General features: G+C 36.0%; 2 protein-coding genes across 2 annotated transcripts; both read right to left on the bottom strand.

The window, feature by feature from the left end:
• Positions 1-29,388: 29,388 nt before the first annotated feature.
• On the bottom strand, positions 29,389-33,455 carry LOC146747349 (sialin-like). The gene is made up of 5 exons (XM_085498383.1): positions 33,356-33,455; positions 31,512-31,642; positions 30,896-31,028; positions 29,798-30,039; positions 29,389-29,643 (listed from the first exon to the last, which is right to left on the bottom strand). Exons 1-5 carry the CDS (start codon positions 33,453-33,455, stop codon positions 29,389-29,391), a joined length of 861 nt encoding a protein of 286 aa, XP_085354509.1.
• Positions 33,456-58,206: 24,751 nt separating this feature from the next.
• On the bottom strand, positions 58,207-63,838 carry LOC102803026 (sialin-like). The gene is made up of 8 exons (XM_078013124.1): positions 63,758-63,838; positions 63,162-63,395; positions 62,165-62,252; positions 61,113-61,243; positions 60,668-60,817; positions 60,307-60,439; positions 59,713-59,954; positions 58,207-58,600 (listed from the first exon to the last, which is right to left on the bottom strand). The coding sequence occupies exons 1-8, from the start codon at positions 63,836-63,838 to the stop codon at positions 58,346-58,348; spliced, it is 1,314 nt and encodes a 437-aa protein (XP_077869250.1). The 3' UTR covers positions 58,207-58,345.
• Between the last annotated feature and the right edge of the window lie 8,251 nt (positions 63,839-72,089).

Genomic DNA, 72,089 nt, shown 5'->3' with positions numbered 1-72,089 from the left:
TGATTCAATTTTGACAATTTTGGTGTCTAATTATATGTTTTCTGCATGTGCATGAAAAGGCCAATAGGACAACTTTCATAGACTATTATGCCAGTCTTAGCTATGAAAATACAATTATGTCAGATAATATGGGTCTATTGATATGGGTATGTCATCATAATTATTCATACATATTAAATGGCCTAGTTTATATCGATGAACTTTATCCTACATAAAAAATACGTAATATTGAAGTATATTTTGGTAAATAAGAAGGAAACAAAATAATAATAATTGTATTGATTTTCAGATAGATATTTTGTGAAACACAGTTGATGTGTTTAATTATTATTATTTATTTCCATTTCTCTAAAGAAATATACCCCACTAACCTGGGAGTATTTATATATATATATATATATATATATATATATATATATATATATACATATATACATATACACACACATACACATACACAACTCATCTATTGGAGAACTCACCCTAACAAATTATATCCAATCTGAAAAGCTGTGTATACAAATCTTGCAAGAATTTGGATGATTTCATGGTTATCCTGAGGAAAAATATATGTAAGTTTACTGATAGGCGAACGAAACTCGAATTGTGGTTCAATGCGGTTAATTCGACCAAAAAGCGGTTTTCGAACGCTGGACAAACTACCAGAAAATGAGTTTCATCTTCAACAGCATCTATACATATTTGGCAAGTTCTATTTTCCACTGGAGTTCCATAATATCTTCCGATCTCAATGTGTAACTTATGATTAGAGCACCGGAGTTTAGTTAAAGCTTGTCTGTACAGGGAAACACAAACGATATCCAAATAATTCTCATAAAAAATATTTGTTTTAAATTGGCGAAACGTTCGTAACTTATTTCTACTGTTTGGGGATCTACGAACATCGTCAAATAACGCATCTGTCCATCTTTTGAAATAACAATCTCTCTCTTTCTTTCCAATTAACAACGTTGTTTCATCGGTAATTTGGGAGGCAAACCTATTCTCCCAAATATTATGCATATTGTGTTTAATTAATAATTTCTTAATAGCTAAAGCAAAACATGGCTTTCCTATCTGTGCCAATTTTTCAGACTCTCTATAGGCTTTGTAAACGAGTCGATTAGATGACATTTTCAGAATACGTTTCCAAAATTTAATACGGATTATATTTCTGCCAATACTAAGTGGATATTGTCCGAGTTCACCCATAACTGCATTGTTGGTTGTATTTTGACCCATACCTAATATATATAATATATATTTACACCACTTTAACTGAACATCTTCAATTGGTTTACAATATAGATTTCCTATAACTCCATAGCCTATAGCTCCATAGTTTAAAATTGGTTTAATTTTCGAGTCAAATATATTTTGAAGTAATTTTGGTGAAATCTCGTTACCAATTCCTTCACTGACCACGTACGCTGCCTTTGAAGCTTTTCCGGCCAGAATTGCACATGTCAACTTAAATGAACCATTTTCGGCAAAGACAACGCCTAGATATGTATAATTTACAACAATATCCATTTTGATTTCCAAATAATTTAAAATCCAAGTTATCGTCATCACAGTCAACAATATCCTTATTGAAGATAATAATTTCAGTTTTAGTGGTGTTTACAAACATTTTCCAGGTATAACAATAAAATTGAAATCTGGCAAGTAACTGTAAACCCGAAGCACTATCAGATACAATAACCGTGCCGTCGGCATACAAAAGACATGTTAGTGGATAATCATCCAATTCAACCCCATCAAATGGTACTTTATTCAAATCCCTTTCTAAATCGTTTAGAAAAAATGCAAATAAAATTGGGCTTAATATGCCCCCTTTTGTACCCCAATCTCAGATGTAAATGTTTTTGTGTAACCATGCGGTAATTTTACACAATATTTAACCACGATGTACATACTCTGCAAAAGATTGACTATTTTACAACTAAAGCATACTCTAACAAGCTTTAAAAATAAACTAGCTCGGTCAACATAGTCAAATGTTTTTTTGTAGTCTACAAAACAAACGTATAATCTCTTTCTAGCGGCTCTATATTTCTCAATTAACGTTGACAGGATAAAAATATTATCTTCATTGCTTTAATCTAAGTATACCCATTTTTATCTCTTTCAGCTATTCAAATGGCAGATATATCATTTTGAGCTGGAAACCTGGTCATTATCAATTCGCAACTATTTGTTGTGAATAAGACTCATTTTGAGTGTTTATATTTAATGTCTTTACGTTGTTGTCTCCATTTTGAGTTTATTCTTTTACCAATTCATGCGTGTTGTTCCCACATTGATATATACAAAATATCTGACAATCATAAGTTCACCTACCTCCGTAGCTTTGTGGACGGCGAGGCTAAAAGATTAATAGATGACTTTCCTACATCTGCTGACAATTACAAACTAGGACTCAACCTGTTCAACAAAAGAGATGGTTGTCACACGCAACGTAATATTACCGTAATTGGTATAGCACAGGTGTGATGGTTCAAATACCAAAATGGCAACAGTAACAAAAAGACTTCCCTGGCGGCGATGATAAAATACGAACACGGAGCCAAGAGATGAGGTTTCAACTGGTACTGGTATAATTATACTCTGCAGACATCAAGTACAATAACGCGGTAAAACTCCACCACTCCAATAACCAGATACCTAAACTCCAATACAATTCAACGAGATCTCCGATCTGATCTCAGTGCTGAACAACTCCCCTATATATACCCACACTGTCTATAAATAGACCATTACATCAGCATACATAATGAGTCTGGAACTTACTACAAATTTCTAGAATGTTCCATTACCTATTCAACCAACTTCTAAAAATTCCACCCAGACACAGTACGGTTCTAGAACATTCTCAGTCACACGGAAGTGGTAAACAAGTCATATGCGACAATGGTCATTCCCAGGAAATTATTAAACCGTGTCATTCCTGTGGTCCCGAGCACCTCCGAATTATAATGCAGTCAGCCTGAGAGAATTCCACGACGAAATCGAATCTACAGTGAGAGAATTATAAAGTCTCGGTCAAGATGAACAACAGTACGATATACTATTAATTTCAGTATTGTTATCAAAACTTCCAGTTGCTTATTTTACAATAAATGACACGTTCCAAAGGTGACCAAAATTGGACACTAGATTCTCTCAACAAAGCAATGCTACAAAAAATACATGTATTGAGTGTCGGACATGATAACGTACTTTCAACTCGGTCGCTACCTCTAATACTTGGCAAAACGCTCGTCCAAGCAACGCGGTTCAACGCATCCTAAACCCCGCTACCCGAACCGGTCCGAAAAACCTGTATACACCGCTAGTCATGTATTGAATTTACTGACTCCAACTCACCGAAATGCTGAATCGTCAAATGAATCTACCCATCGATCGACCAACTGAACTGTCAAACTATACCGTCCTGTAATGACTGCTTGGGCTATGTGAAGCGTAACTGTGTTACAATTGTTTAGATCACCACGAAGTTAAGGTATGTCATTCACAGTACTATCATGATTTATATTTCAGTCAGTTTGACAGTGGTTGCCATGACATATACTGATAAAGGTTAATGACAAGACCAGATGGCGAGCTGGTCGAAATCAACCAAAAAACATCTTATGACTCTGCAGTTTTTAAGATACAATACAGTAGCTGAAATCCTAAACCAATTTTGTTTGCGATTTTAACTAAGGTGGTATCTTTGTGGAATGTTAGTGCGAGACTATTACCCCATCAATATTAGTTAGTGTTGACAATATATAGAAGTGTTTTTTCTAGACAGCTTGACGAGTAATTAATTGGTTATGATGTGTAAAACTTTCATGTGATTGGTTGTTTGTTTGAAGGCAAGGCCTTGGAGTCTCTTATACTGATTGTAATTGGTTAAGGAGTGACAAGAAATAAAGAGTGATTTAATGCTGTCTCGGGTGAAAACCAGGGACTTGGCAGAGAATCGTTTGGGAACATGAACGAAGCTTGTGTGTGTTTTTGTCAGCCTAGCGTGGAAACGACCGAATCCCGGTTACCTAAGTGAAAGGTTTTTAACCATCAAAAATACCTATCACACGTGGTGGATAACCCTTGGGCATTGTGTTCAACACAAAAATCATCCTGTGAAGAAAAGTGAAATGACGAAGAGGTGTCTTTCTTGTGAACCGAACTAACAGCTCCATGGCAGAGACGACTCAGAAACCGCGCTTGACGACTAACACCGTTAACAGTATGGCACCGATGAACGACGCTGAAGACTTCTGAGCCCCTTACAAAGGATGAGTATCGTATAGGACTGTATAATTAAGAATTGTGCGACATTAAAGACAAGAAGATGAAAGAACAACCCGGACTAACGCGACGACAAGAGAAGAGACGCTTATAGACTTTGATTAGAACTTTAGCTATCTGTGTATTGCTTAGAGAACTGCTCGCTGGACACTGTAACTGACACTGTGTAACTCAAGGACGTTGAACTCTTTTCCAGAATCCTAACCCTATTGCTTAGTAATGTAATGTATTGCTTGCTTTTTCTATCTTTTTTTCTTACCGTTTTTTTGTGGTATTGAATTGTATGTATGCCCAGAGACATAGAGATGAATAGTAAGAATAGCAGATATTTTGGTATCGAACAGATTATTAAGGGGAGGCTGAGGAACGGTAGAAAAGAGTATCTTATTAAATGGGTGGGGTACCCGAAAGATCAAAATTCTTGGGAATGTTATGAGAATTTAAACGAACAGGCGAGATCATTTTTAGAAGACCATCCGATACCCCTTATGGGGTCGACAAAAGTGAATGAAAGAAGGCGGGAAAAGTTGATTAATGGTTTAGAAGTATATTAAAAAGAGATTAGTGTGTGACAAGACGAGTGTTATTTAGGCCCTGGGACGCACATCATTCATTACTAACGATAATACTTAACGAATTCATTCATACGAGATCATTTCTCAAAGAGCGTGGAAAGAATCCATGATAAAGCCTAAGTTTAAATTACATGGAGGTGTGATGCCCGCACTATAGCTACGTACGGGTTTGGTGTTGGGGGTCACACTTTCATGAAGACGCCGGGCGGTGACGCCATGGACAATTTGATGAGAACATAGGAAACGTTTTAGGTGGGTACTTAATTCTACCATTCGACCACGCAAATTGAGAATTGGCCACGGATTTTTCATTTATCATGTGTCATACCCCTTTCTTTTCATTTCATTACTAATTTATAGTGCGTCTCCCGAGAAATTGATGTCAAGATGAGAATAGCGTTGATATTTATTAGTGTATTACTGGTCGTACGATGGAAACTGTCTGTGCAGATGAGAGATTATGTTCTGCGCCCCAATTATGGAGTATTGTTTGAACGGGTAGGAAACATTGATAACAGCTTAACGTACTGGCATCATACGTTCGCAATACCTTATTTAGATATTCCTATGATGAGTGTGAATGGGTCATTATGTTCGAACGAAACAGTTCACCTCATTCCGAAGTTTTGTGAGGAATACAGGGAAACCTTGAAGTTAGTCGAGCAACAAAATAAGTTCTATATGTATCATATTTCGAGAGATGAGCGAGCGATTCGTGTGTTATTTCCAAAGATAGAGAAAAAGAATTTGGGAAATGAACGACAGAAAAGGGGATTATTAGACTTTGTAGGGAAGGTATCAAAATCTTTATTCGGAACGGCCACGTCGAACGACGTTAATATTTTGAGATGACATGTAGCGGCATTGGAAAGTTCCACCGAGGTTATGACAGATCAAATTGTTGCATACGAAGATGATTTAAATTCATATGTTTTCACAACGAATAAAAGAATAGAGAATGCTCTGAATGGGATTAAGGAAAATCATGAGGCCATTTATTCGATCGTATCTGATTTATCGCAATGGAGAAAGCGCTTGGACAGAATGAAACTAAATCAAGATGCGTTAGAAAAAGAATTAAATTATGAACGGCGATCCACACATTTAATGTTTCGATATGCTATTCAACGGCTGCAAGCGTTACAGTTACTTGAAAGGGAGACACAACGTAGGGCGAGTTCGATTGATGTGTTATTACAAGAAAGGTTACCTTTGCAGTTGGTAGGACCGAGAGTGTTAGGGGATGCTTTAAGGGCAGTGTGAAAGAAACTACGAAAGAAATATCCTAATTTTGATATAGCATACACGAATTTGAATTATTATTACCATAATGCGAGAGTGACATTTCGGCGTACAGACAATAATGTGTACATAAAGGTTGGAATCCCCATTACAATAAAAAACGACATATTCGAAGTGTATAAAGTGATAGTCATGCCTATGTCCCTCCCTTATGATTTAGGTGATAAACCTCAGCATTTCGACAATAATACAGCAAAGAACGGGCGCACGAAGGTAACGTCAGTTGCAGAGTATTTTGGGGTTAATGAAGATGAAACTTACTACATTGAAATGAGTACAGACCAAATTTCGTCTTGTACTGGTCTGACAGTAAAAGATTGTCCCTCTGTAATTACCATGATAAATATGCGTAAGTCGTCGTGTACGAAGGCCTTGTTCTATGATAATAAAGAGGAAATTCATAACACATGTAAAATAGATTTAATACTCAACCCAGTATACGACCCTAAGATTCTCGAAATCGGACAGGGGAATATTTTGGTGAATAGCAATGATACAAAATGATTAATAGCATGCGGGGATAAAAGCCCTGAGCCTATTGAAGGTTGTACAATGTGTATAATTATATTGCCCTGTGGATGCGCTATAAATTCCGACAATTACTATATAGCGCCATTGTTAACTAGTTGCATAGAAGACGAGGCCCCCACGTTTCTGCATCCGGTAAATTTGCCATTTTTAATACCCTTTTATGACCCAGACGATTTGACAGAAATTACAGGGGAATCGATGTATGAAAACCCGTGGCGAGTACAACTCCTTAACATCACCATTAACAGAGGAAATTTCGAGGAAATTGTACGTTCTGACGCACGTTTGGTGGTAGATTTAAACAGAACGGCAGATTTATTAAGGAAAAACAAACCAATTTATTATTCTATGGCGGACAAGTTGTTTAGCGACACAATTGATGAAACCCCTGCCTTACCGTTTTTGGAAGTCAAAACTATTACTATAATTGAAACCATTCTGGCTATTTTATGCACAGGGTCACTGATTTTGTCAGTATATACAATTTGTAAGGTGAGAACTTTGAGCATATTGATTGCAACCCTTCCCAGGGCCCGGGCTAAAACGTTATATTTGCCAGTAGACGAGTTAATTACGGACCATCCCTTGCGAGATTTGAAGAGTTCCATGATCCAACTTCGAAATGAAACGTTAATTCTGATTTTAATGTGTTCAGGATTCTTATTGATATTGGCAGTTATTCGATTGTGCAAGTGTTATCGTAATCGCTCTATAATGTATCGTGCACCTAAATTGCCCCGTACTAAGTTAATTTTAGAGATATCCAATGACAAGCTGTATGTCTTGGTAAATGTTATGACCCTGTACGTGTCTCCGAGTCATTTGGCTTTTGCAAAGCGACCCGTGATCGAGAATGTAACAGTTGAACGTGGTATAATTTCGTCTGTGTTGAATATCGAATGGGGTGATTTAAAATACAAATTTCATGGTGTAGAACGTGTAATTCCTTTGACCAAAGCCGTTAAGATACCAAAGTGAAAAGATAGTAAGTGCATGGCTGTGGAAGGGGTAGGGAATCATTATAGATTATTGGTGGGTCTATCTGAAGTATATACCGAGATTCCCAGGGATATTACTAGTATGCAGTAGATAGGGAACCCAATACTGAATAATTGGGATAGCAAGTGAAGTGCTGGCACCTCTCCTTGATAGAGTAGGATATTCGAAAATATAACCAATGTATTTAACCTCATAATCTTTTTATTTAAATATATATAACTATTGTATTTTAGAATCATAACCGTAGTGTTTAAATTTATAGCTTTTTATTTGAAATTATAATTACCATATGTAATCATTGTATTTACTCATTTGAAACTATGTATTTTGTTATATTAGAGTGTATTTTACTTGCATAACAATTGTTGATGTATTTGACGTGTGAAATATAAATGTGATGACATCCTTGGTATTGGAACGGTATGTTCGGAGAACATGCAGAATGTAAAACAGGGGGTTGTATCATGATTTATATTTCAGTCAGTTTGACAGCGGTTGCCATGACATATACTGATAAAGGTTAACGACAAGACCAGATGGCGAGCTGGTCGAAATCAACCAAAAACATCTTATGACTCTGCAGTTTTTAAGATACAATACAGTAGCTGTAATCCTAAACCAATTTTGTTTGCGATTTTAACTAAGGTGGTATCTTTGTGGAATGTTAGTGCGAGACTATTACCCCATCAATATTAGTTAGTGTTGACAATATATAGAAGTGTTTTTTCTAGACAGCTTGACGAGTAATTAATTGGTTATGATGTGTAAAACTTTCATGTGATTGGTTGTTTGTTTGAAGGCAAGGCCTTGGAGTCTCTTATACTGATTGTAATTGGTTAAGGAGTGACAAGAAATAAAGAGTGATTTAATGCTGTCTCGGGTGAAAACCAGGGACTTGGCAGAGAATCGTTTGGGAACATGAATGAAGCTTGTGTGTTTTTGTCAGCCTAGCGTGGAAACGACCGAATCCCGGTTACCTAAGTGAAAGGTTTTTAACCATCAAAAATACCTATCACAGTACACTTGTAAACGACGCAAAGGTAGACATCATACACCATTGTACTCGGAACATTTATATCGATATAACCTTGCATTGTGACCTCCAGTGGTACTTCCCTTGTACTGAGATTCGTCAAAAACACTGAACACTTCAGAACCGCAACAAACCACCACCATCTCTGAATACAATTTTTGCAATTTCCATGTATAATTAATGTGCTTGATTTAAAAGAGGTCAATTATGATCAATGTTGATGTAATAATCATTTTTAGTTGATCAATAGACCAATCTTATCTGACATAATTATTATTGGCTTGTTCATACAAGAAAACATAATTATACACCGAAATTGTCAAAATCGGATCATTTTATGAGTTTTACCCGTTCCATATTTTCGGAAATTGCGATGTAACGCAATGTCAAAACTGGGTAAAACTATATATTTTCGAACTCGTCAAGATGAGTAAATTGATATTCATCTCAAAAGGATTGGATCATTTTTTAATTTGACCCAAAAATAGCCACAAATTTGCCGAAACTGCACTTTTCTATCCATTTTTCTATCTTCTATGCAGCTATTGCGTGGTTGTAATTAAGCTTGTTTGCAATATGCACTCATATTGGTAAGCGTATGGCAATCCACAACAACACAATAATGGTTTGTATTCATATTGAATCTTCCACTATATAAATAGTATTGTAGTTTGTAGTTTTTTGAGTGGCGTCGCATCCTCTTCCAAGTGTGAAGCGTCAACCATGTTATTTTGATTAAATTTACCTTTAAACAAGCTGGCTGCGTGTAAAAGTGTTAACATGGTCATATAGGAAAGGATTGTTGTAATTATGTAATTTATAAGAGATGAAAATATAATTCGACAATATTTGTCGACTTTTTTCATTGTATGTTGATTATGAAGTGTTTTCTCGCGCATCGTACGCTATGTTCCTGTCTACACACGCTGGTGTAAGAACATTTAAATAAAAACAACTTAACCCTTTGAGCAACTTACTTCCAATACACGTTTCCCTCTAAACATATATATATATATATGTATATTATTCATAATTGCGCGTAGTGCCAATGGATGAACATACACTGAAAGTATCCATGAAGACATTTATATCCAATCAAATACACAAGTCTTTTACAGCATATTGGTCGCGTAATTTTTTTTATCATCTAAAATATTACATAGACTTCCCTCGAATATTGCTTTACATAATTTGATAATTTGTATAAAATAGATTACTTGCATCCGTTCCAGAATCTATAGAATGTTCCAATTGGTGGCCATGCTTTATTTGTTAGCACAGTTATTGATTTGATAACACGTTTTAGAAAATTGTTTATATTCTTCTCACAATTATGACCACATAAATTAGCATATATGGGAATTGCAATATTTTTATACACAAATCAGTATTTTTTAAAAGATCTAGTATAAGTCATGTGACCTGATACATTACCCTGTTTTTACTAATTTTGACAAATTATATTTTTATTCCCATTTTGAAATTCACAATAATCAACCAGTACAATAAATATGCCAACAATGCAGTTCATAGACTTTTTCTGGGGGGGGGGGGCATATAAAAATGACCTAGATCTATTAGTACTAAAACATTAAAACAATTTCTTTTAGTAGTATAATATAATTAAAATGATTTTTTATGCTATGAACAGTTAGCATTTCCTTAGTCGCTTATAAAAATCTGTTCATGACTAATAATGGTACTTACTTCCCCCCACACGTAGAGATGAGTTATATAAAACATTGTTATTAGATTATCAGTATATGTCAACAATAACATACAGTGAATTGAGAAAATTCTAAATGCCTACTTTGGCATCATATTAATTAACAATTGAACAAATAAATCAGTGAAATGAAAATGTTTGCTGCGACTCGTAATGCTGCTATATGCCAAACCAATCATTGGGGATAGACAAATTAGTGTAGTATTAGTGACTCATGACTAAAAGAGCGATGACTCTGAGATAAAAAAATTGTAATAATGGTTTATGTAATTAGTTTTTAAGTATATAGATTAAGTATATAGATGTTAATGGAAGGTAAAATCATCGTTGTATTAAACGCTAGAAGATGTGTGCTGAGTTCTTTTGATGATGTATTTCAGCTTGTGAATAGTGGATGCTGCAGTATAATTTATAACAGGATGGGGTGTTGATGGCAGTATGGTTTAATGATGTCATTTCTATTTCAGTCTCTATGATACATATTTTGTATATTGCAATCTTAAGAAACGAATTCATATTTACTATTTTTGCTAGAAAGTAAAAATAAAAAAATCTGGCACATGATAATATCAGGGATAATGCAAGATCATGTTTTGTGGTGCGCTGCACGATCCGTGGTACATCGTGGCCATTTCACAATATAATCTCATCCATACAATTAATTAAATAAAAATTTAGTATATTAGTCTTATTTTTGACTCGCTGTTAACATAACTCTGTACAATGGTATTGGTTATATATGAATTGGGTGCCATAGGATGGTACTTGATGGCCAACCAACCTAATCAAATATGTATTTTGCATTGTACGAGTACAAAATAAGTTATTTAGGAAATTGGGATATTAGGATATTAGTACCAGCTGTTTTATACGCATGCGCATTGGCCGATCCTGTCAAATATCGTCATCTGTTTTGGGGCGTGTCTGGTAGATGTGAAATTGCTTCAGCCATTGGGTAACAGAATTACTCAGTGTCTGTAAAAACCGCTGTAAAGTGGCAGTAAAATGGATTTGCGCGGTTTTTGCGCTGCCATTTTCTGAATGATTTTGGAGCAGCAATGGAAGCCGACCATTTAATGTCGTTTCCTTATCCAAGATTGTCAATGTATTTCAATAGAACCTTTCTAAGGTAGTGCTGGTACATAAATATTATTTATTCAATTAAGAAATAAAGTGTTAGCACGTCACCACAATCTCAATAAAACACACACCCCACCGATTTATATACTAAAATTGCATTCATTCATTAATAAAATAAAAGCAAAAATTTATTTTGCCGATTTGATGGCCGATTATGTAATAACAGTTTTGCAGTTGAGTAAAGTACGTTTCAACTAGGTAGAGTGTGGCATGTTTTAGGCATACAGTTTAGATATTATTTATATTACAAAATTCTAAATAATGTATTAATATGTAAATATGTAAAAGTGTGACTGTTTGCTGTAGATACATGATTTGTAGAATAATTTTCATCAACCATCCAAATATCACTGCTCACACCTTATAATGGTTTGTATTCTGTGCTCTGTTGGTTGTTATCCACCATAGCCCATTTCTGGACGTCAACTCTCAATGTTACGAGAAAGACAACGGCACCAATAATATTTACTATTGACGCAATCCAGCAAACAATCTGCCATCGAAGAAGCAAGTTCTAGAAAACAGTAATAACAAAAATAATGTACGCACAACTGTTACCACGTCTTTAATCGACCGCCAATAACGTTCCAGATTATATCTCAACTGCCTAGCTGGCATAATACAACATAATTGAAAAGGGAACGCCTATAATATTGGCTTACAATATTGGTATGTGAGAATTTGTGTAAATCGTATTTACGAACTAGGTTACCTTATTATTGTTTAGTGCACCAATAAGAGCTGGAGCAAGAAGCCCACTCAAACAACTTATAAAACTGATCACCGAATAAATAACGCCCCCATAGCTCGGAGCAATTTCAAAGACATTCACTTTGAATGCTGCAGAAGAAGTGCCAGAAAATCCCGCTGATATAGCTACTAGTGACACGGTCAATGCTTCATTACATCCAGTGTATGCAACGATGATCAGCAGTGCAGCAGGAAGAATCATACCTAAAGAGAAACACACATGAAGCTCACCAGTGATCTATCTTTTCTTGAAGTTGTATGAATGAAATTTGGACATTGAGAACATATTTAAAACAATCAGAATCGCCGCCATGAAAGACGATATTGTTTCGTTTATATTTTACAAACATACGCAGCTGACGCCACTGCCAGCCGTTAGTAAACAATGACAGTTCGCTAAATTTATAATTTTAGGTAAAATAAAACAGCGCTGCAAGACAAATCAGGTATACACAGATATTAACAAAAAAACATTCAACAATTAACAATAATTCCATGTAAAAACATTAATTTACATACCAAACAAAAACGGAGATGGATAATCGCGAATTGTTGGAGCAATGATATTTTCAAGCTCGTGAAATTCAACATCGTGAACACAACTGACAACATAGATTTATAGTTTCAAAAAAAGTAAAAATCACTATTTCTTTTGTTTATTTTCATTATTTCTGTTAGTAAACACTACTTTCAAATGCATAAAAACATCATGATAGTAAACATTTATTCTGATTCTAGGAGGTGACTGAACACAGGCTTGAAATAAGCCACATTATTTTTAGAAAAGTGAGTATTTATTCACTGTCACCATGCTTTTTAACGGCGGCCGTACTCCATAGGAGTTGATTTATATGAAAGAAATGTTGAGCCATAGTATGGAGACTATATCACATTTGTATATTGATATCAGTAATTGCCATTGATACGAGGCAGGCTGTATTGTATTATACTCGTATACGGCGTCCTACATGTTTATGAACAACATTTCTGAAGACACTTGCCTTTAAAGTTGTTAATAATTGTCTTAAACGTGTTAGTGGTAGCGCTGATATTACCAGCAACTATTTTTTATTAAAGTGCGATTGCAGAAAAGCGATATATTTTTTGTATTAGTGGAGTATGGTCAATTAAAGAAAAAAAAACTATCCTAATTTTGGTTATGATATGACATGATACACGATACAATTGTATTTAAAAATATAATCAGTGAGACTGTTTGTAATGGAAAAACTGGTTATGCCCAAACATTTGACTGATAACAAGTTCGTTCAGTATGGAGATATTTAAAAATATCAATGTTATATTACAATGAGATTAATGCAAGTATCGATGTTTACTTCTATATTATGCTCTACATAGAATGTGAAATATTGCAATACTTAACGAAATATAATTTGGGAGCCGAAGTGTTGCAACAATGGTCAAGGTTAAATATTGAACTGCTTCAGTCACTGGATTCGTCAGAAATCCTAATTTTAAAGGTCACGACTAGCGAAGTTAAAACTTAAACTCCCAATATTCAAATTAATATTGCATTATATGTGAAAGCATTTTATTTTCAAATTTATAAACTAAATTCCATAATTGATTATGAAGTTATACAACCATCTTACGTTCAAATATTTGATTGTTGCTACTGTTGTACACCCTCTATTACAATTGAAGTCTGTTTGTTTATTACGCACTGGAGTAGAAATGCCGTCAACGAATATGGCAGCCATTTAAAGACCGGGCTCCGTCAGTTTGCCCCGAAATCTAAGTGAATAGTCAATTAGCATGCATTTTCTAGTAGCGATTGAAATGATTAAATGATTGGTTCCGACATTACAATTGTTTTGATTCTATGTATTTTATGGGTTTGTATTTGATGATTCAAAATGTACATGTTCACTGTGACGTTCCTCAAGTTTTATATGTACTTTTGTACTGTAGTTTACCTGGATGGTATAGACAACACAATAAACTTCGTGAAGACTACGAAATTACCGCTATTATCATTCTGAGTAACGAATTGAGGGTAGCGCCCGTAACATTGATAGTAATGTGAAGTCACATATTTAGTGTAGTTTGTCAGATCAATTCATCATACATTACATGGCCGCGTTAAGTGATTTCATTCAACAATGACCTGCCTTAATTTGGAAAATGATTAGAATATATCACTGGCCTGTGGCGCCATAAGTGTCAGTAATATGTTTTACCCCTGACGGGAGTCATATATAATCTTGATGAGCTGAGGTATCAAATCACCTCATATTTAAAAAACTTGATCTATTACCAAATGGGCAACTCTACTCACTTAATAAGGTGAACATTCGTCTTGTATTGATAACCGACATATTCCTCCTTCTCACAATGACTTGCGATAACCAACCAAAGAACATCATGAATGCCCAAACACAGAATGCCGTCAAGGAAGACAACATTCCATTCTAATGGCAAAATATAAATAATAAAATGTGAATAAATATAAACACAATATTTACCTGAAATATTTATGATATAACACAGCTTGCTAACATGAATCAATCAACTAGCTTACTAGCCAACTGACCGAACGAGCGAACCAATCAATCAATCAATCACTGAAACATATATTCAATCAATAAGATATATATAGAATCAGTGTTATATATGATGATGTAATTGATAAACAGTCCTACTGTATTTATGTCAACACCGTACATTGTATGTAAGATGGTTGGCAGAGATAGAAGCAACAATATCAAGTAACAGTTTTGACAAAACTTAGCGACGGCTTGTCCCCACACTTGCTTTGATGTCAATATAGATTTCCACGGAATATTTCGTTGCTGAAATAAATCGAAATGTCACCAATGAAATATGTAAATCAATAATTTGTCTAATCGTACAAAGCAATTTTAACCAATTGATATTATCTTTTACCTGTTTCATACATGTTATGGCATTTGATTGTTTAATGTATCGTCTTTCAGTTTCTGAGATTCGAGGGTGGTCATCGGGTGACTCAAACACCAACCACAACCACATAAAACTTAGTAGCAGACTTGCACACCCTGCGAGTTTTGAAAAACACACAGTTATTTCGTTTACCAGGGACATGCGTATATAGTCTTTGAGAGTTAGGTTCAAATTAATATATAATGTTATTGTAGCCATTATTCCGTTAAAGCACTCATATATATTTCGAATAATTGAATATGTTCTTCATATTCGACATGTTTCCTATCCACACATGTATTAACATTATGTTTATCGTTTATATGTATGTGCTCAATGTTATGTATGTGCTTGTAGTTTGCCTGTACTATATCAACAGTAATAATATTGAAATAGTCACATGTACAACAAAGGGAATCAAGAAAATTATATTTACCGAATAAGTAAAAACTACATTCCCAGCCAACTGTGGCGCTCAGTAAACCAGAAATCCAAAACGACAATACACTTCCCATATGACTACCTAGTTGTCGAATGAAATTGAGTTTATTGCTTATCTAATAACTTAGGAAAACAATCAGAAATGATAAAGTCCTATGAAGCAGTACATACAGAAATAAAGAATGACACATTGCCCATTACTGCATGATAACAGGTAATGACCTCACCTGTATCTCGGTTATGTTTGGGTCGATCATGTTCAAACTTCAAACATAGGTTTTGCACATCTTTATACATATGCAGGTTTATTAATTTTCAAGATGACTGAATAGCGGCCATTTTATTATCAACAAATCATCAAATACAAATATTTCTGTCACTTCGAACCAGATATCGTATTTCGTTCAATTTTTCCAATGTACATTGAACTACAAAGAATTTCGATGTATGTCATTTTGTTAAGTTAAAATAGCCAAATGAAGGCCATTTTTCAAATGAATGCTATTCGCGACCCCCTTCAAGCTTCCTATATTGACCATATATGATACAGATCTAATTGTGGTCGTTTCATGATCCAATACAAAATTGAGTTTTTGATATTTTGTTGAAAACATCCAAATCAAGTGAACGTTTCTGCTTTTTCAGAAACTTAGGAGCTGCCGATCTTGTAAAGACATATTTCATTTACACTTAGGAAATATTTGTGCATTGCAGGTCCATAAAGCGTAACACACTGTTTTGCAGATCGGTTTCAAAATATCCAACTAGAAAGATGCTTTGAGACTATTAACCGACCTTCATTTTCTTTAGTGCTAAAAATCACCAGAATCAAATACTGCTGCCATTCCGGAAATAGATTTCAGTCGTGCGTGAACAAATTTTGTCTAAACTTCATTGAGAGTATCGGTAATTTGGGCATATCATATTATATAGTTTTTATTCATGTTGGTTTTTGTGGTCGAATGGTGGCCATTTATATTTAACGAAAGTTGATCCAGAAACCTGTCTTCTTTATCATGGGACATATTTACACATGTTGTCCTATATGTACATACATTGGAAACAAAAGGCAACTGCGTCATATCTTGTCTCCATTCGATTCAAATAGCCCAGAAATTGCAAATACATTGCATGCTGTGAATAAATACCTCGTTATGTTTTCGATATGTCATGAAAATATGTGTGTAAATAAAAACATTGTAGTTCTGTTTGACTGTATTATATGAATAAATCATTGATGATTTCACCCCTCGCCGAAAGCAGTAAGTCGTTTACAAAAATATAACGTTTTCTATTCTAGAACAATTTTCCAAGGTAGCACTGTTATTAAGTAAAATTATGTGAGTTTACTGAAAACAATGAATATACCAAATCTTAAAACATGTAATGAATCACACTATACCTGATGTCGCAAACGACAAAAGTTTACTCCTTTCTTCTGCAGGTGACCAGCTTTCCCACATAGAGTAAATAACTAAATTCGTGAACTGTAATATCAAGTACGCCATTATGAATAATATGAGAAACGTGATTTACGTGACCGAGCCATGTTACGGTTCTTGACATAATTTCACATAACTATGAAAAGATCAAATTCATTCAAACTTGAGAACTGCTCAGCAGCCCGTTATTAGAATTGTTCAATTTTTTTTGGTAAACATAAATATTTAAAAAACATGTTCTGGTGATATTTAAACGAAAAAAAAAAATGATACAAAATCGTTGTGACAGTGTTATATCATTTTCTGTTTAACATTTAACAAACAACAAGTGTATACGTTTCAATATTTTCACTGTACTCATTTGAGCCTTTAAAAAGGGATTTATTTACGTCACGTTACCACATAGGGTTTGTATCTAACGTAACAATGATTTTAGTTATTGTCTTTTTATCATTTGTTCGGAATTATGATAAATATCGTCTTGGGGCATCTCGTTTGTTGTAAATTTATGACTAGAGATCGATAATATAACCGTGAGATATGAGTTACAAGATGACCACATACCTGTAAAACACCAAGCATAAACTGGACTGCAAAGCACGCGCCGAATCCCAACCCTGCAGATGCCGGCGTCAGCATCGAGAGTAATCCAGAGATCAGCAGACTTATGAAGTTTATATAATACGGCCCTGTTATTCTCGTCAGCGATAAATATATAAATTGTGAACAAATGTGACCATATAAGTATGCAGAAAGAACGAGACCTTGTTGATAACTACTCCAATCAAATTCATCACCCTACAATTCAAAAGTAAACAAATCGTTGTACAATGAACACCAACTAACAATACTGTCACAAACATGTTGTATTTGGTGGACAAGATGTATTCTCAATGTGCGTGTGTCGTGTATCTTAGCTAACATCATATCACATGCATATAACTGGCTTGATGGTCTTACCTTTTGTTTTAAAATCTCTACTGTATTGTCATGAGTATTGCTATCAATATTGCACTGCATTCGTGTATCATTCACTGATTGTTCATTGGTAGTTGTTTTCACCATAGCAACTATGGTAATACTTAGGTTATATCTCAGTGCTCCTGTGTTTAATGACGAAAGGAATAAAAGCAGGCACAACACATGACGTGCTTCGAGCAGATCAGTAATCTGTGAATAAATAGTGAGTGAGTGAGTGTGTGAGTGAGTGTGTGAGTGAGTGTGTAAGATAGTGAGTGAGTGAGTGAGTGAGTGAGTGAGTGAGTGAGTGAGTGAGTGAGTGAGAGAGTGGGTTAGAGAGTGAGTGAGTGAATGAATGAATGAGTGACCAAATGACAAGCGACATGCGACAAGCCAAATTGTATGTTGTTATGTTGGTTATTTTACCTTCATATGTAATTTTCTGCTATGGTACGAATAGCCTCATCACGGATGCAAACCAAATAATTCCCCACACATTGTAGAGGAAATAATGCTGCATTCTGCTAGCTATTTTAGGCTTATTTTTATCGATGGGTAGAACTGTCTGAAGTTGATTAGTTAGAGTTTTGAAGGAGTTAAGGACTTATTGATGACAGATCAGGTGAGGAGCGAGAAACGAGTTGTCTATTATTATATATGAAAAATCACTAAAGTCAGTCTCTGCCTCAAACCCTGCAAATAGTAGTGTGCCTGGAATCATGTGCAGAAACGGTATGCATTGCCGTGTGATAACTGTCATAAAGTTGATTGACAGGTCATACTTGTTTACAACTCTATCTGAAAGGACAATTGGAATCTGCCAGGTGTGCGTGTGATTTACATAACAAAGTAAGTTTACTGTCTACTGACTTGCCTAGGTGTGACAGCTGCTAGCAAGACAACATTCTGATTTACTCATGTGGAAACCCAGGTGATTTACCTGAATCTGGGCCATTCATTCATTTATGCATATACATTGACTGCTCTGAGGACAGTTGGGGTCCACCATTTCAACTTATTACCATGTGTGCTGCTGCTGCAATATTGCAAGACAAGTGATATAGGCTTCGGCCATCATTCTGTAGACTGGTATGAACTGCTCTGCGATCTCCTGCTTTCAGCGGTGCCCTCCAGAATAACAGCGTTTCTCTGAAAGCAAGACTCCTGTATTTCTTCGTCGTTGTGTTGCAGAAGCCATCGGCTTTCATTAATTTCCACATCCTGGAACTTTGTGAGTTATCACCAATGCACACTTCATTAGACACTACCCTATTTCAGAGAATTTATTCATTGTATTATTCACTGCATTATTCTTGTATTTATTTTAAGAGGTTTAACTTGATATTTTAGTGTATGTGTATCTCATTTCCAGTACTATTGTCTTGTCTACCCCATTCTGGCAGTGAAAGAATCCCCTGTCCAGTTTGAGTTCTGTGGTTGCCCTTTCAATAGCAATAAGCAGGCCTTACACTGAGACATTCTGTCTTCTCTGTTTTAAAAAAAAACATACAATTGTTCGCATAATTTAGCAAACACATTGAACGAACAACTTTTATATAATAATTGAATGTTGTATTTCTCTACGAATTATTTTCAAAATTCATCTGTTCAAAGTACTGAGATAAAAGTATCCAAATACCTCTTGCCGTTCAAATAAACGGTTTATATTCGAAGATAATTTGCAATTGGAAACTTTGAATTTTACTGTGATTTTCGAGGATTTTGTAATCAATATATATATAAGCAGAGGGAATTGTGCAAAGATGACCCGAAGACATGGGGAGATTTGGTACATCGCCAACCCGACTTTTAAATCATAACAAATGGTAATTATAGACGTCGAAGATACTAGAGACAGGAAATACAAATTGATCAATTCGGTAAGGGCTCATTAAGACTTGTTCCTATCCCTAATACTACCCTAACGTCCTGAATTATATACAGATGATCCTGCAAAACATGTGACCACAAGGAATTTGATATTTCATCAGGGAATGAATAGAAACAATATGATTGCAGTTTGTAGATTTGAAATTGTGTACTTTGTCTCTAAAAAAAGTTCATGGACTGTTTACTGTCGTTGGAGATGTGACTTTGATCTTGAATGGTGAACGGAGAAACATCAGATGAATGATATTGGTGTCCACTGAGATCATAACAGTGTTATTAACAGTTTGTGCCGCTAGTGTTAATTCCTGTACAAATTCAGCTTCATGCAAAAAATCAACCAGAAACGTTTTGCATCTGTCTTGTTATTAACAAAGTGTTTTTAACGACTAGTACCATCATTATTTAGAAAAAATGCTCGATGAATAATGCTCCTAATGCGTACCCTGACTTTGTCATGCGTTATATATAGAACGTTGTCAGCATCCTTTATCCAGCGGTGCCCTCCAGAATAACAGCGTTCCTTTACAAGCAAGACTCCTGTATTTTCTTCGTTGTGGTGTTGCAAAAGCCATTGCCTGTCATCCATTTCTACATCCTGGAACTGTTAGTTAACATCAATGCACACTTCTTTAGGCAATCCCCTATTTTAATTACTTTATTCATTGTATTTTTCTGTGCTTTATTTCTTGTAATTATTTTGAGAGTTATTAAAGCCAGGTGCTTTAACTTGATATTTTAGTGTATGTGTATTTAATATCCAGTACTGTTGTATTGACTACCGCATGCTAGCAGTGAAATAACCCCCTGTCCAGTGTAAGTTATGTGGGTGCCTGCTCATTAGCAATAAGCAGGCCTTACAATGTGACAAACGTGTAAAAAAGAGTGTTAATTAAAGTCACATTTGAAGGTGATCAAAATCAATGTCAATATTTGATTTATAGCACTTACTGACAGTATTTTGAATATATAAAGAAATATATTATTTGTTGTGGTAATACGATTTTGAAGTCTATATGTAAATTCATACGTGATCCGATTATGTACCGAACGATTGTTTATAATCTTTTTTTTTTATAATTGCTTTTAAAAAATGCCTGTACAATGGTCTTTGGCGGGTATCCTGGAAGCAAAACAACGTAGTCAAAGTCAATGTACATGCATATTCATCACATATTTTAATGTATCATGTACTTACCACATTACTACTGCAGTGTCTTGGTGATTTCATTCTGTTCGATATCTTGAATGCTAAATGCTATGAAGATACAGATATGTTTAAAATCACTCCAGGACAGCAGCTTTGGGGTGTAAATTAAATGGTATCTAGTAATCAAATACACATTCACTAGGCTCAATATTCTAACTTGTATTAATCAAAACTTTATCACAAAGCTGGGAATCCTTAGGTGGAACAGGCGTGCATAACGTATATCACAATCATTCTCAAACTTATTGTACCTAGTTCACACTAACATGAGAAATATGTATAGAAATTGCATGCATTGAGGCCGCTGATTAGTAGAAAAACGCCATTGTCCATTCTATGACAAAGCGGCGATGTCTACATAAACTATTGTGTGATGATTCACGTGGCTAATTTTCCCTGCAAGTGTTGTGTGCCTACGTGCAACTGTAGGGCTGGTATTCGTCGCAAGACAACCATGCTAAACTGCCTTGTTACTAGTCGACGTCTACGATAATTACAATGGGTGAGTCGTTGAAAGACTGAAGAACACCCAGAGTTGACATAGCACAAACAAACAAACAAACAAATAAATAAATAAATAAATAAATAAATAAATAAATAAATAAATAAATAAATAAATAAATAAATAAATAAATAAATAAATAAATCCTATTAGGGGTGGAGGGTTTATTGTAACGAAGTTCTCTATAATTAAATATACCATTATTGCGACCGCTATTTAGTAAATTAGTTGTCAGCCATCATAGATCTTTTGTCATTGTTATGTCGTGGTTCGAATGCCCCAGTTTGCTATGGATATTTGTAAATGTATTTACGCATTCATTTTTCATGTGACAGAACTTTTTATTCTTACTTAAGTTAGGGAGGTGTTTTTGATATTTACGTAAGGGCCAATGACCCGGAGTTAATGTTTCACGAAGATTTCAGGAAAATATTAGACTACTCACTCACTCACTACCGGAAACTAAAATTATTATTGTTCAATCAACGCGGATAACATTCAACTACAACTACAACTACAACGTCAAAGATAAAGTACAGACAAATCCCATTGTTCAGCCATGTCGTCCAGAAAGAGAACAGTCAAGAAAGAATACGAACATTGTAAAGTAAGAGTTCCACATTGTTATTTTGAGATGTCACATTTAATGTTTATTGTAGACAAGAATTTCATTGTGATTGGACAAATATTATGTTTGAATTATAATATAAGTATGTTTAATACATTTGCTTCTTTGTTGCGTAAACCATCTAGGATGAAAGTACGGTTTTCAGTATTTATACTTTTTGACACAAATATATAGCAAAATAAAACCAATTCAAATGTGCTAATTTGTCTCATTCTGAGTACTTGCAGACATTATTCGATGTTTCAGATCTTGAATGACTGAATGTGATGGAATTATAATTTGATTCAGCGAATATTTGTGGGCCATACATGATTAAATTAATATTAAACATATGCCCGCCAACGTCGCCATATAATGTTTGTTCAAGACATACATTCCTATCGACATTTTCTGAGTACGCTTACATTTACTGCGCACATAATTGTACAGTCATATGCAGCCAATATTTATCTTATCGTTCAAACTGAAATAGCAATTGAGGTAAGGTTGAAACAATTTAACCCGACCACAGAAATCTAAGTTGTATTTAGAACAGTCTGTATTGTTACAAAAATACATACATTTCACTTTACACATTCTTCATTTTCTCTGTATCTTATTAAAATTTATACACCTACCTCAGTTTTGTTTCCAATGTCTGCACACAGAAACGAAACTGTCTTGATGACCTTCACGCGATGCATTATACTGTAAAGATTAAAATGGGCAATACGATTCGACTTTCTATAAATAACAGTAATACATTTAAAAATATACCACGTGAAGGAAATATCACTGGCTGGGACAATGATATGGTGGCCGACAATAACATATGATGAACCCTAAAGTGCAAAATAAAAGTTAATATATTCAAATCTTTTAAAAAATGATATACCTACCTAGATATATATTGTCGTCCGAAGCGTGATATGCTACAAATACCACATGAAGTAAATATAATTGTATTGGGATTTTGATGGTCGACAATAACATTCATGACAATAATAAAATTACTATTTGTTTTATTTACCAAACAACATATATCATTGATTGCCTTGGTAGTTTGTAATTTGTTAGCTTTGAACGTTTCCAAGTAAGATACAAACAGTCCATTCAGTACAGTTTGAATGACATACTTGTATAAACCTAGAGTTTGGACTGCAACAACTTCCAGATTAAAATAAAACTGATGTTCATTTTGCATTGCTGAAACACACAATTTATGCAAACATGTATATAATAACAACCTGCACCCTTTCCAATGTAAAATTAATGACATGTTAAAACGCGTAACCATAAACATAAGCTGAAAGAATTATGTGCTATTGATTACTGCTCTACAATAAAAGTCAAACAAAAAACTAGCAACATCGTTAAATTCACTTAAATTACCCAAACAAGGTTATTTGACTTTTACTAAGCATGTGGAATTTAGTGACCCTGATTATATAACCAGCAGGTTAAACCATGTTGAGAGTTGAGACATAAGTTAATTGCATCATCTCATGGCATGAAAAAAATATCTTGACAAATGAATATTATACAAATAATTAACGATGTTCTATCATGCCAAATTCTCGCAAATAAGATAAGCGTACAATATGACCAAGGAATGGAAAGATATAGCAAGTCTGGTATTAAATCTACTCATTCTAAGTTTAGAAGCATCAGAATAAAACCGAACAATTCATTTTGAAAATCACGGTCACGTTAACGAAAATGCCGCACCTAATAGACTATAGTTGAGCTATTTGAGTTTATTTTGTTTATGTTTATAACGCCAAGTATTTGAGTACTAGCCAATGTTGAGTTTAGTACAGATGACGCTTTCTAGGTTTTTCATTTTATGACTTGATGCTACTGAAGTGAGCCCGGGTATAGATATATGAAATATATCATACATATATGGATCATATTGACAACTTGTGATTCGATTGATGATATTTTAACACGTCTACAGTTAAAATTCCTATCAGATATCCAATAGGTGAGACCATAGTGAAACAATTAAGAGTTCAAAAAAACTGCCTAAAGTATCATATACCATAAGTGACTCTGGTGAACGTTTCCTGCAAGTTAGTCGTATGTAGTTCATTTTAAACAATTGCCCATAACATCCTCTGTTGGAAGTATAGATAGATGCTGTGGGTCACATTCAAGAAATTGCTATTGCTAACAACTCTGAAACTAAGAATATAATAAAAAATCAACTAAACAAGCATCCTATACGTTAAATATTCTTGAAAAATCCCAAAATTTCCAAAAGATCGTTGCTGAACATATATGACCAATCCAGATAATCGTATCTGACTCGGCTTCTTTTTCTAAATTACTTTAAAGCGTTGGAGTCGTTCATTTTACCAGATATATTCAATTTTATTGGTTTATTTGTTGTGATCTCTTATAGGAGTCGGCTACGTACACATGCTTCAAAGATCCTTGTACGGGTGAATATCTATAGTTTTCTATCTGTTAATACATGTTTGAGTTAATGTGATAATGTGTTCTAAATATCACAACTTACAGACACTTTTAATAATAATAATAATATTGTTTATTTCCAAAGTAACATAGGGCGCCGGCCCTAAGTACAATCAAAGATACATCATTAGTATATGTGGTCACAGGTTACATCGTAAAGATTAAAAAAGATTAAATACAATACAGTCAAATATCATTAAGAATTGCTTCCTCTAACAACGTTTCTCTATTACAAAATAAATAAATATTAAATACAATACAGTTAAATATCATTACGAATTAACAACGTTTCTCTATTACGAAACAAATAAAATAAATATTTAGCACAATTTCTAACAGTTTGTGGATTTTTGTTGGTCATTAGGTTAATGAACTGGTGTTGTAGGCGAGGCTGCTTAGTGTATACGTTTGGAATATAGCGCTGCCTCAGCTCGTCGTAGCCGGGACAGAGAAGTAAAAAGTGAAACTCATCTTCAATCCCACTACGACAAACTGGGCAAATCCTGTTTGATCTAGGCATGTTTACGTGGCGTCCCTTTTCAATCATCAGACTGTGTGATAATGTTCTGAATTTTAACATAGCAAGTCGAAAAGCTGTTTTCATTTCAATTACAAGACACGATTCTAGTTCCAGCTTAAGTTTATATAGTTTATATGAAGTTAATCTTTCAAATGGACCTACAACACAACACCATTTTTGGAGATCGATGTCAAAACACCGCTGACGAAACAAGCCAAGAAACACATTTTCATCGCCCGCACCCTGGTTGTACCACAGCTCCCCCAAATCCGTAACTAAATAGTATTTCTTTTAATGATGCATATTTTGTTCGAGTCAGCTAATGTGCATTGAAAATTGTAACATTGATAAACGTAACGGTTGATTCATTTTAAGTATTTTCAGCCAACATTTCACCATTCTAACTAAACGAACAGAATACATTGTCGGACGACCAAGTTCCCCTCTTACTGTTGCGTGAATAAATGGTGTATTAGCAATGTGAAGCAAAATTTACAAAATTTGATGTGTACATTTTCAACAGCTGGAGACTCACAATGACCCCAAATCTCGCTGTCATATTGCATTATTGGAAACATTTTTGTATCAACTATTTTAAAACATAGATAATTAGGCACTGGTCCAATTTTACATATAATAACCATTAGTGTATGGAGCGCTTTTGTAGCCCGATCTGCTAGATGTTGTTGGCATATTGACCAAGAACCACGTAGTGAGAGTTTTATACCTAAATAAACGTAATACTGCACTACTTCAATTTCCCATCGTATCGCCACTGTTCGTATCTTCGTAACGGTCCTTCATTTCTAAAAAAAATGAACTATTACATTGGTTTTGGTTAAATTAACAAAATATGATTTCAACTTATTAAGTAATTTTTGCAGTGCAATTACATTGTAAGACATCAAAACTAAATCACCCGCAAAAAGAAGATAAAATAACTTAATTAAACCTACAGAACAACCAACACTATCACCTAAGAGCTCGTCTGACTGAAGTTCTACGTGAAGGTCATTTATGACAAAAGAGAACAAAAAAGGTGACAAAATACAACCTTGACACACTCCAACAGGACAGTTAAAGAAGCCTGTCAGACCATTGCTTGTCAAGACACATAATTTTACTTGTAAATACATAGAGTTAAGAATGGAATATATTTTACCTCTAATACGTGCTTTACAAGTTTGAAAAATAAAGCTACCCGATTGACTCTTTCGAATGCTTTTTCGAAGTCAATAAAAGCACAATAGAAACGTCCCCGTTTAGTTGCAGGATATGTTTGTACCAATGTGTGAATAATGATTACGTCATCCATGGTGCTATAGCCTGCCCTGAAACCCGCTTGTTCTTCTCTAGTAAATTCAGTAATTTCATCCCATTTACCTGGCCTATTGTATAAAACTCTTTTGAAAATTTTACTTAATATCGGCAGTAATGTGATACCCCGATAATTGCCAGCCTTATTCTTGCAACCATTTTTATGTAATACCCTCACACCATTGCTTAGGGAAAATGTTAGTATCGAAAATACTGTTAATGATGCCATGTAATAATTGAATTAACTGAGGAGAACACAATTTGTAAAATTCAAGCGGCATGCCATCACTGCAAATTAATATAACTCCAAAAGTATTCCTATGTATTCAAAAGTGTCCCTTACTAGTTTTAATGTAATAAATTTGCCTTAAATTGTGATAGAAAAAATAAAATGACTTCAAAAGTGTCCCCATGTATTCAAAAATGTTCCTTAATAGTTTTAGTTTAATAATTTTGCCTGCATGGCACTTTATTTTTTTTTTAATTTGTGAATGGAAGGAATTAATATAACTTCAAAAATGTCCCCATGTTTTCTTAAGTGTCCTTCAATAGTTAATTCAATAATTTGCCTTTATTTCACCATTAGTTGTTTGTGAACAGAACAAATAAGTATGATTTTAAATGTGTTTCCATGTCTTCAAAACTATCTCTTAATATTTTTAGTTTAAAGGAAACATCAATCCTAAAAACATGATGAGCTCCAAAGAAAAAGCTCCACAAATGTAGGAGAATGCATTTTACAGTTTTTTAATATCACTTTTCATTCTCTAGATATTCAACTTTTCATCAGTATTATGTACTCGGCCATCTTGATTTTCAAGCAAAGGATTATGGGTAAAGTAAGCCGGTAACATTTATACAATTAAAAATCAGTTTGCATTGTTGACTATAGTTGTTTACAGTGTTCTAATCATTATGATTTACTTATTCTTTGCTTCCATTCTAGATAATTATGCTCAGTGTTTGGTGTAAAGTTGAAGCGATGACTGAATAAACGAACCTTAGCTGGCGAAGATGCATCAGAAAGGTTACACATTTGTTGGAAATGAAAAATATTCAATGTAATGACAAAAATTGTAAAATGCTGTGGAATCTTTTTTGGAAGTAAAAAAATATACTAGTAATTTTCTATTAATATTTTAGTGGGCAAAATATAATGTACAGGTTGATTACACGTAGTGTTTTGCTATGCTACACTGAAAAGTATGAATTGTAAGCAACCGACATTGGCTGTTACTTACGCGAGATTTGAACGGGATTTACATAGGCCTTGGGTCAGATCCTTGTTGGCTTTCGCAATTGCCAAATCTTCTTGTTTGTTTTTTGATGTCTTTTTTTATTACCCAGAAATTTGACCTCAAAGTTGGGGTAACTTTTCACCAGTAACGGCTTTGTAAACTCTTCTGTGATATCTTTGGCTCGGCTGATTTGGTTCATACTTGACAGGCAGGTCATACTGACACTAATTGGGAAAAATATCCTGGCTCATCACTGGCAAGGCATCATCCAAAAACTGATTGTTGAATACTTTCGCCCCAAATGTATTACCTTCTATCAGTTCTGTAATAGCAATTACTTTATTTTGGCTAAGTTGCGCACCGACCAGGAATCACCGGCGTCGCCATTGTTACAATGTGTCAACGTAATCCCAGCGCAACTTTGAACTTTGAGAGAACTGAAAATGCTGCACTCAATCAAAGAAATTAGAAAATACAATCGTCATAAATAATAATCACAACAGCAAAATACGTACAGTGAAGTGACAGTGAATAAAGTGAAGTGACTTCTGAAGACTGAATGCTTTTTGCAAACTTCGTATACGGGTTCCGGTGTCATGGTAATAGCCGAAAGCATGTTTTTTTGATCGGAGCGGATCGCCAACCAGCCTACCGGCTTGTTAAATTAGTCAGTCACTAAATCTTAACCATCTCTAAACGAAACTTTAATATGTTATGGATATTAAATTATGAATTTTATTAATTTTGTTGTTTTAAAATTTGAAAGGTTGCAAAACAATGTTGTTTGCTATATACGACCTGTACATATTGTATTATAACCTATATCTATCTACTCGGTGTTTAGTGTCTGCTAGCATTGCTGTAATTTCTCCGCGGTGGCTTACTACATCATCACATGGGGTACACACCGAGTATAACCCCATACCTTACTGCATTTCCGCACTTTTGAAGTCAAGGACACTTTTGAAGTCAGAACGTGCACACATTGGCCAAAACACGCACGTTTCCTACATAATATTGACATATTTGTTCTTCTCCTGTACAAAGATATGTTTTCTTTCATGTTGCACTCAGTATCACATACACTATAGGCGATATTATACTGCATATTTGTACGGGTTTTGCATACAGGATAGTGCCATCTAATATGTCTTCACTTTTCCCAATCACAGATTGATAATGTGTTTCAATAGAACATGTTTTGAGCAGTGCATGTATATAAATAATATTTATACAATTTAGAAATAAACAGTTTTAACACTTCAGCATAATCCCAATATTAATTAAACACACATCCCGCCGATCCAGATGTTAAAACTGCACTAGTATACACTAATTTGAATAAAATAAAAACAAAGTCAAATTTGACGTTTCCGCTTTGATGGCAGATTTTGTTTCACTACAACAACAATAATTATGTAATAATGATTTTGCAGTTGAGTAGAGTAGAGTACGTTTCAACTATTTGGTGAGTGAAGCATATTTTATTCATAAGTAAGTAAGTTATCAAGTGTTATCAAGTGCTGTAGATACATGATTTGTAGAATAATGCGGCTCGTCGTTTAGATCCACATTTTCATCAACCATCCACATATCATTGCTAACATCTTCCAATGGCTTGTATTCAGTGCCCAGCTGGTTGTTATCCACCATAGCCCATTTCTGGACGTCAACTCGCAACGTTACGAGAAAGGCAACAGCACCAATAATATTTACTATTGACGCAATCCAGCAAACAGTCTGCCATCGAAGAAGCAAGTTCTAGAAAACAGTGATAATAAAATAATGTATGCACACCTACAATCATATCTGCCTAGCTGACATATTAACACGTGACTGAGAGCGCACGCCTATAAGATTGGAGTACAATATTGTTGTACGAATTTGTGTGAATCCTATTAACGAGTTAGATTACCTTATTACAGTTTAGTACACCAATTAGAGCTGGAGCAAGAAGCCCACTCAAACAACTTATAAAATTGATCACCGAATAAATAACGCCCCCATAGCTCGGAGCAATTTCAAAGACATTCACTTTGAATGCTGCAGAAGAAGTGCTAGAAAATCCCGCTGATATAGCTACTAGTGCCACGGTCAGTGCTTCATTACATCCAGTGTACGCCACGACAATTAGCAGTGCAGCAGGAAGAATCATACCTAAAGAGAAACACATTAAGCTAACCAGTGATCTATCCTTCCTTAAAGTTTTATAACATATTCAGAACAACTAGGATCATTTAATTATTGTAAAAGCAATTATTATCGCATGATACATAATATTTAAAAACATAATCAGTCAGGTATTTTGTAATGGAAAAACAGATTATATTAAGTATAAGGCAGAGTTTAGTACCATTTTTGCTACAATATGCCCACACATTTGACCAATAACAAGTTCGTTCAGTATCGATACATTTACAAAATATCAGTGTGATATTTTAATGACGTGAATGCAAGTATCGATGTTTACTACTACATTATGCTTTACATAGAATGTGAAATATTGCAACACTTAACCAAATATAATTTTTGAGTCATCGTGTTGCAATTATGGTCAAGGTTAAATATTGAAGAGCTGCTAATTTACTTTATATCGAACAATCGAGTGACTGAATTTGTCAGAAATCCCATGCTGAAGGTTATACAATCATCTCAAGTCCAAAAATTTGATAGTAATGTAATTTCACATAGTTCATAGTATAGTTTGCTAGATCAATTCATCATACTTTACATGGCGGCGTTACAGTAGTTTAACTTTGATTTCATTTACTTATCATTTAGAAAATAGTTAAGAGATAGCACTGGCATGTGGACACTTTGTTACTAAAGAACGGCGTCATAAGAGTCACTAACATGGTTCACCTTTGACGGGAATCGTGTGCGCTCTGCATGTGCACGAGAACCTTTGTTTTCGCCAAGTTTATCCAGAAGTAATTCGAGGTTCCAAATTATCTGTTATTTGAAAATTAATAATAACCCGACTTATTACTACAAAATGGGCAGCTCTACTCACTTAATAAGGTGAACATTCTTCTTGTATTGATAACCGAAATATTCTTTCTTTTCACAATGACTTGCGACAACCAACCAAAGAACATCATGAATGCCCAAACACAAAATGCCGTCAAGGAAGACAGCATTCCATTCTAATGGCAAAATATAAATTAAAAAATGTGAATAAACATAAACACAATATTTACCTGAAATATTCATGATATAACACAACTTGCTAACACGATCTAATCAATCAACTAGCTAACTAGACAACTAACCAAACGAACCAACCAACCAATCAATCAATGAAACACATATTCAATCAATAAGATATATATAGAATCAGCATAATATAAGATGACGTAATTGATAAACAACCTTACTGTATTTATGTCAACACCGTACATTGTATGTAAGATGGTTGGCAAAGATAGAAGCAACAATAGCAAGTAACAGTTTTGACAAAACTTTGCGATGGCTTGTCCCCACACTTGCCTTGATGTCAATATAGATTTCCACGGAATATTTTGTTCCTGCAAAAATCGAAATGTCTCCAATCAAAGTATGTAAATCTAAAACTATCAATGATTTGACTAATCGTACAAAGCGATTTGAACTAATTGATATGTTTTTACCTGTTTCACACTTGCTATGGCATTTGATTGTTTTATGTAACGTCTTTCAGTTTCTGAGATTCGAGGGTGGTCATCGGGTGACTCAAACACCAACCACAACCACGTAAAACTTAGTACCAGACTTGCACACCCTGCGAGTTTTGAAAAAAAACAGTTCTTTCGTTTATCAGGGACATGCGTACATATTGTTTGAGAGTTGGGTTTAAATTAATATATAATGTTATTGTAGCCATTATTCCGTTAACGCACTAATATATATTTCGAATAACTGTAGATGTACTTCATATTCGACATGTTTCATATCCACACATGAATTGACAGTATGTTCATCGTTGGTTTATTTACTTTGTCAAAAGTGTGTATGTGTCCGTAGTTTGTCTGTACTATATCAACAATAATCATATTGAAATAGTCACATGTACAACAAAAGGAATCTAGAAAATTATATTTACCAAATAAGTAAAAACTAAATTCCCAGCCAACTGTGGCGCTCAGTAAACCAGAAATCCAAAACGACAATACACTTCCCATATAACTACCTAGTTGTCGAAAGAGATTGAGTATTATTGCTTAACTAATAACTTCGGAAAACAATCAGAAATGATAAAGTCCTATGAAGCAGTACATACAGAAATAAAGAATGACACATTGCTCATTATTGCATGATAACGGGCAATGACCGCACTTGCATCTCGGATATGTTTGGGTCGATCATGTTCAAACGTCAAACATAGATTTGGAGTATCATCATACATATACAGGTTTATTTGTTTTCGAGATGACTGAATAGCGGCCATTTTATTGTCACCAAATCATCAAATACAAATATTTCTGTCACTTCAAACCAGATATCGGTGGGATTTCGTTAAATTTTTCCAATGTACATTGAACTACATTCTGATGAATTTTGATGCATGTTATTTTGTTGAGTCAAAATAGCTGAATGAAGGCCATTTTGTTTTAATGAATGCTGTTAACGGTCCCGTTCAAGTTTCACATATTTACCATGTAGGATACAGATCTAAATGTGATCGTTTCTTGAACCAATGCAAAATATTTGGTATTTTGTTAAAAAGCATCCAAATCAAACGAGCTTTTCTGCTTTTTCAGAAACTTAAGAGCTATCGGTCATTTACACTTAAGAAATAGTTGTTCATTACAGGACCATGAAGCGTAACACATCGTTTTGCATAGGTTTCAAAATATCCAACGAGCAGTTATTTTGTTACTGAATGATGCTATGAGACTATAAACAGACCACGTTCACCACCATTACATCCGTTTTGCTGCCCAATTCAACATTTTGTTTGGTGCTAAAATCATCAGTATCAAGTACTGCTGCCATTTATTGAGAGTATCGGTAATTTGGGAATATCATGTCATATAGTTTTTATTTATGTCGGTTTTTAATATGGTCGAATGGTGGCCAATTAAATTTAACGAAAGATGATCCAGAAACACATGTCTTCTTTATCAATTGACATATTCACACATGTTGTACTATATGTACATACATTGGAAACGAAAGGCTCCTTTCGATTCCAATACCCCAGAAATTGAAAATACATTGCATTGAATGCTGTGAATAAATACCTCGTTATGAAAATATGTGTGCAAATAAAAACATTGTAGTTCTGTCTGACTGTATTATACGAATAAATCATTGATGGTGTAAATCTAACTTGCACCCCTCCCCGAAAGTAGTAAGTCGTTTCAAATTTAACTTTTTCTGTTCTACAACAATTTTTCCAAGGTAGCACTGTTATTTCGTAAAATGTTATTTCGTTATGTGAGTTGACTATAAATCTACCAAATCTTAAAAGATGTAATGAATCACACTATACCTGATGTCGCAAACGACAAAAGTTTACTCCTTTCTTCTGCAGGTGACCATCTTTCCCACATAGAGTAAATAACTAAATTCGTGAATATCAAGTACGTCATTATTAACAATATGAGAAACGTGATTTACGTGACCGAGCCATGTTACGGTGCTCGACATAATTTCACATAACTATGAAAAGACCATATTCATTCAAACTTGACAGTGAGAACTGCTCAGCAGCCAGAATTGTTCACCCTTTTTTCTAGATTGTGTGGTACATACATGTATTAACAATGAATATGAACAATATCCGGTTAGGGATTTTTGGTAAATATACGCGTCAGATATGAGTTACCAGATGACCACATACCTGGACAAAACCAAGCATAAACCTAACTGCAAAGCACGCGCCGAATCCCAACACGGCAGACGCCGGAGTCAGCGTCGACAGTAATGCAGAGAGCAGCAGACTTACGAGGTTTATATAATACGGCCCTGTTATTCTCGTCAGCGATAAATATATAAATTGTGAAAAAATGTGACCATATAAGTATGCAGAAAGAACGAGACCTTGTTGATAACTACTCCAATTAAATTCACCACCCTACAATTCAAAAACAAAAACAAATCGTTGTACAATGAGCACTAACTAACAATAATGTCACAAATATGTTGTATTTGGTGGACAACATTTATTCTCAATGTATGTGTGTCGTGTATCTTGTACGTGTGTCCTGTTTCCTGTAGCTTATATCATACTACATGCATATAACTTAGGCAGAGGGTTCTCAGAACCCGCCTATTCACATAGTTCATACCCACCATAGACTCCGGCCAGTCAAAATGACTATTTTGAACTGTAGGCATTAATCTGTGATTCAGCCAATGACGGAGAGAGAAATCTAGGTCAGGGGAAGGAAGCTCCATGAACTCAAGATTTTCCCCTTACGTCACGAACCACTGACCGAGGTAATAAGGCGGCGCCATATTAACTTCCAAGTCAGTCTCATTCTTTTACTGTGCACCAAGGACTAAGCCAACGCTATGGAAAAAGTGGGGTGGTCGGGGACCCGGAAGTCTATGGTATGAATATGTGAATAGGTGGGTTTTGAGAACCCTCTGCCTAAATTCACTATGTTCAATTGAAGATTCTAGACCCAAACTCTGGGTAAGTAGCTTTCAAAAGATGAGATCAAAACAGTTCTGCATGAGGGCATAGGTTCGAAGGCGAGACCTAGGTTCCAAGAAGCACTTGCAGGATAATTTTTTCTGCACAAATATCTCATATGCGCAGGGATCTGTGAGGTCTTCCGGGCCGGGTCAGTAACCAAAGCCAGACCCGCTTATGATGGGACACTCCCTAAACGAGACCCTCCTCAATGGAATGGGTATATCGTAGTAAGTGGTAAAGGCATTTGCATTCTCCAGAAGCCTGCCCTATGCACATGCTCGAAGGGGGCACCTGATGCAAGAACCAATGAGTTAGCAATCACATGGACCTCATGCGCCTGTACTTGGTGTCTTGGTGCCATGCCTCGACTCCTTAGTACGTCTCTTGAAGAAACTCGAATCGGCACTGAAGCAACCGTCGGGTTGGCAATGTTGCCAGCCGGGCGATGACGATCAGTTGTGGATCGTGTCCAGGGATTTTATTCCTGGCGGGAAACCCAATTGTCCATAAAGGCGGCACACCTGTCCAAGAAGGACAGGGCCCTTAGTTCAGCCTGATGCCTACCTGAGCTGAGGCCAAGCAGGAAGGCTATTTTCCACGTCAAAAGTTTGAGTGGTGCTAATTGCGGAGGCTCAAAGGAAAGTCTGCTTAGAGCAGCCAACACAACTGATAAGTTCCAATTGGTTGGTTCCCTCGTTTGGGGTCTCGGCCTCTGATTCAACAGTAAACAGTCTCCTAATGGTAGGGCAACTGGCTAGCCTAGTCCCCAGAGAATTCCAATAGTGGGTGACAAGGCTGACCTATAGCCGTCTGGTTGGAACAGCAGACCCATAAGTCCGGAAGCACCTCTGGTGTTTCTACTAACATTTCCAACAGTAGTGGAAAACAGACCTTGCTTGGCCCATTTGGCGCCACCTGCGACTAAGTGCAGATGCACTTTTGTCGAAGTTTCTCCAGTACCTTGTCAATTGCGGGAAAGAAGGAAAGGAATACACGTCTATGTGGGTCCACGAGGTCGACAAAGTGTCCCTGGCCCAAGCTCATTGAGTCGGCAGGAGTGTTGTGTACGTCGGGAGCTTGGCGTTCCGGGGTGTGGTGAATAGGTCTAATCTTGGACCATGCCACTGCATCCCATCAGTCTGCAGGTATTGGGGTATCCGCCAGTCTACGTTCTGAAGGTGGCACCACCACAAGAGGGCGTCCGCTTGACTGTTTCTTGCCCCTGGATGGTGGTCTGCAGGTAGCTTCAAGGGGACACACTGCCTGAGGTTGGAAATTACCTACCACCAGGAAAAGGCATCCCTAGCTTGGTTTAAGAGTGTCACTCGCTTCTCCAGTTCCCGTAAGAGAGCTCGGAATAACACGGCCTGGGAAACTACCCTGTTCTTGGAGGGACACAGAAGGAACGCTGACTCGGCATTTGGCTAGGTCGTTTAGGCAACGGGTCTGCGATGACCGTACCAAACCCACCTCCGTGTCGAACTCCATGCCCAGGAACACCAACTTGTGTTGGCTGATGGTGGGACTCGATTTACTAGGAAGCACAACTGGTCTAGAAAATGTGGTGTTAGCCTTACTGTTTGAGTTGTGTAGCAACCAGCCATTGTGTGATATGTATCGATGTGATGTGTACTGATGCAGCAGTAGCACCACCTGCTCCACACTCTGGTGAATACGTATGGAGCCATGCAAAACTCTAAAGGGAGCACCCTGCACTTGACTACTTGGCCCAACTGGGCGAATCAGGGGAGTCGCTGTCTCACTGGGTGTATAGGTATGTGCAGGTAAGTATCGCTCAAATCTAGCGAGGCTAACCAGTAGAAACATAACATGAGAATAATATGTTGCTCGGTGTTTATGGGAAGCACATACTGACTTAGTCTGCTTGAGTCCAGAACGGGGCGCACCCACCTGTAGTCTTCGGAACCACCAATACTTGCGGGTAGAAGCCCGGACGCAGGGTCTCCTATCCTGTGTATATCTCCTGTTCAATTGCTCTGGTAGTGCCCCGAACAGGGGCTAGTGCCAGAGGATGTTGAGATTGCAGTGGGATCTTGTGACCCGGTATCGCCATCTGGAGAGTCCAGGGATCTGTCCCGGAAGAGCTGGAACGCTTGCCGCCTGGCTACTTCTGGCCAGTGGTTGTCGATTTTGGTTGTTACGCTTTATCAGCTTGCCCTTGGCAGAGGCCAAACTGGCTCGCGGGTCTCACCTGTACCAGCTTGTCAGTGGGATCCCGAAGCACCGAGACTGCTCCTACAGTGACAACAGCCAAAACCGCAGTCCACTGTACAGAGGCAGCCCCTGCCATGAGAGCAAGATGACACTGCAGGATATCACACAAAGCCATGTGGTGTCCCACTAATGGCTGTGTCTGCTGGTCTAGGAGGCTGGTTCGTTCTGCCTTTGAGACTTTACTGGCAGCACAAAACAATGCATTCCAGTGGGCTGGCCACAACTCAAAGTTGAGGGTTGCCACTCTGCTCTCAGTACGTGGATTGTTTCTGACTGAACAGTCGAAATATTCCATGAATGCGGCCACTCTCTTTACCCGTCCCACTGAACCAAACAATTTGTGGTACCAGGGTTGGAAGAGGAACCAAAGGATTCGATTGGGTGTGGGATTTGACTACAGACTGGCACCAGTCTCAAAGACCGCTCGATTGGGTAATGCTTGGTTCAGCAGGAAGGTTTGAGCATACAATTACCCGACCAGGACTTAGGACCTAGGCCTCTATACCACGGGGGACCAGAGTCCGCCCTTCAACACTGTCTGTACGTTCCACCCTACGTCCAGCACTCGGCCAAACCAGGAGAGTTCGCAGTTGGTATTGCTTTGGATCCCGTCGTCTGGATCCTGGAAGAGACAGTCCTACCGAGAGTGACTGTTGCAGGATAGAGGGTGGGGTGAACATCGGGTGACCAGTAGCGGGGGAAGGACTCAGGAAAACACAATTAATTCATTGTGGCTGGTTTCAACAGATCCCTGGCTGGCAGAATAGGGGGGGGGATGTCAATGTGCAAATCCCTGGGCTGCCCCCTCTAAAATCTGAGGCCTGACAACAAGCTCCCCCTTCTCCATTGGCTATCTGTGTACTAGGTCTCGGCGGAGACCCGGTACCACCAGCCTTGCCCCTCCTGCTTCCCAAAAATAAATGGGAAGGACAGGCTGGGATCAGGGGGATCCCCGGAGGAAGCATCATGCATGCAAATATAGCCTGCTGGTGTGCATCTCCTCCCGGCTTGCTAAAACAAGAGGCAACTGCAGTGGAAACAACCTGCTTCCTCTGCATGTGGTCTACCTGACCAGCAAGGGATGCAATTTGTCCAGGCAGATCCTCAACCAAAGCCCGAGTCTTGCAAGTTCTAGTGCCTTGCAAGGATGAGTCCACAGAAGGACCCGCAACGGGCCCCATTGGAGGACAAACCTCCAGTGGCACAGCCTCGCCGTCGCTTGTATGATCGGGTAAACTGCTGCCTGCAGGAACGTGTTACCCTTCTTGCTATCCTTTTCTAACAACACATTGATAAAAAAACAAGACATGCATGATAAGAGGAACGAATTACAGTTAAAAGGTACACTTAAAGGGATACAAAAATCGTGGCCAAATGCGTCACCCGGGTTGTCTTTTTCTTTGTTGTATGCATTGCACACAAAACGACGACACAGGAGTAAAAAAAAATAAGAAAGACTTATCCTACCAGCCACAGCATCGACTGCCACGTAGGTGACAGCTAGTCAGAACAAAAAGTCGGACAGGAAAAAATCTGATGACTGATCAAACCGCTCTTATCGGACACAACACTCGGATGCGGAGAAAAACGAGACTGACTTGGAAGTTAATATGGCACCGCCTCATTACCTCGTTCACGTGGTTCGTGAGGTAAGGGTGAAAATCTTGAGGTCATGGGGCTTCCTCTGACCTAGAGTTCTCTCTCCATCATTGGCTGAATCGTAGATTAATACCCACAGTTCAAAATAGTCATTTTGATTGACCAGAATCTATGGTGGGTAATTGAATGTAGTGAATTGGCTTGGTTGTATCTCACCTTCTGTTTTGGATTCTCTACTGTGTTGTCATGATTATTGCTATCAATATTGCACTGCATTCGTGTATCATTCACTGATTGTTCATTGGTAGTTGTTTTCACCATAGCAACTATGGTAATACTTAGATTATATCGCAGTGCTTCTGTGTTTAATGACGAAAGAAATAAAAGCAGGCACAACACATGACGTGCTTCAAGCAGATCAGTAATCTGTGAATAAATAAGTGTGAGTAAGTGAGCGAGTGAGTGAGTTTTTGAGTGTGATAGTGAGTTAGTGAGTGAGTTTGTGAGTGTGTTAATGATTGAGTGAGTGTGTTAGTGAGTGTGTGGGTGAGTGAGTGAGTGTGTAAGTGAGTGTGTGTGTGAGTTTGTGTGTGAGTGAGTGAGTGGGTGAGTGAGTGTGTGAGTGAGTGAGTGAGTGAGTGAGTGAGTGAGTGAGTGCGTGAGTGAGTAAATGAATGAATGAATGAATGAATGAATGAATGAATGAATGAATGAATGAATGAATGAATGAATGAATGAATGAACGAATAAACGTGACAAGCCAAACCTTATGTTGGTTATTTTGTTTTCATATGTGACTCTCCGCGATGATATGAACAGTCTCATCACGGTTTTAAGTTGCAAATCAAACAATTACCCACACATTGCAGAGGAAATAATTCTGTATTCTGCTAGATATTTTAGGTAGTTATTTTGACCGATGGGTAGAACTGTCTGCAGTTGATTGAAGTATTGAAGGAGTTAAGGACTTAGTAATGAGAGATCAGTTGAGGAGTGCTTTTAGTAACGAGTTGTCCATTGCTATAGATGAAAGATAACCCAAGTCAGTTAAAAGAAACAAAACGGTGTGCATTGCCGTGGGATAACTGTCATAAAGTTGATTGACAGGTCATACTTGCTTATAACTCTGGAAGGACAATCAGAATCTACCAGATGTGCTTGTGATTGACATAACAATGGATGTTTACAATCTACTGACTTGCCTACGTGAGACAACTGCTAGCAAGACACCATTCTGATTTACTCATGTGGAAACCCTGTTGGTGTACCATTTATGTTTATAAATTGGCTGGACTGAGGACAGTTGTGGTCCCTCATTTAAACTGAATACTCTGTGTGCTGCTGCTAGAATAATGTGAGACAAGTGATACAGGCTTCAACCATCATTCTGTGAGACTTGTATGAACTGCTCTGCGATCTCCCGCGGTGCCCTCCAGAATAACAGCGCTCCTCTGCAAGTACGACTCCTGTATTTCGTCGTCGTTGTGTTGTAGAAATCATTGACTGTCATCAATTGTCACATCCTGGAACTTTGTGAGTTATCTCCAATGTACACTTCTCTAGACACTCCCCTATTTCAGGGATTTATTCATTGTATTATTCATTGCATCATTGTTGTAAATATTTTGAGAGGCTAAACTTGATATTTTGGTGATTTTGATTTAATTATATTTTAAAAAGTTGTCAATACCAATATTTGGTTTATAGCACTTACTGACAATATTTTAAAGATATGAATATATTATTTTTTAAGTCTATATATAAATACACACATGGTATCCGATTATGTACCGAATGATTTTGTAAAATCTTTTTATAATTGCTTTTGCAAACGCCTGTACAATGGTCATTGACGGGTATCCTGGGAGCAAAACAACGTAGTCAAAGTCAATGTACATGCATCATGTACTTACCACATTACTACTGCAGTGTCTTGGTGATTTCATTCTGTTCGATATCTTGAATGTAAATGCTATGAAGATACAGATATGTTCAAAATCACTTCAGGACGGCAGCTTTGGGGTGTAAATTAAATGGTATCTAGTAATCAAATACACATTCACAAGGCTCAATATTCTAACTTGTATTAATCAAAACTATATCACAAAGCTGGGAATCCCTAGGTGGACAGGGATGCATAACGTATATCACATTGTCAAATTTATTATACATAGTTAACACTAACATGAGAAATATGCTTTGAAATTGTATTGGTGAACGGTATCGGTGTCGCCTTTGGAGGTTGATGTGCCTCATACACGACCTGATTAAATGGACACGCGGATATACATTAGTGAGAGCACTGATTGGGTGGCACACGCGGGTTGAATGGAAAAGTGTATGTTAGGGAGAGCACTGATAGGATGGTTGCCTACGGTCATACATGGAAGCCGCTGGTTAGTAGATTGGCAAAACACCATTGTTCATTCTATGATACAGGGCGTGTCTTCATAAACTATTATGTGATGATTCAAGTGGCTGATTTTCCCTGCAAGTGTTGTGGTAAACTGTCTGCCAACATGCAACTGTAGGGCTAGCATTCTTCGGAAGGCAACCGTGCTAAACTGCATCGCTACTAGTCGACGTCTACGATAATTACAATGGGTGAATTGTTGAAATACCGAAGAACACCCAGAGTTTGCATAGCACCCCCCACACATAAATAAAGATATCCCATTTGGGATTGAGGGTTTATTGTAACGAATTATTATTTTGAGAAATTACTCAATAATTAAATATACCATTATTGCGACCGATATTTAGTAAATTATGTTGTCAGCCATCATAGATATATTGTCATTGTTATGTCGTGCTTCGAATGCCTTGGTTTTCTATGGGTATTTGTAAATGTATTTACACATTTATTTGCTATGTGGCAGAACTTGTTATTCTTACTTATGTAAGGGAGTTTTTTTTGGTATTGACGTAAGGGCCAATGACCCGGAGTTGATGTTTCACGATGATTTTAGGAAATTATTAGACTACACCTGACGGGCGAAAGAGTTAAAACTTGGCGCTTGGGCACTCTATTTACAGCTTTGTTCACTCACTACCGGACACTAAAAATATAATTGTTCAATCAACGAGGATGCCATTCAACTACAACTATAACTACAACGTCAAAGATTTAGTACAGACAGATCCCATTGTTCAGCCACCGTCGTCCAGAAAAAGAACAGTCAAGAAAGAATACGAACATTGTAAAGTAAGAGTTCCACGTTGTTATTTTGATATGTCACACTTAATGTTTATTGTAGACAAGAATTCTAGTGTGATTGGACAAATATTATGTTTGAATTATAATACAAGTCAGTTTAATACATTCGGTTCTTTGTTTCGTGTTGTATTATTACGAGTCATTTCCCGCACGTAACAGTCAGCCATCCCAGTTATAATGTCAGTCACCTTATTTATAGGTTGAAAGTATGGTTTTCAGTATTTATACTTTTTGACACAAATATATAGCAAAATAACACCAATTAAAAAGTGCGAATTTGACACATTCTGTGTACTTGCAAACATTAGTCAGTGTTTCAGGTCTTGAATGACTGAATATGATTAATTATTCTTTGATTTAACAATAGTACTGTGTGCATAGCACATAAGTGTACAGTCATATGAAGCCACTACTTATTCTATTGTTCAAAGTGAAATAGGAATTGAGGTCAAAAATGTTTGAAACATTTCAACCCGAACACAGAAATCTAAGCTATACAAGTAACCTGTAGATTACTGTGTGGTTAATATTTTTTATATCGATTTTTGTTGCATTTGCAGCAAATAGTTACCAAACATTGAGAAATCTATAGGATTGAATATACCCCACAACTGGCTTCACATGCATTGTTCATAGTTCATATGGAGCTTACACCAGGATTTAATTACAGCACCTAGGCGGTATGTGGTTACAGCTTAATGTTCCGAGTAATCGCACGAAATTGACATGACAATAGAAATTCATTAAAGACTGGCACTCCCATGCAATTAACAGCGAGTGAAATTCCTGGGATTGAAACATATATTTTGAAGTCACTGATGTAGGCAACGAATAACTGCAAGTTGACATAAAGAGAGGCTGAAATTATAATTAATTTGTTTATTTCAATTTCTCCTGACGTCAAATAGAATACACTGGTGAAACACGGTAGTAACTGCGGGTGAAAGGATGTTTTGGGGTGTAGTTTACAATGTATATGGAGTGGTAGGGTCGGGTGTAATGTGTTCATTTCCAACTATTATGAAGTCACGTAGAATTTCACTTAATTTATTTTTGCTGACATGTTTTCAAGCATTACATGTGAATCCAATTTTCACTGCGCTGTGTCTCAATAGAGTACGAGGGAAATGGCATATTCACTGGAATTTGTTTCAGGGGAAAAATGTTTTCAGTGATAATGAAGTATTATGACTGAAACCCTCCCCGTGGCTTTCATTGCGTATGGAAGTTATTTTCACGAGTGATGCGGTGTATCCTGCTGCCGTGTATCCTGCTGCCGTACTTTCACGAGCGAAGCCACGGGGGGGGGGGGGGGGTTCTGTTATTATACATATGTCCCATATTTGATTATTTCATATTAAAAAAAGAACGTGCAACAAACCGGGATAGAAATTTAGATCGGGGAACCCAATTGCCTATTAATATGCTCCAAGACAGTGCTGCGACCTAGCAACGCTTGTCAGTGTAGAACGCGTGTCGCTGTACGTGTGAAAATAAAATAATCAGACGTCTAATTTGAGTCATTGTCCGAATAAATAACTCGTGGATGTTTAAGCGCGGTGGTCGTAGCGCAGCGCGTGTTCGAATTTCATGTAAATAAACAATGTATTTTACACGCGTTGTATACGTCGCTATGAGTCCCATATCGAACAGGACGCGACACGACGACTGTCGCGCTTTAGTTGGGACCACGACAGAACCAGAACTTAAACTGGGCGACTGCGATACACGGTTGATATTGAAGTTAAAAGTTCCTCCACAGATCTGTGCATTGGCAAACATGCCGTGCAACTGCGGTACTCCACTGACGGAATGACTTTTGTTGAAATCGGTCGTCGCTGACTCATGAGCTGCACACTACAACCTCGTTTGTGATGTTGCTTGCTGGTCGTGGATAGACTGAGTCTTGGTTACCGGTTAAATTTTGCTAATTTGGCGTTGGTAATCTTTATTTGGAACTGAGTAACGCCGCAACGTCGCCAGCAGAAACCTCATGGTATATCGATGTTGATGGTTGCGGCTCCATATTAATCGGAGATTTTACTGCGGGTCCAGGTAGCGGGTGGATCTTCCGAGAGCCCTTCAAGATTTATAAAACTCAGTTTCCGGGTGATCAACAAACATTAAGTTCTCCCAATCCTAGTATTCTATGTGATTTGTTTAATTAGCTCACATTCAAGCAACAATGCAGATTTCCCAGTGGGAGTGAGGCTATTCGACTCTGCCACTAAAAAATAGGGGTGTTTTTAGCAAAAAACGAATAACCCTGGAATACACACAATATACTGAATTTCGGAACAAATCGTGCATTACTTACAGCAGCAGAATACCACAGAAATATCAGACGAAACATGAAAACACTATATATTGTATTTCAGCCTGAACCCTCTATATTGCAATTCAAGGAATTAACCCCATATGTGCATCCATTTCCCACCTTGGTATCACCCACCCCTGAAAACAAACTCTGTGTTGTTAAAGAATACATACATGTCACATTACACATTTTTCTAGTATCTTAATAAAACTTATACACCTACCTCAGTTTTGTTTTTAATGTATGTACATACATACAAACGAAACTGTCTTGATGACCGTCATACGACGCATTACACTGTACTGGTACTGGTACAGATTAAAATGGACAATACGATTCGACATTCTATAAATAACAGTAATACATTCATACATTTTAAAAATATACCACGAGTCGTAAATATCACTGACTGAGATCATGATATTGTTGGAGAAAATCAAATTTTATAAACCCTAAAAGGAAAAATAAAAAATGATGTACCTACTATGATATGAATTGTAGTAAATATAATTGATTGGGATTTCGATTGGCCGACAATAACATTCGACACAACATCCATGACAGTAATAAAATTACTATTTGTTTTATTTACCGAACAACAAATATCATTAATTGCCTGAGTAGTTTGTAATAAGTTGTTTGCGTATTAGAATTAATACTCTTGGACACGCTATCGCCATTCAGAGTACTAAATTTATATAAAAGGTTTGACAAACTAACAATCGTCTGTAATAGCACTTGCATAGACATGCATCCTGTGTCAATTTGTTAGCTTTGGAACGTTTCCAAGTAAGATACAAACAGTCCATTCAGTACAGTTTGAATGACATACTTGTTACCAAACGCTTCAGCGTGGTATTAAGAATTTGTTTTCAGGGTTGGGTGATACCAAGGTGGAAAATGGTTGCACATATGGGGGTAATTCATGGAATTGCAATATAGAGGGTTCAGGCCAAAATACAATATATAGTGTTTTCATGTTTCGACTGATATTTCTGTGGTATTCTGCTGCTGTAACTAATGCAAGATTTGTTCTGAAATTCAGTGTATTGTGTGCACTCAATGGTTATTCGTTTTTTGCTGAAAACACCCCTATTTTTTAATGGCAGATTCGAACTAGGTTCACTTCCACTGGGAAATATGCATTGTCGCTTGAATGAGAGCTAATTAAACACATTTTCCAGACCGGCGAAAGAGTATGTAACAGCCAATTGTAACAGCCTATCACGTGATTTTACTCAGAATGTCAACATGGAAAGAGGCTATTCCATTTTACGCAGGAATAATTGGGAATAGAATATGTGAAGGATTGTATAAACAGAGATGTGTATACTGAAAAGTAATATCTATTTTTTTGCATCGCTGAGCATTTCCTTTTTAGTATACTGGTTTAAAAATGCCAAATTTGCATGATTTGCGATGTTTTTTTTTATTAAAACGCCCCTAATGGTTGAATTACGGGTTTGAAGGAGAATGTAACAGCACACCACGTGGTTCGTTTGAATACAATGGTGAAGGATTGGAACAATAGGGCACCGTCCAATCTCGATGGAATGTTTCGAATCAGTCATACGTAGTTTAAATTAAGTTAAAAGTTCCTCCACAGAATTGTGCATTGGCAAACATGACGTCACAACTGTGGTACTCCACTGACGGAATGACTTTCGTCGACAGAGGTCGTTGATGAGCTGCACGCTAGCTACATGTGACTTCGCTCGTCGTGGATTGAATGAATCTTGATTTCCGGTAAAAATGTCGCTATTTTTGGCGTTGGTAATCTTTATTTGGAACTGGGTAACCTCCTGGTACTTTGATGTTGATGGTCTATGATAGAGCTCAGTCAACGTACCTCAAGTTCTCTCAATCGTAGTATTCCATGTGGTGCACACCTAATATGCCACAAATGTTGCTGAACGATTTGAACTGGATAAAAATAGCAGACGAAAATTTGTTCGGTTGCCAATGAAAACAAGCCGGTAGGCTGGTTGGCGGTCCGCTCCGTTAAAAAACCAGCAACATGTTTTTGGCAGTTACCATGGTAGGATATGAACGTGAAGCTAACGTCGGTTTATAACTAAAACAGGGCACCTTATACGAAGTTCGCAAAATAACATTAAGTTTTTAGAAGTCACTTTATTTTATTGCTTGGACGTATTCTGCCGTTAAATGTATTATTTCCAACCGTTTTGCGATAGTATTTTCTAGATTGGAGGCAGCATTTACATTTTATTCAAAGTTGCGTTGGGATTACGTTGATACAGTGTAACATCGTCGGCGCCAGTGATATCTTACCAGTGCGCAACATAGCCAAAATAAAAGGCATGATCATTAGAACATTGCTATTACAAGACTGGTAGGAGTAATACATTTGGGGCGAAAGTATTAAAAAACAGATTTTGGCTGTTGCCATGGTAGTGGTGGGTCAGGATTATTTTTCCAATTAGTGATGGTACGACCTACCTGTCAAGTATGAACAATCAGCCAAGCCAAAAAAAAATCACAGAAGAGTTAGTTAAAAAGCCATACCTGGTGAACATGAACAATTACTCTAAATTTGGGGTCAACTTTCTCATTGATGAAAAAAGATATCAAATAGTAACTTTGTGCCCACACTCAAGCCGAATACAATGAGCCATGTCTGAGGTTTTGTATTCTAAATTTGTATTCTAAATTTGTAGGAGATACATTTAGCTTTTTACTGTTGATATGGCAACCCTGGACCAACATTTTAGCAGATTTTTCCTAATAACTAGGGTGAAGGTGTGACCTACCTGCCATGTTTGAGTGAAATCGGCCAAGCCAAAAAAATCACAGAAGAACTAATACGTGAAAACACTGGAAATAACACAGACAAATGATTTGAGGAGCAATCTTAGTGGAGCGGATTGCCAATACCATGTTCATTTGCATATTGACCGTGCAAATACCGAAAACATTATTGCATGGGTGATATGCAAATTAGTTTTAGTCAAAATAAGTGACTGCCTAGAAGTACCATTATTGTTGTTCAGATTTTATTTCACTCGGCAAGTATATTCATGTACCCGAGGGTAAAATATCGCACTTCTAAATATTGTTCCATTCTGCTATGTTTCGAAAACGCTACTCTTGAAAGGACTACTTTGTTTGCATATGGGGTGTGGAAATACCGATTTTGATTTCAGAGAAGAATCAAAATAAACTGCAGTACATGTGTAATAATGTGGTATACTTCATTTTTACTGAAAACATTTTCCCCTGAAATAAATTCCAGTGAAAATGCCATTTACCTCAAACTTCATTGAGACACAGCACAGGGAAAATCGGATTCACATGTAATGTTTGAAAACGTTTCAGCGAAAATAAATAAGGTGAAATTCTATGTGACTTCATAAGAATTGGAAATGAGCAAATTATATGAAACCCGACCCTACCACTCCATACACAATGTAAACTATAGCCCCAAAACTTCCGTTCACTCATGGTTACTACCGTGTTTCACCAGTGTATTCTATTTGACTTCAGAAGAAATTGAAATAAACGAATTATATGACAACGAACTTAATTATAATTTCAGCCTCTAGTTCAGCACTTATTGAATAAACTACCTCGTCTTTATGCCAACTCGAAGTAATCGTTCATTGCCTACATCAGTGACTTCAAAATACATGTTTCAATCCCAGGAATTTCACTTGCTATTTTCTATTGTAATATCAATTTTGCGATTACTCTGAACATGAAGCTGTAACCACAAACCGTCTTGGTGCTGTAATTAAATCCTTGTATAAGCACACCGGTTAGGTAGGCTTGAACTATGCATGTGAAGCCAGCTGAGAGGTATATTCAATCCTATAGATTTATCATTGTTTGATAACTATTTGCTGCAAATGCAACAAAAATCAATATAAAAATAATACCCATACAGCATTCTACATGTTACTTGTATAAACCTAGAGTTTAGACTGTAACAACTCCCAGATTAAAATAAAACTGATGCTGATTTTGCAATGCTGAAACATACAGTTTATGCAAATATTTATATAATAACATTCTGCACCCTTTCCAATGTTGAATTAATGACGCGCAACCATAACAACAAGCTGAAAGAATTATTCCCTATTGATTACTGCTCCACCATAAAACACAAAAAACTAGCAACATCGTTATTGTTATAATAATAACAAGGTTATTTGATTCATGACTTTACTAAGCATGTGAAATAAAGTGACCCTGATTATATAACCAGAAGGTTAAACCATGCTGAGAGTTGAGACATAAGTTAATTGCATCACCTCATTACATGACAAAATATCTTGACAAATGAATATTATACAAATAATATGCTTTACCATGCCAAATGCCAAATATTCGTAAATAAGATAAGTGTACAATATGACCAAGGAATGGAAAAATATAGCAAGTCTGGTATTTAATCTACTCATTCTCAGATTAGAATCATCAGAATAAAACCGAACAATTCATTTTGAAAATCACGGCCACGTAAACTAAAATGCGGCACCTAATCGACTATAGTTGAGTTAATGGAGTTTATTTTGTATTGTTTATGTTTATAACGCCAAGTATTTGAGTACTAGCCAATGTTGAGTTTAGTACAGATGACGCTTTCTAGGCTTTTCATTTTATGACTTGATGCTACTGAAGTGAGCCCGGGTATAGATATATGAAATATATCATACATATATGGATCATATTGACAACTTGTGACTCGACTGATGATATTTTAACACGTCTACAGTGCTCATATAGGCAATAGTCTTTTTATTAGTCACGGGCTCAAATTCTTATCAGATATCGAATAGGTGAGACCATAGTGAAACAATTAAGAGTTCAAGAAAACTGCCCAAAGTACCATATACCATAAGTGACCCTGGTGAACGTTTCCTGAAAATTGGCCGTATGTAGTTCATTCTAAACAATTGCCCATAACTGTTGGAACTATAAATAGATGTTGTGGGTCACATTTCATGAAATTGCTAACAACTCTGAAACTAAGAATATAATAAAAAATCAACTAAACAAGAATCCTGTACGTTAAATATTCTTGAAAAATCCCCAAATTTGCAAAAATCGTTACTGAACATATATGACCAATCCAGATCATCGTATCTGACTCAGCTTCTTTTTCAGAATTACTTTAAGTCGTTCATTTTACCAGATATATTCAATTTTATTAGTTTATATGTTGTGATCTCTTATAGAAGTCGGCTACATGCACATGCTTCAAAGATCCTTGTACGGGTGAATATCCATAGTTTTCTATCTGTTAATACATGTTTGAGCTAATTCCATTTTTGAAAAATACAATGCGGGAATGTATATAACATCGTTATTTATGAAATTGTGTTCTAAATATCTAAACTTACAGACACTTTTAACAGGTAGTGTTTGATTGAAATTAGTGATGGTTTGCTCTTAAGTTTTTCATTCAAGTTGAAAGCCATGGTTTTCGTTTTATTGATTGATCTTGTTAATCCTTCTCCTGAGAATGTAGCATTGTGCATGTTCATTATAAATAAATTAGAAAGTTTATCTATAATAAATTATCTGTAATTTTGTTTAATTTAATTCAATAATCAACACTAAAACACAGCAACAACTCCACCGCTCCATTTCTGTTGTTCAATTACTACCTGACAATTGCTTTCGAAAAATATGATTACGATGTGTTCAACAAACCGATTAGATTATTGTCTCTTCGAAAACATATTTTGAATATAACATCGCGCGGACCAAGTAGATTTTTGGTAGCTCGCGAGAATGCTTTTTTATTGTAGAATAATACTCGTGAATAAATCGTAATCATGCAGCAGCAGACAACATATTTGTTTGAAAATCCAAATGTTCTATAGTGTTCATGTCAGTCCATGATGGACAGTATCTCTAAAGACAGTTATTTCCACAATTTAATGCACGTTTGTGGAACTCACTTTATTAAACACATATTTTTGATAGCAATGTAGCAATGGGAACAATATTTGTAACTAGGGCAATTTTTATGATGACTTTTATAATTTTCATTGAAATTTACAAATACAAAACAAATACATTTGAAAGCTAATTTAGAATTAAATGTGAAGCAGCCAAATGTTTGTCAAAAAGTTGCTAATTTCGTCTCTTGAAAGTTAAAGTTGTCCGAAAGTGGCGTACATGCAGAATCTGCAGGACACGAAATTCAAATAATATAATGTTCCTGCAATGATTTCTCTATTCAATACGTTACTATATGTCAAATTGATTACATAAAGGCATTATGTTTATAACATTTCAAGTTTTAATTGATATGTTATTTTGCAGTATACAGTTTACAGTACATGGTCGTTGGTGCAATGAATCATTAAATATAAATATTCTGATGAATGAGGTAATTGTACAGTCGATGCGGATTATCAATATTCATGTAATTGTCTTTCACCGCATCTATATCACAAATATGGGCATGTATCACGTATTACATATGTAGGTCCATGACGGACTAACGTAAAGACGAACACCTAAATTCGCAAAGTATTGTCTGTAGAACTTGACATCTCCAAATTAACATGTTCCAATTAAGACTACGGAATAGCACAAGTATCTCAAATTTGACATTGAGAAGGGTGGATCTCTACACAAGAGGCCGCCATGTTTGATGCACATTCTATTTGCTAAAATGTTCCAATCTACCCAGACCCAGTAATAAAACAACCTGCTCCTCATATTGTAATGCAACCAACCCTCACATTATACAGGAAACCAGTGCTTTGAGTTTCTGATGCACGTGTAGATCTTCAGAAAGAAAACTATATGAATGGCCTGACTAATTTCGAAGGCTACGACTAACGTATTTGACTTGCAGGACGAAAACGAAAGTACGCAGCATGTATAATGATAAAATGCTGAGGTCGGCATACAACAACATTTTGAATATTCTTGAGAATTGCCCCTTATTACAAACACAAAAACAGTCAACAGCTTAAAGGTCGTATTATAAATTAGGATCACCACATTTCTCATGATACAATATTTTACCCCCCAAGACCAAAGCAAATAAATCAAATTTAATTGAGCAGCTATATCACATATCTGTTAGCGCGTGAAGAATAATTACCATGAACAGTGTCTAGTCTAGAACATAGACAAGTTATGTTCACCCTGTCACAATGAATTACATCAAGCAATGTGCACATATAATTTGCCCAGTATGCATTGCACTAAATAATTTGGAAATAAAAATAAAAGCAAGTATCTTCAATTCATATTTGTGAAATAATTGAAATTTAACGTCATGTGAGCTGTGACAAAATTGTCACTATTTTGGATGTTATTTGTTATTGTCTAGTTATTTGTGTTTGTAGGTTATAGTATTGTAAAGTAACTTTATTGAATAAACTCATCATATAATAAACTTAATAGTGCTAAGTCTGTTGCCTAGTAACTAGTGCACAGGTGTACATGAATCAGGTCATAGTTTGATTTGCAGTGTGCTGGTATGCGAGTGTGTATTGTAAGTTAGTGGTATGCACTTACAGGTGGGTGTATGGAAGTTTACTAGAGTAGGCTGGAGTGATGAATAGAACTGCTTTTGTGATGCAAAGTAGGTCAGTGTGCTTGGTAATTCTGCAGTGTGATGTGGTTAGTTGTCCATCAGTTGTCCAGGAGTGAGCATCTCCTGCAATTCTACTCGTGGTGACTCGTAATTTTACTATCAACTGGCAAGGCATTCAGGCTTTGAGTTGGTGGGAGTCAGTGGTAACTTCGCTGTATTCGGTCAGCCAAGTATATAGAGTAGAGGTCTGCCAAATTGGTTTTGCAGCTTGGGGATATTCCTGAGACTTGGAGATTCCATCTTTTGGTGAGGGAGATGGACAAGACGCCAGCACATAGAAACTATGACCTGCGACGGTGAGCCGTCGTGATGCATGGAGCATGGAGCATGGAGCGCAGTCTGAGTGGAAGGCTGTGAAGTGGAATTCTAGATTGTGTGGAGTGAAGCAAGTGTCGAGCAAGTGAACGTTTGAACTTACCGGCCAATAGGACAGTCTGAACGTGTTGTGTGACGTGTTCATGAGGGCTAACCGGTTGTATTACCAACTTGTAATGCTAGTTCTTAATTTACTGCTTGTATTTATAATGTGTATGCTTCACGCATTATTGTAATTTTGATGAGCGTGTAGTCTAGTTTGTCTTATAATTGTATGCGGTTTTACGGATTGTGACATGTATTAAATATAACTAGTAATATTTCCCTTAGCATCATCCCATTGTGTATAGAACTCACTACCAGCTTAATAAAGCGTATTAATTCTGAACCGCACACTGGCGTGATTTCTGCTTGTTATTTTATTGCATGTGCTGCCTGCTAGAAAAAATCTGACATGAGCATGGAAAGTGAACTCAAGGTATGACATCACTTACAAGTTCTCAGGCACCTTGATTTTCAGTGAAGGCAGTCACTATTTACCACTTTTCTGATTGAATACAGTATGACCCATGTATTTTGCCAAATCCTTGATGAAAAACAAAAGAGTATAATGTTGATATTAGGGTTTTTGTAGGGTATTTTAGGGTGCGTAAATAGTCCAACTATTCAAGGAAAACATATTTTGCAAGAAAAGTATACGCCAACACAGATATACTATTAATGCTTGAGTTAGGGGGACTTGAGAACTACAATCTTGTATACGTCTTTATAAAATGGTATCTGGTGGCGTCTTCTCAGGCTCTTTTCCAATCGATACATCACAAAATGTGATAAGTTGAAGAACTACAACGAGTTTCAGTTTTATCTTCTAAAACTGTTAAATTAATTATACTAAGGCTTTGCTGATGTCTGGTACAACCATGGGATTGTAAGTATGTTTCCATATTTCCACAATAATTCAAACACATTTTTTACATTGATTTCAGAAATTTGCACGCGTCGATATCAAAGTATAACAACACTGAGTCTAGAATGTTTTATATTTTAATTAAGCTATTCCTTTCATTTCTGCACATTTGCTATAAACATAAAACACAGTAGACAGTGGTAGCTGTCGAGTAAAATGAATTGTTTAAAGTAATTACTCTCGTTCCATTAAAGACGAGATCCTCTTTCTATTAATCTGACCAATGCATAAAGATACTCAATGTGTGCCATGCTATTTCCATGTTTAAAAAGTATTAAATAAAAAATTACAATTAACAGTGATCATTTTGGTAACAACATTTACATACATCATGCGAATAACCGCATTCCTTTTCTGAAATGAGCAGTGTACAAATATATCATCAGTAAAACACAGTGCGTACTACTCTTTAGATCAGTAATTCTATTTAGGAAGTTATGTACAATTCTTGTAAGTATTGTTTTCTCATTTTGGGATATATTAAAGACCAAAAAATACACTTATCTCTGATTGCACACGCGACGTACATACTCTATTTGCTCTACGAACTTGCATGTGTCAATAACAATTTGTTAGAATATACTAGAAATCTACACAACCCAGCTCGAAGGATTATATAGTCAATACAAAGGAAATGTGTATCAATACATAACGAATAATAACGAATATATGAACTGTGTAGTGAACATTAGTGTATGGATTTGACAAGCAACATGTCTTCATGTATATATGTCGAGTAAATTAATATCTAGGCTTCAGGATAGCCCGAGGTTTGGATAGTCTTTGCTTCTGATTCTACTAACGTTACATGGGTATATTCAATACTCACTCATTCCAGTCTCTAATCTCTAGGATAATGCACGTCGAAGAATATTGCCTCCAGGACGACTAGCAATTGTGTTCAATATATTATTCTTCGCGCAACTTGATTAAATTTGTTTTCTGAATATTTATCATATTTATGTCAATTCTATTTCAGTATTGTACACATTCCAGTACAAGCAAACAAAATAAGTTTAGATTAAGTCAAATACATAAAAAGCAGAAAATTTATTTCTTAACCCTCAAGCCTTGTTTCGGTGTTGTAAATACAAAGTTTCAATAATATATATCGGCGCACACTTCTAACAAACATTTATATTGTTAACAATAAGATAAAGTCATACGTATTTTCTTCATATTATGTTGCTGCGATCGTTTGACTCTGTTGTGTTGTAATCGCTAGGGCGATTGACCTACAATATATTATTATTACAAATGTTGTCACTCTCGTCATTTGACAAACGCCTAAATTGTTCAACTCAATCAATCATATCTCAATCAACTGAACGAGCACGTATTCAATCGTTAAATACAATCTATGCATCAATGTCGATATTAGTACCTTCTGTATTATTCCGTTTAAAATTGTAGAAACGTCATTCCATGCCAGCTTACAAAATAGCTTCAGTTATATGTGCTACGGAGGATAGAAACAGTAAACAAAACCGACTTGAGTGAATGACATTTCCGGACGAAAACAAGATGACTTTGAAAGAATTAGAAATCCTTCAAAAAATACAATGAAACGCCTCCAACATATTGAGATATTGACGAATGTATTAATAGTGAGTCATAATATCAAAAGTTCAATCAATTTGCACGGACCAATCAGACAATTAAGTTACAGTTTGGAGAAAGTAATTGTTGGACCCGATAATGTAATATTTACCGATAATATATCATTAACCGATAACCGATTTAATCGATATTGTAATAAAAACCGATAATGTAACAATTCGAAACCAATAAGTATTGTAACAAAAAAAGCAACTGATAATGTAACACAACATAACCAATAATGTAATATATTTTTTGAACAACCGATAATGTAATAACATATTTGCAAGTTACTAGCATTTACTGTTTAGAGACTGTCGGTCCAACAAATCTGATTCTTTTGTCATTCTTTCCGCGAAGCAGGAAGTGATTTAGTCGACGACCAGGAAATTCCTATTTTAAACAAGTCAATATTAGCGTTCGCGCACAGCTATTTAGCACGGGCTTAGGGGGGGGGGGCAGATACCTTAGCCCGTGTTAAGAAAACGTGAGTGAACGCCCAGCAGTCCAGATTAAATCTGATCCGTTTTAAGATCTGCTCCAGATACGCTAAGCACCCAAAACGCCATTGCATTCTATGTTCATTTGGATGTTTTACTATTACATTAAAAACTATCCATTTCGGTATGCCATTCCCAGCATGATAATCAACGTGAGCACATCAAGAGATGAACCGACATGAGACTCCGTGCTACTGAATTTGCTTTGGTATTGTTTTATCACCGTTGAACCTCGTTACTGTACTGAGTAATAATAGTTAAAATGACTGAAGATTTGTTATATTCTTAACAAGTTTGGGAATTCCTTAGCTCGTTTTTACCCCTGATTCCTCTCGTAATTGGGTCTATCCGATATACAGACATATAAGATTAGTTTAAATCTTAGCCTGTACTACGTGTAGCGTGGATATTATTACTGCATTTTCAGAGTGGACGGACGTTTTAGCCCGGGATGTTTCGGCCAAGGCGAACGTTTCGGCCCGTGTCTCTCTTCTGTAAAATAAACGAGCTTCAGTACTTGAAATTAGTGGCGGCGGCACATGAGGAGGGGGGTGTCCGAGAAATGTTTAGGGGCGTTGCCTCTCCAAATTCAAGCCGAAACCCTTTGTGACAACAAAATGCAGGAAATAGCGTTTCAGAGGGTCTAGATTTCAAAATCTTTAAGGGGAAGCATGCCCCTAGTTAGGTCGCGCAAAGTTGGTGAGCAGACCCCCCCCCCATATTGAAAATTTCGTGCCCTCCGCCTCTGTACAAGTAAAGTTGCCAACATTATTGAAGCCATACTGAAATATCTCCCAATCAGATCAAGCAGACAGAGATGACAACCTTTTTTATCACTGTTATTGTTATTTATTTTATTTATTTATTTACACAGTTTAACGGGAAAACCCACTAACAGAACCGGATATCAATATTACATTTTAATGAAATGTCATTAAATAATGTCATACACCTCAGAAGTGACGAATGCTTCCTCCAGTTGACTGATTCACAGTCAGGTTTAACAAATGGTTTGCGTCTCAAACACATATTTGGAACATAAAAGTCAATATTGGCAAGAATAGCAGGGCAGTCATAAGAAGAATTAACAATTCAATTATAAAAAGAGAAGATCAAGAATATTAGATAAAATAGGAATGTTAAAAGGTTTGCAATAAATAGGATAACATGAAATACTACAATGCACACGTAACTTTCTACATAAATATTAAACAAATTTAAATTTCACATTTTCAATTTTGTAAAAAAGCATTTTTTAATGAGGGAACCACACCATAGAGCCATATTTAAGAATAGATCTGACATAAACAAGATACAAAGAAATAATTGCAGAAATATCTTTAAAGCTATAACAATAACGTTTAATAAAACCCAGAGATTTGTTAAGGCCTTGGAAACAATAGAATTGATATGATGATTGTATGACAGGTTAGATGTTAAATGAATACCCAAGTATTTATTGAGGGAAACTTTCTGCAAGGGTATAACTTTGATTTATGAATATTTATAGCTTGAAATAGATTTTTTCTTAAGGTTGAATGTAATAAATTTACACTTCTCTAAATTGAGTGATAAGGTCGCACCACTCTACACACTTATTAAAATCAGTTTGCAAAGTGTGACTGTCAGTTGGAGATGTGATAGATCTATAAAGCTTGGTATCGTCAGCGTAAAGACTAAGATTGGCAGAGATATCAAGGTGGGTGATGTCATTAATATACATAACAAATAACAAAGGCCCCAGGAGTGACCCTTGTGGTACACCAGACAATGCAGGGAACCATTTAGAGACGTGACCACCCAAAACTACTCTCTGCTGCTTATTATGCTTATTACTTAGATAAGATGATAACCAATGATGTAAACTACCACAAATACCAAGTTTAAAGGCTTTGTAGAGTAGCAGTGGATGGCACACAGTGTCGAAAGTCTTACTGAAATCAGTATATATGGAATCCACCTGTTGTTTGTTAATAGCAGCAGATAAAAAGTCAGTGTATTCAACCAGATTAGTGGAGGTTGGTCTGTTAATATACGAAATGAACTTAAGATGACATATTTATTTCATTGTAAAATTTACGCCTATTGTTATATGTGCGGATATCAAATATTTCATAACAATAAGTGTTGGTGGTATAAGTTTTTTCACAGAAATTATTGAACTGACTAAGGTAAATCTTGTTGGCAAAATTACGTGAATACACGTTACTCGTGAGTTTGTGAAACATGGGAATAACAAAAATATTATCGGGTCGATATGCAGAAAACAATCCATGGAAAAAATGAAACTATGCAATTTAACGGGGTTTGGGATCTCACTAACGCGTTAAGTTATTATCCAATCGCAGCTGTGAATTCACATAGCAGACGATGAACTGAACTTTGGCTTTAGATGTGTCGATTTCTAACCATGTTTTACAATAGAAACCCACGAATCGATGATTTGTCTCAATTTATTTTCTTTACAATTGCAATTGTGTTTATTTTCGTAGTATTGTAATTTAAATAAATAAAAAACGTAATTTTGTAGACATGGGCAAGGTGTAAATAAATAATTAGTAATTTTATTCTTCAGTAATTGTCACAAAGATCTTATTTTATATGAATGAATAAAACATTTTTCAAATTGTATGTCGTAATTCATACAGTCAGGTCTATTGCGAAAAATCTTCGGTGTTCTAAATCTTCCAGGCGAGGTACATTTATTTGCCAATAACTCGGATGTCAGAAGTACAGTGTATTTGAATTCAATTTGCCGAGATGATCAGTTCAGAAATGTTTGTTCACTCTCTTGTATTTCGACAATTATATGCCTTTCCAGGACTAGTTTAAATTGCAGTCTGTAAGTTTGAAATTGATTTTTAAAAATCGACAGACGCACCAGACGCAGTTTATGTTTTTATTGGTTATGTATGTATAAATGCTGAACACATCAACATTACATTTTGTAATCGTATCAGTTGATCATACTTATAATTATATTTTATATTGAATAAAATACCCCATGCTTGCAACGTACACAACGAGTTATTATTATATGAATGTAAATACGCCGTACTTGTAAGATGTGAGTTATTGGTAAATAAATATAAATATAGTAGTATATAAAGTATATTGCATAATCGTATTGAAAAACGCGAACAATTTCAATGGATTCAAGTTTGCAGCTACACATACCATTACATTATCGGTTGGAAAACAATCTATTACACTATCAGTTATTTTGTGTTACATTATCGGTTGTCCTTTTTGTTACATTATTGTTTTGTTTTTTTTTGCAATATCGGTTAATTCGTGTTTCATTATCGGTTAATGATATATTATCAGGAATTTATTACATTATCGGGTCCAACAGCAACTATGTTTACCTTGTTTTATTAAACTGAACTACAGTGATATATGGAATAAATGTTTACATAACATAAATTATAATTATGTTAGGTCATGCATCCCGAAGCATACCGATATCGATGTTTTTCACTCAAAGTGCGCTACCGGAAAATGTTACATAACTAAATCTGAAGACACGCATGGAATAGTTTCTCTATCTTCATCATGAAAAATTTCGTTTGAATGTCCAGTTCTAAAATCAAGCTCTACCATGTCGACCTGAATTGCCTCATCTTCTTTCTTTACACTTAGTGGATCGATTGCCCAATCAAGGACGTCAACCTTGAGGGTAGCCAGGAGAACAACGCCACCAATGCAGTATATTATACCAGCTATCCAAAAAACAATTCTCCATTGTTCTATAGTATTCTGTCGAAAAAGAAAACACACAGTGAGTAGTTCACATTGGTTTATCCATGGAAGGTACTAACGGAAGGAGTCACGACGCCTCTCAGGTGGCCATTTAAACCTCTTATTTGGCTTATTTCCTTTTGTGTCAAGTTAATCCTGATAAGGACATTGTCTAGCGCATCTTTGATGTCTATGATAGTTTGCAATTGCTTACACAAGTAACGAGTTAGTGGAATATGATATAACCTTGCTGATTTTTAACATGACCATAAAATATATGCGCATCATGAAACTACGGCCATCACACACGCGCACTCGGTTTGTTTAGGTGTGAAAGGTGTGAAAATTCACAGATTTTTCATGTTTTCATTATTAGCAATTGTAACAAGAACATAATTAAAAACTCATAAAAAATATTATCACAGAGAAAGTGTCTAGGCATGTCGTACTTTCGATACTGTCTTTTCTGGTGGTGTTCGCCGATGCTCGGTGCATGACAATTTCAAACAGTTTTGGCCGTCAAACCCACGCACTGACAATTGTACCATTGATTAATGCAATCGTTATTGTCACAGGCAATCATTGATTACGTCTCATCACCATTACAAATATAAAAAGATTCACAATAGTTCATCAGTTCCTCTTCAATCGATGGTATATCTGACAATTTTTCATTAAAATTCGTCTAAATCTTCAACATTACAACTGGACGTCATTTTCAATCTTGTGCATGCGCAATTCGTATATTACTACCGAACATGCTCCGAATATTACCGAATGCTCGAGATTAGCGCAACCCATTGTAAGAAGGTGCCAAGAGCTAACAAACATTGACAAAGGATCATAGGGTAAAGGTAAAACAATATCGTCGTGGCTCCTTCCGTTAGTACCTTCCATGGTTTATCTGATAACCCTGTATCTCAGTAATCCATCAATTACATAATGAGACGGTGCCGTGGGAATTCGACGTAAGTACGGGCCAACCACATTAACAAATATGAACTACGGCCATACTAATAGAATTATGACTTGAGTAAGTTTTCAAATTCTGTTTGGTTTCCGTAATTACTCGAAGGTAAATATATCGCTTAGAACGTATATAATGTGATAGATAAATTCAAAAAATGTACCTGATCGTCTGTCAGAATGCCCACCACCAGGGGAGCTAGGAATCCGGCAATTGTACTTGCCGTGTTGGTTATTCCGAACAATATACCTCCATATTTTGGGGCAATCTCCACGTGGTTTACTTTGAATCCAGGGGTGCTGCAACCACTGAATCCGGAGGATATAGCGATTAACATGACTGAAAGTATTCGGTTACACCCAATGTAGCCCGACGCAACCAGAAAAATAGCTGGCAAGAACATACCTAAAATATTCCAGATACGTGCGTTGAAACGAAACACATAAAATCATGCTATACGAGTGGTAAAACAACGGCCAAATGCCAATCAGATCAATGACCACCAATAGGAATTCACTGATGTTTCAACATTAGAATTTTTTAACAATTGAATTAGGAACTACCCATTACAGTAAAAAATCAAAGCTTTTCTTTGAAACTACATATAGCATTCGTAAGAACTATTGGTCCATAATGTGCATAAAGTGACATAAAACATAAATATAATCCCGTATAGCGTCTTACGGCTCTATTAGCACAGATCCCATATTAACAATGTACACAATCACTTTCAGTAAGTAGTAAAAACGCAGTTTACCCATTGATACTAGCAATCTACGAACTAATATAGTAGACATGATACGTCGTTGTCTGGCAACATCAGCTAACCATCCGTAAAACATCATAAATATCCACAACGTAAGGGAAGTCAGAGATGATATAAAACCGTTCTGTAATGTGAGAAGAATAAGAGAGTATTGAAATGAAGTACTACGTATAGTTGTTCACATAACACATACAATAAACAGTCATTAAGGAGTCTAGCGTGTGATTATAAGTTAGTAGAAGTAAAACATTTTAACTGTTGACAGCCGACTATATTGTCAAGCTTTCTGCAAATCCGTCTTTGTATTTTGTCAGTAAATAATTATGCATTTATGTAAACGTATGTAGCTCACCGCCGCCAAGCCAAAGCCGAGAACTTGATCCAGATAAATGGGCAGGCTAGTCAGTAATGTGTAATGACCCCAATTCTGACAAAAATGTCCAATTGTCAGTCCCCATACTTGTAACGAAGAGAACACAGACGTCCACGGAACATGCCATCCCTGTGAAAGAATTAATACAGCATTCTTGTACATTCTTTGTATGAAAACACCTAACCATCGCATGAACTAAAATTTTCTTACCGTTTTGCGTAAAAACTTATGGTATCGTACATTATTCCATCAATGCTGTGGGCGTCTGAGTGTCTGCTAGACCGTGTCTGTGAAAACCCTGAGGTGATTTACTCGCATACACCCACTTCCTTCACTCATGTTTTATTGTCATTATTTAATAACGTATTCGAAATGTAATGCATACATTATAAACTGTTATATATACATATGTATATAGTTTTACCTTGTCCACTACGTTTTCACCGATAGACTCAAGTAGATATCTTCTTTCGTTTTCCGATATACGAGGGTGGTCATCAGGTGCATCAAATACTAACCAGTACCAGAATGCAAGCCATACCAAAGTCAATAATCCTGTAACATTTGAAATTCGCGTTTACAAACTTTAAAATCGTTCACGTGGTTTCATTTTAATGTATTTTACTTATCATCGGAAATAGCGGATTTAATAGGACCTAATGCAGAATACTTTGTGACCAGTGAACATGACTCATTCACAAATTGCATATATTTCGGCTATTGTTTGTCATAACCAATTTTTTCTCGTAGAATATTAACATAATGTTGTCATCCACTGTTGACGCAACAATACATTGTCAATTATAGTATTATTTACATTATCAGCATATACATATATATATATATATATATATATATATATATATATATATATATATATATTGTATATATTATGATGGCTTCTTATATACAATTGGTGGGCAACATTTCTCGTGCTGAAATACATTTACAAATACAATTATTGTATATTTACCAAATACATAAAAACATGACTCCCATCCGACGTTCACACTCAGTAGTCCAGACAGAGAAAATGCTATGATACTTCCAAGATTGGTGCCTAGGAAAAGGTTATTGGTTATTTGATTTAAATTAATGTGAATCAACTTAAAAACTACAGGTTTACATTTTATGAACTTGACCTTAATCATTCACATATTAATACTTATAGTGAAGCAATCAATACAGTAAAGTGTATGCTTCATAACCGACGGCTCTAATGATAAATAAAACAGACAAAGATATTCGATATGCGTCGTTTTCTTTGAACCAGCGATGTTGAATATGCATGACACAACCGTCTTCGTGTTAAATTTCTATATTTGTTCACGATTATCATCTCTTTTGATTATCATCAAAAATAGTATCGTTTTATGATCCCGGGAATTTCATTTTGGACACCCGAATTTGTATGGCATAGCCGAAGGAAAGGGTACATGGAATGTTTTGAACATACAGGTGAATCTGACATTTTACCTGAACTTGAATATGAAATAAGTTTACTCCTTTCCAGTGGTGGAGCCCATTTTCCCCACATTCCATGATGAGACGGGAACACTACTCCCTGTCAAGAATAAAAATATGAGACAAATATATGTGCAAACAGCAATGATCGGATTAAGTGAACCCACATTGCTATGAATAAGACAGTGGTTGCTAAGGACATACACATCAACAAACAATGAGTGAGTACTCTACACATGAACTATATTTGCCAAGAATATATGGTTATATATCATTTTGAACTGGTTAATATTGGTATCAAAATCATAATTTTAACTATTGGCGAGTAATGTTTATGTCGACCAAAATAGCTGGTTTCGTGTAGTTAGAGCGTTAGCATAGAGACATGTTGTTTTTATCCCATCAACCCCTTCGAAATAATTCTGGGCCAGTTTGGAATATCTGGAAATTTTATGAATAATGCATGTAACTCAATGACAGCATTGCGTTCTCTCTAAATAGAAACCTGTCGGAAAATAAACATATAATAAAATGAACATATTATTAGCAATGCAAACTTCATATATAAACAAAATCTATATAGTATATATCTATGTAGTAAAGCAATATATTTTCGCCAAAAATACAAAAAATAATTGTTCAAAGTGGAGAATTAGTGAGATCGTCACTAAATTAGCAAATCAGACAGGGGTTCACCAAAGGCACGACATGACAACTATGAAAGCAAGGTATTTTCCACAAAATAGTGATTTAAAAACTACATTTTAGGCATATTTATGACTCGAAAATTTACAATATATTCAATTACACTACATATCATTTTACTATGATCAAATTCGCCAATAGTGGATAGTGAAAGCAAAAGCAATAAGCTTATGGGCGATTACGATGCTATCGCTTAGCCTAATGAATATCTAAGGACAAAACATCGGATAACTATTTATTAGTCACTATAAAATGTATTTCAAACTCATTTGTAATAAATTGTTGTAAATCAATGAATACATGCCTGAAAAAAGCCCAATAGAAACCTCATAGCAAAACATGCCCAGAACCCCCACCATGCCGAGGCCGGGGTAAGCATCGTGACGACGGAGGCGAGTAAGAAACTTGTTCCATAAACTTTATAGCCTCCGAATTTTCTTTCCATCCATCCACCGAGTATTCCAGTCCAAACGTAGCCATAAAAGTATGCACCTAGTAGAATGCCTTGTTCATAGCTGCTCCAATAAAAATCACCGTACTGTTAACGGCAAAACGAAAAACATATGTGAACAGTCGTTGAAAACAGGTTCTCTATAACAAGCGTCCTCTAGCGACGAATCTCAGTCAATTTAATTACAATGTAACTATCAAAAATAAGAGGGGTTATATAACTAACTAATTGCGCCAGTACTTGATTTCAATGGATTTAGTTTTTGCTATGTTCCACTACAAATCTGAGGTTTGATTATTATGGCATCTCATTTAAACAAAATACAAGTCTGTCATTTTTGTCTCGGTACAATAATGTAGTTCATGGACTTTGTAGTATGTGTACCTCGACCCACTATGTTTATTTAGTTACTTGGCGATCACGTGTGGGGAGTTTTGTTGACGACTCACCTCTGTATTCTCGACATCGGAGGCGTTCAACCCACACTCATCTAGAGATGACGGCGGTTCATCTCCGGTATTGTTTACCATGGCAATAATAGCTACGCTGAGGTTGATGCGCAATGTATGTAAATTGACCATACCAAAAAATAGCCAGAAGCAAAGAGCATGTCTAGCATATATAAGACTGGTAAACTGAAATACGAATCGTGGACAGGTGTCAATCCGTAATAATGTTACAAATATTTGTTTTCACAAATATATATATATTGAGGTACTAGAGGGCTAGAAACTAGTGATCAAATGAATACTGATTGTATCGAATAAACTATATCATTATGCATTTAAAGACTACACTAACATATATGAATCATGGTAACTTTCATTGTAAAATATAAACTATCTAATCACCATCTCAACGTTAACAGTAAGACGAAAACGCGTATTTGCATACCCAGTATACTAAAATATACAGCATATTTACTATGTTATAAAACACAAAATTCTACTACATCCGCACATATAAAACTGAGATTACCACAATGAATCCCACTCTAGACATGCACAAAACACATGATCAACAAGTATACATTTAAATGTAATCACTTACCCAGTTATTCTCAAAACGCCGAGGTTTCATTATACTGTCCAATATTCAACTCTCAAAACAAAACAGTCGGTTTATATTGAAAAAAATGTCTAGGTTTGCACTGCAGCATTTATCGTATCGTATCGATAAACGGGATATTATTATTTGTGCGTGTATACGGCTGTGGCCAACACGGTCCAAAGTATGGCCTGGCTCGCTGGAGACCCAAGCTGGAATAGCGCTCGCGATTGGGGGTTCTTGTTTAGACAATCGGGCCATGTCGCAGCTCATTTCAACCGGTGTTCCGCCAAGGGGTTTATTAGAGGGGAACTCTGCTCGATCTGTTTGGCTCCAATAAAATGTTGTGTGAACGAGGTACGCAAAGCAAATATTTATTGCAGATAGTAACATTAAACAAACTCATAAAATCCATACTGAGCAGAACGGTAGGTGTGTCTATGTGCTGAATTAACAAAAAGGTCAAATGTTATTTTATGTCAATCTTTAAATCAATGCCTGATATTCAACTGATATGATAACATAAAGCTCGTGCAAAATGTGTATAACTCCCTGTATACAGTTATGCAAAATATTTAATTTGCATAAAATGACACAAATAGCTATTTATATTGCAATGGTTGAATTGCATATTATTCAATATCCCCAGAAATGGTAAAATTATCAATTTTGACAAAATAGGTCTTTATTCACAGGAAAATAGTTTTTATAAGTGTGTTATTGAGACACTGTTGAAACCATTTGGCATAGAATGATATTCGATTAATTTAACTATAACTATATAAGTTAAATCTAAGACTCGCGCCTCACTCCTTAATTGTATGTAATTAGTTATCGAGAACATTTATAATCTGGACGTTTGGAGCCGGGAACAACCACTGGTCGTCGACGCTTTACACAATTCAAACCTCTTTAGGCGTGTCCACGCTATGCAGACATACAGTGTAAAAGCCAGAAACACTTGTTAAATTTGGTGACCAGTTTAGCATGATAGAATGCGTGTAGGGTCTTCAAATTACCACAATAGTCAGAGTGGGGTTAAGACCGAATATGCGTGATTCCGTCGTTTCATAATAAATGCTTTCTATTATTTGTTGCACTTTCAAATAATATTCATGAGATATAATCTCGTTAAAGGTTATTTGCATATTGTGTACGCATTCAACAACAGTGAGGTCAATTGCAATTTACGTTTTGTGTAAGGTTTGTGTTCGTATTCGAAGGACACACATAAGCGACGCTACCAGATATATACACAAGCTAACAAGACACATAAACTCAGCAACTGCGCAGATTGCAAAGGATTTGTACACTTTCACCATGTCATACCCTGTAATGAGAAATTACAACTCTGGTTCCCCAATAACCCTGAATCAAATAACTTTGTCTGATCAAGTACAATTGTCATTCATAGTTATAGTTGGATATGCTGTATACGAGAATATATACATCTCTATTACACACACTTGCACATTTTACATTATATAACATAACAGTATTTAGAAGAGAACGAATGTCGTCTAAGAATAGACTAAAAAAGTGATAAATAATATTCAATAAATAACTATCTCGTTATTCTCGTCGCGACTTTTCGGCTTGGGTTTTTGGCCGAATTGCCATTTGTCGACACATAATTGTGTCTTTTGTTAGTGTGGTTGTAGTAAATATAGATTAATTCAAGAACTTACTTGAAAATTCGGCATATATAGTTTGGGAGTTATTGTATATCATTGTTGATTTATCATTTGCTAAAACATGTGATAGCCGTGGAAACAAATGATAATAGTGCTGCTTGTTGGTCCCGATAATGTATTAATTACCGATAATGTATCATTATCCGATAATGTAACATGATTTAACCGATAATAAAAAAAAAAACCAACAATAATGTTACAACAACTAACAGATATGGACAAGGACATTCTGTTTTTAAACGAGTCAATGTTATACGCATTTTGGATTGGTATCATCCATGTTGGGTGTTAAAATATATAAATATGAATAATTCGGGCCTTTTCGGGTAAAATGTTCCAAGTTTAGCAACGTACAACTTAGCCTCTGTTCCACTGCCTATTTCAACATGCGTATCGGATAACTACCGCCTAAAGGCAACCCCAACCAATCTTCAAACTTGGTGAAGATATGAAGTCAATATTAGCAAGCTGGACGTGTCCTCTAAAGTATAGGAGAATATCAGTACTCTTTTTAATTAAATTGCAACTAAAAAACAAATATCTTTTGTTTGATGGGATAATATAGTATACAGTATATTCCATATCGTTCTAGAAAATGCGAAAAATAGCTAGCAGCTCTACATATTCTTACATTATCGTTAGTCATCTTGTTACGTTATCAGTTACTTTGTAATACATTATCGGTTAAAAAATCTATTGCATTATCGTTTTTGTTACACTATTGGTTGCGTGTTGTTACATTATCGGTTTCTATTACAATATCGGCTAATTCGCATTATAGTATTGGTAAAGATACATCATCAGGAATGTATTACATTATCGGGTCCAACACCACTAGCCATTTCGTCAACATGGAATCACGCCTGTGCCCCTCCCTCATGAGGTATAATGGTGTGGCTCCTTCTTAATTCTAGTTACGAACATATTATGAGGTACATTTATTATATGATTTGAGCACGTGTCGTAATATGTTTATCATTATTGGATAGTTTATGGTATTTTACAATTGTGTTTTATGATTACGACTCCCGAATGGCGTCGGTTGGGATAAATAACGCCCTCATCGGTTTGAATCGGTAGAAATAGTACCCTCAGCCTTTTTAAGTGTTCGCGTAAAGACGTAATAGGAAGTATAGCTTTGTTCGTAAAAACTATTCTACAGATTTTAGTGATGACGTCATTCCAGGCTGGATAGTTATTCTAAATTTTTAGAGAATCGATAATGTATTCATCGGTATATTGACTACTGAGACATACAAAATACTGACATGTTCAGCGCAGTGCAACTATAACAAAAGAAATAACGTCATACTAGTACATAGAGACTCGTTTTTAGAAGTATGCATTAATTTACAATCATGCTATTGAAAACCAATACAATCGACCTAGTGTACTGCTGAAAATTGGAAGAGCGTGAAAAGTACAGTTAGTCACTATGACTGAACATAACCTCCCTAAAACTGTTGTCAGATAATATCTCCTTACTGCGCCGAGTAACAAGTTTTATAGATGAAACACAAATTTGACAAATATATTTTACACATAATACACGACAACATCCGCCGAGAATCATGGTCTGCTTGTCATTTGTTGAACGTCATAATTTCCCCACCAAAATCGTTGCACTTTTGAATGTATTTTTCATTTTTTTTTACAATGAACAGTATATGTGATAGGCGACAACACTTTGGGGTTTAAAGGGTTAATTACGAACAATTACACGATAACGCGCAGTGGCAGTTTTCTGCGTTTCATAAGGTTTGGCTTCAATGTTTCCATTTTGTGCAATGACTATATTTGAAATTATTGTTAATTAGACCGTATTAGTATTTTAAAATATAGACCTTTAATAGTTCCACCAAGCTTCACGAATCCTAGCATTATTTAGCCTTATTAGACCGCCGATTCTCCTAATGTGTATATGACGTCGTCAGTTACGTGGATTGCACTGAATCACTGCGTTGACGGTTGTGATACAGATAACAATGACGCTTGTGCCAGTGTTGTCATTTGACTTATTTTACGTTGCCATACTGTTACTGATTTTGTCGTAATTCAGGTGATTTGTTGGAGATTGACTACAACGGTAAATGAATATATAGTTGTTTTTGTCTGACCTTGTAAAATTTTTAAGCATTCAGTGTAATCCATTTAATGCCATTTACTAGCGTTTAAGGTAGGGCGTCAGTGCTGGCCTGGTTACCATATCTATCATCTTTTTATGCCTAGTAGCGTTCTCTTGTTTTGGTCATTACCCAAATTCATCGACAGTTCATTGACCTTATGGTACGGGAAACCATGGACAAGCCTACACCTAACAACCGTCCATCAACCAACGTACGTATGAACGTATACTCAGATGAGCTTGCCGCAGTGCACCTGGATATTTTTTACATCTTGCTATCGATACCAGAAACACATTGTCTTACGGGTGTTTATCACCAACACAGCGTCCTTTATTACACATTACATCAACAAAATATGATAATTCCAATTCTATATTAAATTGATATTAAAATAATTAGGTATATGTATATCAGCAACATTTACTATTCATTTGTATTCAATAATTGTTTAATTGATCTTTATATTGATACTATTTAAATTGTTATGTGTGATAGTTAAAATTGTTATGTACACTATTCAAATATTGGGCTAGGCTAATTCATGTTTTTGTTTTGCATTATAGGAAAATACGGGTTGAAAGAGATCCTGCCATCTGGTGCAGATAGGTACACAGGCCGAGCATTAAAGCAAAGGATCTCAGATATGTAACTAAAATACTAACAAATTGCTCCACCTCCACCTTCCAACGTTGCCATCACTCTGTTATTATACTTTGTATATTGATTCTAAAAATATATTATTATAGACCATACATAATAAAACTTTCATATTAATCGCGTCCTCTAGTGACTAAGCCCTTCTGTAACGTAAATTTGAGTTGCCGCTTTGTATATTCCGCAAAAAAATCCAGACGCCTGTATGCATCTTTGAATTTTGTACAGTTTATAATTCAATAGAATCCTGAATTTAGAAAAACCTTCTAAGATAGTGAAATACTGAACTTCAGTGATCACAACCATTCCATTCGGTTTAATGACACCATGCGTTCAGTACATACTAGCTCCGGTGCTCAAATATTATTTTAAGCCAAAGCAACTGACTTTAAAATGTGTTATTGTGATCGCAATAATCAGTAAAATGGGCATGGAATTGCCATTCAAAGCGTAGATATCCCTAGTCGTCCATTCATGTTTTGGCAGATTTTGTGCGTGTCCGACTCTTTTGTGACGTACGAGTCGAGCATATATTCAGGCCAGTGACACATAGCCGTATCAGTTTTTGTTTAGTTTTTTGATTTGTTGGCGTCTTTTTTCACGTTGAATGACGTCATTGTTGTCTAACAGACAAGACACATTATGACAAATGTGCGATAACTACATTATGTAGGTCATTAATATAACCGACAATTTGTTATGACGATGTGCTGTTTTGTGCAATCGTGGAACTAAATAAAGGGGCTCCATGATACTAGTGTGAAACCGGCTTTCAAAAGATTGCGTGGGCTCCGTGAGCGTTGAACAACGCAATTCAATTCAATACAATCCTTTCAAATCAAATAATAGCGTAATGCATGTACAAAGTAAACAACTGGGCGGATCATGCAAATTAAATTTCCTATGACGTACTGGTGTAATCCATGGGATTGCAAGGCCACGCTTTATTACGCCAATAAACTTTGCTCTGCGTTGAGCTCTTTTGTTAAGTACAACAGCAATTATTTTGTTGGTGTTAATAAGTAATCAAGAGAGGAAAAAGACAACACGTCTTTACGAGGAAAACGTGAAAACTAGATAGATTATTTACTTTATTACATGTATTATTACGTGTTGAGAACCACTGCGTCGAGAAAAATAAACTAAGTGAGCCGAAAAACAGACATTGATTCTCCTGTACTTAATCCATTTTAACACCTTGGCTACTCTATTGACATTCTCTGTTTATTACATTGATTTAGCTCCCAAGCTACTGATAACAGACGTTCAAATCGTGCACAGAATTGCTAATATTCGGTAATTGAAACAAATATACGTTATTTAATATTCATATGAATGCTTCGTTGGAGATAACAATGTAAACAAGCCATGCATGGCACAGTCCCCGTTAGTTATCATATTAATATGGTTGAAACGTAAACATGTCAGAGATATGGATCCAGAGGCCGATTCTTGAATATGGTGATTTTTTAGCATTGAAACGCGTAATTGTCCATATTGGGAGATATTGCCCTGGAACAGCATTAATTAAAACAAAATGGCCACTGGTCGGCCATTTTGAATACATCTGTATATCTGTAATATGATGTATAGTGAATATATTAAATTTGAACATAATCAGTCAAATCGTGTCAGAAATGAGGCTCAAGAACTGCATTCATTAAAATAAAATTGCCGCCAATAAGTCATTTTGATTCCGATTTCAAAAATAAAATACATCAAGGTCTCAAAATTCTTGATTTTGATGATTTTTCGGCATATGTATAACATTATGAATGATGTATGTGTGAATGTAATCGCTCTAGGCATGTCTGAGATACATGTCTGGACGCACGCACGCACGGATGCACGAACACACGGACGCACAGAGATCAATACGTAAGTTACCTTTTCCAAACGGGGACTAAAAATATGTTCATCACCCAGTCTTGTAAGGCTAGTTTCATCTATCTTATGGTATTTTTGAGATACATGGAGGGTGACAGACATTATACATTACCAGTAATGTGAACAACATGAGGTCAAGCATTACAATATTTTTTTAAATTATAATTAAAATATTGTTTCAGAATTTATTAGTTTTTTTTTTGTAAAAATACTTTATACACGATTACGGACAATGCGGACTGGCGTACAATGTATATCGATCTGTTGGTGTTTTTATTTTAAAAATATTATATACTTTGATAATGCAAGAAAATAAAGTATTGTAACTTAATTATCTCATGGTAAATGAAATCAAACATGACAAATGTGTTTTGTATTTGTAATAACAGTCGACGATAAATAACACATATTTCTTTGTATAGAACATTCAGCGCCCCTAAGACAAGTATTAACACGTGAACTGGTTTAGTTTTAAAATGTTTGTTGTATTGTACTTGAGTGGGCTTCGTTTGGTCGATACTTTATAGTACTCGATTATGTCGCTTTCTGTTTCAACCATCACAGTACGAAAAGACTTATTTTAAAAGTGATATTTGTGATAATAGAAATAATTATTTTCCCCCAAGACAACGTTTTGTACTAGGTTAGTGATTTTATCGCACTGTAGCAACAAATTCACGCATATAACATTGCCATATCAATACCATTTCGGTGTGTCAATTTGTGCGAAGCGGAATATGCAATCAGTATCACTCAGGTTCTTGTGTGTCATACGGAGATTGGTAGTGTTGTTAATTGGCCTAATACCATCAGTCTATGACTGGCTTCTTGTGCCAGGAGGTAAGTACAATCAGCTAGTGATGAATATGACCTTTATGCGAATTTATTTTATTCCAGAATATCACGACAAGGCCATGGCATGTATATACGTATATAACCATTGTATGTCATTTGTAAAAATATTCTCACAACTGATTGGTGTGCACTGCATCGCATGCAGTGTTAAGAAAACAAGTGTCGACACAGCTGCAGTTAATTAAACAATACTTGTATTCACATAATCTACTGCTTGCACACGGCCAAGGATCACTCAAACACACTAGAGAATAACGTATTTGAATTATTTATAATCGTCGTTTCTGTATCAGGCTCCGCATGTGATGTCGTAACGTGGGCACGTTTAGCCTGGTTGACTGGAATTACTAATGACAAACGAATAACATTCACACAGATATAATGAATGTACGAAAGTTCTAATAAGTATAAAGCTAAATGCTATACTCAAATCGTTTATATCAATACATCTATGATCATAACTTCACAGAAAGTGTCAAACGAGCCAAAAGGGTACTGTTTTACAGCGATAAACTGTT

Source organism: Saccoglossus kowalevskii, chromosome 4 (assembly GCF_978046115.1).
Source record: "Saccoglossus kowalevskii chromosome 4, keSacKowa6.1, whole genome shotgun sequence".
Taxonomy (NCBI): domain Eukaryota; kingdom Metazoa; phylum Hemichordata; class Enteropneusta; family Harrimaniidae; genus Saccoglossus; species Saccoglossus kowalevskii.
Note: the sequence above shows the minus strand (reverse complement) of the source record. Positions and strands in the feature narration are given on the sequence as shown.

Excerpts from the sequence above, each read along its gene's own strand:
- LOC146747349 (XM_085498383.1), bottom strand. The coding sequence starts at position 33,455 with ATGACGTACTTGATATTCACGAATTTAGTTATTTACTCTATGTGGGAA. Across the intron at positions 30,040-30,895 it reads AAGAATGTTCACCTTATTAA|GTATGATTCTTCCTGCTGCA; the intron begins GTGAGTAGAGCT and ends GTTTCTCTTTAG. Across the intron at positions 29,644-29,797 it reads GTGTACTAAACTGTAATAAG|AACTTGCTTCTTCGATGGCA; the intron begins GTAATCTAACTC and ends ACTGTTTTCTAG.
- LOC102803026 (XM_078013124.1), bottom strand. The coding sequence starts at position 63,838 with ATGGTAAACAATACCGGAGATGAACCGCCGTCATCTCTAGATGAGTGT. Across the intron at positions 60,440-60,667 it reads TCGGCTTTGGCTTGGCGGCG|AACGGTTTTATATCATCTCT; the intron begins GTGAGCTACATA and ends CTCACATTACAG. Across the intron at positions 58,601-59,712 it reads GCATTCTGACAGACGATCAG|AATACTATAGAACAATGGAG; the intron begins GTACATTTTTTG and ends CTTTTTCGACAG.